The 72,089-nt window shown below is 38.7% G+C and overlaps 1 pseudogene; it reads right to left on the bottom strand.

The window, feature by feature from the left end:
- Window positions 1-27,508: 27,508 nt before the first annotated feature.
- On the bottom strand, window positions 27,509-61,075 carry LOC149147078 (GTP-binding nuclear protein Ran1B pseudogene; annotated as a pseudogene).
- Between the last annotated feature and the right edge of the window lie 11,014 nt (window positions 61,076-72,089).

Here is a 72,089-nt window from a genome sequence, read left to right as displayed (position 1 = left end):
GAGATCCTAAGTCATCCAAGGCCAAACAAACATCCGATCTACATGAGCTCTTCATATTGAGAGACTTCTAGTTGAGTCTATACCTCAGATGCCAAAAGGATCTATTAAATGATCGAATTTCAATCCCAATGCTAGGGTTGCGCAACATTATTATGTTGTGGAGTATTTATCCTAGATAGATTGTGAGATGTTAGTGTTAGAAGTGCTCCAATTGTGTTCCACACAAAGGAGCACATTACTCATTGGGATTTAATGTTGGCATTATGGCACAGGTGTGACACTATGGTACAGGTGTTGTCCTTGATGGAAACTCTCTCTGATGACAGATCTCAGTTCAGACTACAAGAATGAAGAGAAAATTCATATACGCAGGTTCATTAAGATCAAGTCGCGTATACACGCAGGTTGGATTTTATAAAAGTGCGTATGCGTATACACGCACTTTCATGCAAAGAAAAGCACGTATATGTTGGAAATCTTACCTTTGGTCCATGGCAGTTAGTCCTTGGAATTTGAACCTATGGTTTTGGACCATGGTATCTCGACAGACGTGTTGATCCTTAGTATTGAGTTGATGGTATTGGTTTATTATGGTTTTGGACCGTGGTGTTGAGGAAGGCCTAAAACTATAAAAGAGGAAGGAGATCATTTGGCAAAGTATTATCTGAATTATTGAATATCCGATATTGTGACAGATCTAGAATACGGGTGATTGGGTTATGGTGCAGATCTAGATCTGAATGAAGGTGGAACCTGAGCGCAAAAAGGATAAGGACTATTGATGGATCTAAATCTCAAGGCTTGAACATTGGTATCTCTGTATGATTTTGATCTGTTATATGTGGCGCACTCTTGATCTATAAACTTGGGCTAACTAATGTCTGAATGCTTAAAAGAATAAATTATCCTTTATAGATCTATACGCAGGTTCAGTGAATTAAAGGTGCATATATATGCATTTTCTGTGAATTAAAGGCACGTATACGCAGGTTGGGTGTGGTACAGAAGCGTATACTCGCAGGTTGATGAACAGTGAAGTAGCGTATATGTCTTGATTTATGTTCTAGCTGCTTCTGTTTTATTGCTGCAGTGTTCTGGGTTCAGAATTGGTGTTTGATTACAGTTACTGTGTTCTGGGTTCAGTGATCAGAGAAGTGCTTAGTTGTTTTCAGCTTTTGATTGGTGAAAAGGAGTTTGGGTTATGCAGAAATTCTTGATGTTTGATTGATGTTACTTGTGGATCCAGTCTGAAAATTAATGAAACGAGGTCCCTGAAAGCAAAGAGAAGGTTGCAGCCTTCTGCAGGTAGGAGCCTGCGTACTAGTATCTCAAGCTAGTACAAGAACTAAGGGGGTTGGAGCTCCCTTCCAGGAAAGCTGGAAAACGAGAGAGAGTTGTAGCTCTCTGCAGGTTGCAGCCTGCGTACTGGTAAAGTCTGCTCCAGTACAAGACATTGTAAAGAGAAGGTTCTAATTAAAAAGAAGATAGAGACAAATTGCAGTAGGGGGTTTTCACCCACATTGGGTTTCCTCCTTATATCTTGTGTTCTTGTGTGTGACTGTCTTCTGCTCTGCTTCACTGTTTCTGGTACTGTTTATGTGCATCTGAATCACAGATTAATAACTGACATCTGAAAGATAATTCAATTATAAGTCTGATTTATATACGCTGGTTTCTTTATCTGTAGTTGCGTATATACGCGGGTTGTTTTAACTGAAGTAGCGTATATCATCTGGAATTTAAAAAGGAAATATTTGGCTTAATAATACTGATTCACCCCCCCCTCTCAGTATTATTTCCAACAATTGGTATCAGAGCAGGTCTTTCAGAGACGCTTGATCGCTTGAAGGAAGATCATTCATCATGAGCAACTACGAGAGGGAAGCATCAATCAGACCTCCTATTTTTGATGGGACAAACTTCAATTATTGGAAGGTAAGAGTTACTGCCTATCTTCAATCTCTTGGTACAGAAGTTTGGGATATCATAGATACAGGCTACACTTTTCCTTCAGCTAATCCTACAGATGCGGCCGAGAAGAAGAAATATGAAACAAATTCTAAAGCAGTCAATACTCTGCTAGGATGCTTATCTCAAACAGAATTCGTGAAGGTTATGCAATATAAATCTGCAAAAGAACTATGGGATAAGATTTTCTTGAGCTACGAAGGAGATGAACAGGTAAAGCGTGCTAAACTTCAAACCCTCAGGATTCAATATGAAAATCTCATAATGTATAATGATGAAAGTGTGGCTAACTATTTCCTTCGGGTAGATGAGATTGTTAATTGCATGAAAAACTTGGGTGAAGAAATAAAAGAGGCTATTGTGGTTGAAAAAGTTCTAAGATCATTGTCCCCCAAGTTTGAATCTAAAGTGTCTGCAATAGAAGAAAAAGAAAATCTACGAACCCTTACTATGTCTCAGCTACACGGAATTCTAACTGCTTATGAAATGAGGAAAGGAGGTCCATCTGACAGGAGAGAAACTGCCTTCAAGGCTTCAGGCAAAGGAGAGTACTATGAATCAAGACATGAGTCAGAAGAAGAAGAAGAATCAAATTTTGTCAGAAATCTTCAACGGGTGCTGGACGGTTCAGAGGTAAGTTTCCCTTCAAATGCTTTGCATGTGGAAGAGTGGGTCACTATGCTGCCAAATGTCCTCATAAGGATAAGATCGACAAGGGAAGGAACCTATTAGATGGAACAAGAAATAGAACGCAAATAAGAAGAGCTACTACACTCATGAAGACAGTGATGGTCTATCAAATAGTGATTAAGATGAACGAGGTAATGACTATAAAATTTTAATGGCCTTTGAAGATGATGACTACATGGATGCTATAGATGTGGATAGCTTTTATGATGAAATTTCTAAACTCAAGACATGTATAGAAGAAAAGAATATGATCATTGATACTCTACAATTTCAAATAGATGAAAAGGAAAAATATCTTGAAAAGTTAGAAGGTGAAATTGTTGGCCTTAGAAAAGAGATTGAGAAAACAAAGGCTATTAATCTTAAGTTTGTCAAAGGATCTGAAACTCTAGATGAGATCATCAATGTACAGCGTTCTCCACTAAACAAGACAGGTTTGGGGTATAATGGAGAAACTTCTCAAGCATCCACCTCAAAGAGTTATCTTGATGCAGCAAGAAGAAATGAGCAAAAGCACAATGGAGATCACCAGGTAAAGCAGGGACGAATTACATCAAGAACAAACAAAGACTATCAGGTAAACCAGGGGAAATCCTTCTTAAGGGTGAACAAAAGCTACAACCAGCCACAGGTAAAATCTTCTCAATTTGCTTCAAGAATGGATGAAAATAGAAATTACAATCATTTGGCTGGTAGATTTGATAACCGCAGAAGTTTCTTCAATGGACAATGCTTCTCTTGCCATAACTTTGGTCACAAAGCAGCTCAATGTGTTGCATATAAAACAATCATGACTAGAGAAGCTCAAAAACATAGAAGTATGACAGGGATCACAAAAAGGACCTATAACAACTTTTCGGCTCTTTAAAATGAAGTTGAATGTTCTATTTGCAATAAATTTGGTCATGAAGATTCTGAATGTAGGAGCAGGTTTCCGCAGACAAAGGAACAAACCTAAAGCACAAGAACATGGAGAATAAAGGAACCAAAAATAGAAAGATGTGGGATAGCCTTTTATGCAGAGGGACAGGAAAATCTATGGTACATTGACAGTGGATGTTCGAAGCATATGACAGGTGATAAAGAAAAACTTGAATCATATTCTGCTTTAGAAAAGGGAAAGAAAGTTTCTTTTGGAAATGATACTCCCGCAGCTATAAAAGGAAAAGGCACTGCTCAGTTGAAAGAAAAGGTCAAAGATGGAAATGTTTTGTATGTTGATGGCTTGAAGCATAATCTTCTAAGTGTCAGTCAGATGTGCGACCAAGGAACCGAAGTAATATTTCGATCAAATGGGTGTTGTGTTCGTGATCTTGATACAGGGAAAATAGTGATCAAAGGAAGAAGAACTCCAAATAATCTATACATATTTGAAGAAGGACAACAACAATGTTATTTGAGCAAGGATGATGAACATTGGTTATGGCACCAAAGGCTGGGGCATCTAAGCTTTTCACAAATAAGGAAGGCATGCAAATATCAGGCAGTTCGTGGTCTTCCAGATATCAAAATTCCAGACAACACCATATGCAAATCATGTCAGTTTGGAAAACAAACCAGAACTAACTTTCCGGAGAAGGAAGGATCAGCTAGCATGCCTCTTGAGCTAGTCCATACAGATGTATGTGGTCCTTTTAGGAAAAGGACACCACGAGGAGAAGAATACTTGATATTATTCATTGATGATTTCTCCAGGTTTGTTTGGCTAGGACTTATGAAGCACAAAGATGAAGCATTCGAAAAATTCAAATCCTTCAAAGCCTTGGTTGAAAATGAATCAGGTTACAAAATTAAGTGCCTCAGGTCCGACAGAGGTGGGGAGTTTACCTCAAATGAATTTTTTGATTTTTGTGAAGAACATGGGATAAGAAGGGAATTCTCCACAGCTAGAACTCCTCAGCAAAATGGAGTGGTAGAAAGGATGAACAGAACAGTCCAACAAATGGCTCGTGCTATGCTTGATGAATCCGGAACTCCCGCAACTTTCTGGGGTGAAGCTGCATATGCTGCGGTTGTTATTCTCAACAAAACAAATGTCCGAGTGAACAACACTCAAACTCCTCATGAGCTATGGTATGGTGAGACTCCTTCGGTAAAGCATTTCAAAATTTTTGGGAGCAAATGCTATATTAAGAATACTGATGAGCAGCTTGGCAAACTTGAACCTAGAGTAGATGAAGGCATTCTTCTTGGTTATTCTACCTACAACAAAGCATATAAGTGTTACAATAAAAGACTTGGAAGAATTGTTGACAGTATTGATGTAGTGGTTGATGAAAAAGGATACATCCCCAGGCAAGTAAATCATGAAAATATCGATGAAGACTACTCTCCAAATCAGGCAGATGATGAAGAAGAACCCCAAGAGGCACCAGAGGAACAGATAAGGATAGAAGAGAAGACTCCATCCAGATATGTTCAGAAGAATCATCCAGAATCTCAAATTTTGGGGCAGAAAGAGGCAGGTATACAAACCAGAAGAACAATAGCAGAAGCTTCAAGCTATTTGGCATTGCTCTCTTCCACTGAACCGCAAAATGTAAAAGAAGCATGCAAGGATGAGTGTTGGGTTAAGGCAATGGATGAAGAGCTTGAGCAGATCGAAAAGAACAACACTTGGGAGTTGGTTCCTAGACCAAAAGACAAGAATGTCATAGGAACAAAATGGATCTTCAAGAACAAGTTGAATGAAAATGGGGAAGTTATTAGAAACAAGGCCAGGCTTGTTTGCAAAGGGTATGCTCAACAGGAAGGAATAGACTTTGAAGAAACTTTTGCTCCTGTTGCTAGACTTGAGGCCATCAGAATGTTCCTTGCCCTCTCTAGCTTTCAAAAATTCAAAGTATTTCAAATGGACGTGAAGTCAGCCTTTTTGAATGGAGACTTAGAAGAAGAAGTGTACATTGAGCAACCAGATGGCTTTATCCTTGGAAATGATCCAAATCTTGTATGCAAACTTGAAAAGGCTCTCTATGGGCTTAAACAAGCTCCAAGGGCTTGGTACTATCGGTTGGACAAATACCTTCATCAACAAGGATTTTCAAAAGGATCAGCAGATAGCAATCTATATATAAAAATTGAAAATCACAAATTGCTAATACTTGTTGTGTATGTAGATGATATTATCTTTGGGAGCAATGAAGAAGCTATGAGTCACAGCTTTGCCTTGGTGATGCAGAAAGAATTCGAAATGTCATTACTTGGAGAATTGACATATTTTCTTGGATTGTAAATCCAACAAAATGAAGGCGGTATTTTCTTGTCTCAAACCAAGTACCTCAAGCAGATCTTGAAGAAGTATGGCATGGAAGATTTGAAACCTGTAGGTACCCCCATGGTTACAGGATGGAGCCTTAGTGCAAATGATGAATCAACAGCAGTGCATCAACCAACCTATAGATCCATGATTGGGAGTTTGCTTTATTTGACAGGTACCCGACCAGATATTATGCATGCAGTCGGAATAGTTGGAAGGTTTCAGGCAAATCCAAAAGAAACTCATCTTCAGGCAGTGAAGAGAATCTTCAAGTACCTTCAAGGAACTCAAAACTATGGCTTATGGTATCCTAGAGATTCAGATCTCACACTTCATGCTTACACAGATGCAGATTGGGCCGGAAGCGTGGATGACAAGAAGAGCACAAGTGGTGGTGCATTCTTTATGGGTTCCAGATTAGTATCTTGGTTCAGCAAGAAACAGATTTCGATTGCTTTATCTACAGCAGAAGCAGAATATGTGGCTGCTGCATCCTATTGCACACAACTCCTTTGGATGATGCAAACCTTGCAGGATTTTCAAATCACTTGTACTCCACCTGTCTCTATCTTATGTGATAATACAAGTGCAATAAGCATTTCAAAGAACCTAGTCATGCATTCAAAAACCAAGCACATACCGATCAAGTATCACTTTCTCCGGGAACAAGTGTTGGAACAAAAGGTAAAATTGGAGTATGTTCCTTCTAAGGAACAAGTTGCTGATATTCTCACCAAACCACTGCCTAGAGAAACTTTTGAATATCTCAGACAGAAGCTGGGAGTCATTAATGCTTCATCCTGCTATTGAAGCTTGTCTGTTCCAAAGAAAAGTTGGTATACGCGAGTTGGATGAGGGTAATACGCGTACATACGCTGATTTGTGCAGGTGCAGTCGCGTATATGGAGTTCTGAAGAAAATCAGCAAGGGCAGACTCTGGTTGAAGAGCATCTGATATGGGTCTGTCAGAGATCATCAGGCACAGGTTCAGGGGGAGTAGTTAATCTTCTAATAATGCATTGTTGGCATTACCTTAGAAGTTCTTGGTTCTAGTACTCAAGATGTTTTGGTTCAGGTGGATCAGCTGCAGAAAGGGATCAGAAGGAGAACTTGATTGCTGATATCGACAGTGATTGTCAGATGATAATTGTCATTGGTGTTTTTCTTAGTCTTCATATTTCGTCTCTATATTTTTTTATCAAGGTCATGTAACGGCCTATTTTGGTTTCCCCACTATGCCTGGGATGATTGATGCAATTGATTGTCATATGTGAATTTCTGTTGTATCTCCACTTGGTTGGATGGATGATCCCCACTTGGTCGGGTGATGGTTGTATGTATTGAGTTTTTTGGTGATAGGAAGGTCCTTTATGATGTTTAAGTCATGGCTCTTCTTGAAGAACATCTTTTTGCAGATCTTGCCTACAGTCAGGGGGAGCATGTTCAGCACAGCAGAGCAGAGATATCAGCATGAACTCAGGGGGAGCACAGCCCTTTGCCCTTGATGACAAAGGGGGAGAATGACTTTGAGGATCTTGGGGTTGCCATCAAGTCCAAAGGGGGAGATTGTTGGCATTATGGCACAGGTGTGACACTATGGTACAGGTGTTGTCCTTGATGGAAACTCTCTCTGATGACAGATCTCAGTTCAGACTACAAGAATGAAGAGAAAATTCATATACGCAGGTTCATTAAGATCAAGTCACGTATACACGCAGGTTGGACTTTATAAAAGTGTGTATGCGTATACACGCACTTTCATGCAAAGAAAAGCGCGTATATGTTGGAAATCTTACCTTTGGTCCATGGCAGTTAGTCCTTGGAATTTGAACCTATGGTTTTGGACCATGGTATCTCGACAGACGTGTTGATCCCTAGTATTGAGTTGATGGTATTGGTTTATTATGGTTTTGGACCGTGGTATTGAGGAAGGCCTAAAACTATAAAAGAGGAAGGAGATCATTTGGCAAAGTATTATCTGAATTATTGAATATCTGATATTGTGATAGATCTGGAATATGGGTGATTGGGTTATGGTGCAGATCTAGATCTGAATGAAGGTGGAACAAGAGCGCAAAAAGGATAAGGACTATTGATGGATCTAAATCTCAAGGCTTGAACATTGGTATCTCTGCATGATTTTGATCTGTTATATGTGGCACACTCTTGATCTATAAACTTGGGCTAACTAATGTCTGAATGCTTAAAAGAATAAATTATCCTTTATAGATCTGTACGTAGGTTCAGTGAATTAAAGGTGCGTATATACGCATTTTCTGTGAATTAAAGGCGCGTATACGCAGGTTGGGTGTGGTACAGAAGCGTATACTCGCAGGTTGATGAACAGTGAAGTAGCGCATATGTCTTGATTTATGTTCTAGCTGCTTCTGTTTTATTGCTACAGTGTTCTGGGTTCAGAATTGGTGTTTGATTACAGTTACTGTATTCTGGGTTCAGTGATCAGAGAAGTGCTTAGTTGTTTTAAGCTTTTGATTGGTGAAAAGGAGTTTGGGTCATGCAGAAATTCTTGATGTTTGATTGATGTTACTTGTGGATCTAGTCTGAAAATTAATGAAACGAGGTCCCTGAAAGCAAAGAGAAGGTTGCAGCCTTCTGCAGGTAGGAGCCTGCGTACTAGTATCTCAAGCTAGTACAAGAACTAAGGGGGTTGGAGCTCCCTTCCAAGAAAGCTGGAAAACGAGAGAGAGTTGTAGCTCTCTGCAGGTTGCAGCCTGCGTACTGGTAAAGTCTGCTCCAGTACAAGACATTGTAAAGAGAAGGTTCTAATTAAAAAGAAGATAGAGACAAATTGCAGCAGGGGGTTTTCACCCACATTGGGTTTCCTCCTTATATCTTGTGTTCTTGTGTGTGACTGTCTTCTGCTCTACTTCACTGTTTCTGGTACTCTTTATGTGCATCTGAATCACAGATTAATAACTGACATCTGAAAGATAATTCAATTATAAGTCTGATTTATATACGCTGGTTTCTTTATCTGTAGTTGCGTATATATGCGGGTTGTTTTAACTGAAGTAGCGTATATCATCTGGAATTTAAAAAGGAAATATTTGGCTTAATAATACTGATTCACCCCCCCCTCTCAGTATTATTTCCAACATTTAAGTAATTGACCCTAAAAATTCTTAGGTTATTACATTTTATACTTCTAGTGTCAAACCTATACTATATCACCATGTTTCCTTTTAGATCAAGGCACTATATTGTAACAAGAGAATTTTCTAAACAATAATTGATGAAGGATCTTCCACGTGGGTTATGCCTATAACATGTCAGAAAGCAGTCAAGTCTCTAGATCTGGTCCCATATCAAAATATTTTAACTTCTTTCAATGGTGATTCACATAAACTCCATGGGATTATTATCACCTTTCGAGTTGAAGTAGGCGGGAAAATTGTCAATGTAGAGGTGGAATTGGTTGATGCCAGATTCTACTACAATCTATTATTGGGGAGAAATTGGATATACATGATTCAAGGTGCTTTCTCAACCCATTTTCATGTGTTGTGCTTCCCTCTCGAAGGGAGAATCATTAGCATAGATTATATGGCTTACACCCATCCTAATCCCAATTCTTCGCCAAGTTCCACGTTTCGTTGGTTAATAATTCTCAAAAGGCTATGGAAATTTTGGGGGTAGTTATGTATTCATATTTAATGGGTACTTTTGATTTCCCACCCACATTCATGTCTATTAAAACCATTTCTATGACCTCCATGACAATTCCTCAAAATCATTCTTTCTGTACAAATTATTTTGAGTACACTTGGATTTTTGCTTCTCCGTCTACCACATTTTAAGAAGGAAAAATTTTGAGAATGAATATTCATTTGTATGCAGTTGAAATAGATTACTAAGAAATCATTGATAATTCTATAGACTTTGCTCCAACCGTTGCCTCGGTAGAGGATTTGGACTATGGTACAATAACGATTTGGGAAATTGATTCAACCATGTCTATGGGTTGTCTTGATACTATTTTTTCATTAATGAGCACATTATTGATGCAATGAATAGTGCATATAGATCATGAGATGATTTGCATCATTGGTCATATTTTCTTCCATACTTGCACATGGTTGAGTCTAGTTTATCTTGTTTGACTTCATATGGAGGTGTTCACCAACCCTTGAACCATTTGGATCTTGCTTACATTTTTTCCAAAGGAAACATGAATAATATTTTTGAGAATATGTTGGTAAACCTTCCTAATATCTTGGAGAATCCCCACAAGGGGGAAGATTGTTTTGTCAATCTTTATCTCAAGAAATATTATGCTTGAGCTATTTCTCGAGCATTTTCTTTATTTTGTAATTGGTGTACATAATAATTTTTTACTATTACAGTTTTGGTGATGTGTATGATTGTGTCTTTAATAGTCTTTGACAGGTGTTTATGGGTGATCCGATCTACTTAGGGTTCGCAAACAGAGCTAGTCATCACACCCAAAACTTAGCTTCTGTAACATGGGTAATATATTATCCAACTGACTAGTTATCTGTTTCTAGTGGCACATGTATAGGAAATGAATATAATAATATCACTGAATACAATGCTATCATTGAATTACTCTTGGAAGAAAATATCACATGGTATACAATCATTAGTAGTTCATTTGGATTCTCAGTTGGTGGTGTCATACTTAAATAATATTTATCATGTTTGTGAATCTATTATTTCAGTGATTTCGTAGAGTGAGGTTACTTGAGCATTTTTTTGGTTTTATTACTTATGTTCATATTCCAAGGTCTAAAAATCATGTCATTGATTCTATTCCAAATTATGTTTTAGATTGGCACATTAATCATTCCTCAACTTGTTAAGCATAATCATTTTACCATAATCAAATAAAAACATGGTCGAGTCATCATAAATCGTTGTGTGGGTATGTGTATATCTATCTAGCTATATATATGTCTAGATATATATATATATATATATATATATATATATATATATATATATATATATATATATATATAGATATAGATATATATATATATATATATATATATATATAGTGTTCAAAATATAATTACAAAATGTGGACAAATTGCCTATAAAATTAGGACTTCTATTGTAGGGGTTTTATAATCTGATCAGTACATCAAAAGCCCTATGGCTAAGGTACCTGGCTTGGATGTGTGTTGTGATAGTGGATGATAGCATTAGCCACCCATTGGAATAGTTAAACCCAAGCACATGATACTCCTACCACACATCTCTAAACTACCTTGAGAAGATCCTCTACCTATGCCATTGCTACTTGGCAAGTTAAAACCTCCAAGTTCTATTCCATGGAGAAAAAAAATCCTATTTTCCTCAGTGGATGCTTCCTCTTTGCCCCTACCTTAACATTGATGATGAGGAAGGCCTCATGTTATACAGGATCTATGGTTGCAAACAAAGTACCTCCCCTAGGTCGGTGGCTAACCTAAAACAATGGAGAGACAAGGAAGCCAATGCTTTTCCTTAAAGTATATAGATAATGGAGTGATGCCTACTTGGAATCCTTACATACTTCACTCCTTTTGCTTGGAAGCCCCAATTCCAGCTCTGATTTCCAAAATTAGAACCTACACAGTCAGATAACACAAGCCAAGAAACTATGATAGGTATGCAATATCATCTAAGTACTTCATTCAATAGATCAAAATGGTATTAAAATATATGAAACAACATCACATATAGGAAAATAATGAATTCATTGCATTATTATAAATGAAAGGAGATTACAACCATAAGTAGTATTTGATCTTGTAGAAGATATCCTCTAAGTCATTGACTTGTCCTTTCCTTGTCACAATATGCACCTCCAATCTCCCTAAATGCAGGGAATGATGACCACTCATTACAACAACATAAGGGTAGAATTATTCTCCAAAAGCCAACCCCCAACCTCATAGCAGGCTGAAATATATAGAGAAGCAAGGTAAGTTAGGAGTTATTATCCAATTACTATTCTAGGGTAAGAGATCTGCCTTTGATGGAGGGATAGGATCAAAGGATAAGTGGTGAAAAATCCAACGTAGGGATGGATAGGATTTGAATGATTTATCCAAGGTAAGTAGTTCTAACAACTTCTGGAAACTCCTAGAAGGAAAAGCTTCCAGAACCCTGATCATTCTCGTGGATTTCTAGAACCAACATAGGTGCAAAGGGGAGAAACCTGTTGGTGACCAACACAGGCCACAATGGAGAAACCTGTTGGTGAACGCACCCCATAGGGCTTACAAGGAGCGTTGGTCACCAAACTATCTTAGATGATGTAGTTTAGGGCTCAAATTTTGGGAAATGAAAGGTACATTCTTATGGCTTTGTGCAAGATGGTGACAAGGGGGAATATGATGTTTATTGATCCATTAGGAGGCTCACTGATTGGATGTGACAAAATGGCCTATAACAGAATGGCCCCTAAAGCACAAATTCGTAGATGATGACTGAAGTGATTTAACTTGTGATAAGTAGGGATTAAGGAAAATTGGTGAGCTTCATTTGTTACAATACATTTACAACAATACATGTTTGTATGCTGAGGGAAACATAACCATACTCAACTCATAAGCTAACATAACATGTAAAATGATCAAATGACTTGTCCATAGATGCAACTGGTGGACCCATGATGGGATGACTGTCAATATGATCATGGCCACCATACATTGTGATCTATGTATAATCTTGAAACCATAACCTATATGCATGAAACTTGATCCAGGGTCTTCTATCTTGTTCACATGACCAATCAAAGTACGAGTATAACCATGTGAATCAATGAGCTGGATTTGAACATGGTAGACACCATCTGATTACCGACCAATGATGTAAGCTCTTAATAGGCGTGAGAGAAACCACCAATTTAATGGATCTCAAGGTACCATAGTACAATCTGTATGGTGTCAATAAATGAATTGATGTCGAACACCACACATAATATTTTAGTCAAAGGCCATTTATGTAAACTTGTCGTCGAGAGCGAGGAAACTTTCCATTGTTGTATGCAAGCACCAAGGTACCAAGGGGCATTTCTAAGTCAACTTCCTAGATGTTGTGCTGGTGTCGACAGGAAGCGACCCATCGCAGGAGGGCCTTGAGGTATCCTCCCATCAACGACACAAAATGAGTATTATTATTGAGACATAATGATTAGAATGATGCTATGGAACTGGATCAGGAAAGGAAAACATGAAATTAAGGCTTAAGAGTATTGTAGCAGAGATCAACTGAATGACTTCTCTTGAACACACTGGAAAAACTGAATGGAGTTGGTAGCATTTACCTAAAATTGAGATGAGGCTTTGAAAATGGTATGATAACCAAAAGAAAAGTAGATTATCCAACCCAACAGCCAGGAGATGAAGTGGAATAGTGTTGTGTTCAAGAGTGACTCGTTGCCATTAGCAAAATGGAATCCCTTGTTTTCCCAATTTCCCCAACCATACTGGTTAGTACCTCTTTATTTTTTAACAATATTGAGGAGGATGACATATGCTTGATCTGTAAGTCCATCCTTTAGATGAATCCCTCTGAGTATATTTAACAAACCCTGAGAAGGAGTGGTTCAGCCTTTTCATGTTCGACAAGTCCATCACTATTTGATGTTTTAACGAGTTCAAAGAAGGTAAAACTTGACATATTTTTCATGTTTAGATAGATTGAAAAAGAGGCGAAAAAAGAAACTCTAGATGTCTCTTTTTGTAGATAGTCCCTTAGGCCTGGAAAGGTAGAAAACAATACCCAAGACAACCTCTTAGCCATGTTCAACTAAGGTATTCCTTTTTCATATCTAGTCTATCTTATTCTGGAAAAGGGTTAAACTTATAATGAGTAGACGTATTTTCATTTACTTTTACAAGTTTGAAAAGGCAAGTGCTCGAAAATATTTTCATGAAAAGTGATGAAAGAGGACTCCAGGGGGTTCCTTTTTTGAGGGTTTAAAAAGTCCGAAAAAGAGATAAAAATATACTTTATGGTCAAAGTAACATGTTCAAACATAATGAAAACTTGCTAACAACGACCGACCTGCTCAAAAACCACAAGACGGATTAAACATACCCATTTCATAGTAAAAATTAAGCATATCTAGGTCAAAACATTAAAAATGAATAAACTAATGAGAAAATGACCATAAATATTCAAAATGACTTGTCATTTTTACCATTTCACATTTTACCTCCAACAATGAGTATTTGGAGCTCTTTTGCCCTCGATCTTCTACAACTAATTGTGACCAATGCATGGAACCATTTCAAGTGTTGTTGCTTCTAGGTAAGAACTGAAACATTTCTTTATCTTTCGACAGTCTATTTTTGTGATTTCATGCAAAAATTTTAGGGTTTTGAGGCCCCTAGGGTTCTTGAAAAACACCCTGGGACCAACGCACCCCCACCATGTCAAAACCTATTGCACCTAGGCAGGGAAACACTACAGGAAGAGGTGCAATGCTCTGAGAGACACTGCTGGGGTGTGTTGGGCACATTTTCCTAAGTTGTTTCTCAGTTTTGCTTCAAATTTTGTAAAGTTCTTTTTGCATGGGAAGGAGCCTAATGGATCCCTTTTTGATATTTCAGGTACCAATTAGTACAAAATGGAATTCATATGGAAAGAAAGAGAACACAAAGAACAATATTTTAATGCAACAAATGACCCAACTACCATCCAAGCGCTTAAAACTACGGGTTATTGAAATTCCTCTAGCTTCCCGGTATGAGGCAACAGATGGAGTCACTGAAGTACCTTGTTTGTTCATGGGATATATACGCATATGCATTCATTTTTGGGAAGAAGATATTTGAGATAAAGGTAGAGAATTTTTACTTTATGACTGGATTGTTAAAGTGAGGTGCCCCCGTCTCTCTTCTAGGTGGAAGACTTGGCGGTGAGATGGTGAAAGACTATATCACTACCTATTGTAGACCTTGAACCATTCCTACTAGATATGGGATGATCAACATAAAGGATGTAACCCAATTACCTCTTAGAACTATCTTGTTCATTATTGCAAGATTGGCAAGTAGCTCGACACTACATGTAGCGAGTAGATCTTACATGTAGTATGGGACATAATGTCTAGAGATGACAATATTCAACTAGAGTGAGGGTATCTTGGTCAATTTGAAGGAATGAATCACCAAAGAAAAGGAGGGGAAGTTGGATAACTTCGGTTTTGAAGTGATCTTAGTCTCTTTTTCTTTAGAGAGGGTGCCACTGCTACAGCCTCAATAGATTGTACTTGAGCCCATCGATTCGAGGATCCCATGGATGAGTAGGTGGATATACCATATGAGCAGACATGTAGGCCCATCAACGATCAAATTTTCACCAACCTTCTTTGGATAGCTACGTAAGTAGTTCATCATCATTGATGATTATCCTTACGAAGGGATGAATTTCTGTGATGATCTCGAGCTCAAGTTTCCTGAGGGTGAGAAATGGGATGCTTTAGGTAAGATACTTTGACCATTAAGTTTTTGGAAGTTTTACGATGTTTGTTTTTTGTGTTTTTTGATGTTCCAAAGACTAAACTATTTGATGTTTCCATGTAGACATTGGACTTGTTTGACCAGTGCGTGCTACATATCTTCGTCGCATAGAGAGACATCCACAGAGGAGGCAGTGGGAATAGTACAAGACGTTGCAGTGGGATAGGATGCGCTACAAGATCTAGATGTAGTAGAAATCCTATCAGAGGTGGAGCGTCACATGGAAGGACTGACACATGGAATTGATGAGACCATGGTCAATCAACTTCCATTGTGCAATATAGCTCATGCCATGTCATTTTATCACGAGCACCATTTATTTGTCTACTTAGATGTTTAACGTGTATTTTTTATATGGACAATGTAGCCATATGTGTCCTGGGGCACACATTTTGTAAACCAAACTTATATATATATATATATATATATATATATTCAGTGTTTCCTAGTTCTTATTATACTTTTAATATGATGTGATGTGAATTAAAAGTTATTTACATTCTTTGAAAATGTCAATCTAAAACAAAATTAGCTAGGGCATCTGCTAATGTGTTCAAATTTCTAGAAATATGTTCATATCATATGAAATCGAAATGTCTTTCCAGAAGATGCACTCTCAAAACCATGCGAAGGATGGTGGGATTTCTCACTGAATAGATGTTCACGAGTTGTAGTACTACAATATGTGAGTCAAGCTTGATAAATATACGATGGATACCATGTGAAATAGAATCAGAAAGTAGTTCAACCACTGTGCTATACTCATTGATGTTGTCAGTCGAGCGACCAATGCAAATCCCTTGCATACTCACTAGCTCACGATTTGGAGCAAAGATAACCCATGCTGCGTAGGATAGGTTCCGAGTACTACGACTAGCACCATCAGTGTAACCAATATATTGTTCGAGAGAGGTTGACATATGCAATCCAAAAGTAAACAAAATCAACAGAACCCATGGAAAACTCTGAAAAAACACACTGCAAACACACTCAACACATTTATCGACAGTATGTACACAATGTACCATGCATGTGATCAAGCATAGTATTTTCTGAGGTAGAATGCATTTCTAGGCCACGCAAATGGAATTCCATCGATATCCACTAACTCATAAGCCCCTTTTGCAAGGAATCACTTGACAATGTATGGGTCCAACCACATATGATGGAACTTTCCTTGACCTAACTTGTTGGCCTCCTGGTCATATAAGAGAACCATATCTCCTTCCAAGAAGATTCTAGGCTTGACACTTTTTTCATATTGCACTTTAATGCCTCTTTTATGGTCTTCATTGGCTAACACGACATCGTGCCGGGTTTCATCCAAACGTGTTATCTGTAAGAGATTGTCCTCCTCTGCTAAAATAGCAGGAAGAAGTTCAATAGCTAGTTTGAGGGATGGAATTTCACATTCGATGGAGAGGATCACTTCCAGACCATACACCAAATGGGAGGGTGTGAATCCAATAATAGTCCTAACTAAGGTTCGATATGCCCACAAGGAAGCAAAGAGAAGCAAGTGCCAATCCAATTTGTGGACCCCTTTCATACATTGAATCATAGTCTTAAGAACTTTGTTAATCGATTCAACTTGTCCATTGGCCTGAGGATAATAGGGAGTGGAATTTTCATGCGAAAGTCCTAATTTGGAAGCTAATTTGGTCATCATATGATTTAGAAAGTGCTTCCCATGATCTATTACTATTTATCGCTGAACACTGAACCTAGAAATTATGTGGTTGAAGAAAAAATATGCAGCCTTTTTGCTCGTATTATTGAATGTAGGCATCACTTTGGCCCACTTAGTAAAGTAGTGAACAACGAAAAAATGTAGCCGTGCCCCTTGGTCAAGTGAGGGTTACATGTCATAAAATCGTTGCCCCATTTTGCAAAGGGAACAATGATGACGATGGGAAGCAAAGGAGTAGGTGGAGCCTGAAATTTTTTGGCACGCATGACATTTATGGATTGCAAGGAAATAGTCACGGAAAATGGTGGGCCAAAAGTAACTGACGGGTAAGATTTTTTCCGTGGTAGCTTAACTAGATAAATGTCCACTGCATGCCCTTGAGTGGCATTCATTCAAGACTTTCTTGGCCTCCTCAAGAGTGAGGCACCCTAGATCGTATCAATACCATGACGGTAAAGGGTGTCATTGATAATCACATAGTTTTAGGATTGGTACTGGATACTTCACTGCTCTGAGCGAGAGGTATTAGGACGAAAAGTCTAGGTTTGGAGATAAATAAGAAAATATGCATACCATTAGTTAGATGACGAGATCAAGAACAATGAATCATTTCAGATGGAATCTTTAGATGTAGATGCAACATCAAGGGAAGGGAGATAACACATTAGCTTATAAAAAGCTAAGGATTTCTTCAACTTGGATTTGATGAATTCTAGGTCAAACTCTTAGAGAATAACGATCCACTTAGAGTATTTCCCCCCAAGCAATTGACATGAAAATATGTATGTCATAGGGTTGCAATATGAAACAACCATAGTTTTGTGATGAAAGATGTAGTGTCGAAATATCTAGACGACTTGAATGTCTGCCAAAGCTAACTTTTCCACATGAGTATATCAGAGCTCAGTATCGTTTAGGTTCCGACTTAGATAAATGTTCAATCCCTATATTGTCTTCTTGGACCAACACCATAGCTATAGTAGAGATGGCGGCAGCAAGGTACATTAAATAATCACGCTGATAGTTGGGAGGATATAAAAGAGATGCCTGAACTAGAACATCTTTCAAGGCATCAAATGCTTTCTGCCCAACGTCATCTTGATGGAAGGGAATCCCATTTTTCAGCAAGTGAGTAAATTCTTTAGTCAATTCAATGTAGTTAGGGATGAACCTCCTTAAGAAGATGGCTTTCCCTTGGATTATTTGTAACTAAACAAGAGTGGAGGGTGGAGGCATGTCGATGTTTTCCTGGACTTTTAAAGGATCAATACAAATTCCTTGTTTCGAAACCATGAAACTAAGGAGTCGACCATAACCAACACAAAACACACATTTATGCAGGTTGAGTTAAATATTATAATGTCTACAACGGATGAAGGTGACCCATAAATGAATGGGGTGATCAACCCGATGCTTAGAATGAGTAGGGAGATCGTCAAAATCGGGTTGCATGATGTGCTTGATATCATGGAAAGCGTAGTCCATCGTATGTTGAAATGTGGCCCCTATGTTCTTTTAACCGAAAAGGAGATTTTTATAAGCAAAAGTACCCCAGGGACAAATAAAGGCAGTTTTAGGTTGGTTCATTGGGAACATTTTTATTTGATTATAATTTGAGAATCTATTGATAAATGAATAAATCTTGTAGCCATCGTAGTCATCAATAATCTGGTCAATAAATGGGGTCGGGTAATTGTCCTTTGGACAAGCTCGATTTATGTCCTGATAATTGACACAGTCTCAGATCATGCCCTGTTTCTTCATGACAGGGACAACATTTGATACCCAATCAGTTAAAGGAACATGGTATATGAAACTAGCCCAAAGGAGCTTTTCAATTTCAACTTTTATACCAACAACCTTCTTGGGATGGATCAGACGGAGGCATTGCCGGATGGGTTTGGAATCAGGATACGTTTTGATTTCATGCACTATGATGCTTGGGTCAATACCTAGAATTTATTCATATTTCTAGGAAAAGACATATCTAAACTCATGAAAAAGGGCTCGATAAATCTCGATTTCAGATGAAGTACATGATGCTCCGATGTATAAATTTTTTACTATTCCTGGTTTAATCGAAATATCAAGAGGAATTGTTTCTTCGATATTCAAAAGTTTCTTTTCAATATCATGAATGGAAATGGAATTCATAAAATGTTTGACAAAATTAGGTGGGTATACACCACTGATATTATCTTCAATGGTATCTAGGAAGGAGGACCAATGATTATGTTTGTCCCACGACGCGTCGTTAGACATCATGATCTCCATGATGCTTTTGTCAGTAGAGAATGTACACGAGAAAGGATCAGAGGGTGAACCATAATCCAGTGATCATTCTACCCAAATAATCGAGGAAAAAGTATGGGACACACAAGCCGAGAAGATTTCTTCATAATCTTGCTCAACGGGGCTAAGTGACATGCAGTGGCTAAAACTTTTGATGCTAGTTTCATCAAGGACAATCCATGGACGGGTCAAGATTATAGATGATGATATCATGTTGATATAAGAAACCAAAATAGAGGAGCTGGGAATGGGAGGGGGAGGGAGTGAAAAGGTTCCCATAAGTGATGAATCCTTCAATAAACCAACTCTAACATGCTGATAGGAATGTAGGTCTTCTCCTACAAGAGGGACACTTCTAGTAACATTGGAATCAGAGGCGAAAAATGCGAGTTGATCTATGGCCATGATCTCGCCTTTATGAGGAAATGATATCATACGTAAGTAAGTCAAAATGACGATAGCCATAACGTAAAGCCATGTAATTCCCAGTAGAATATTGTAATCCAAAAGTCCGTCGATAACTTCTACTTCAACAGATATGATTTTGTGCCCTAATTCCACTTAGAGAGAGTTCAAAATCCCACAAGGTTTGTATGTGTTTTGATTAAAAGCTTTTAATGTGGGGTTTGATTGACTCAATTGAGGTGAAACAATCACCTTCAAACATGACAGGGACATGATGCAGGTCGAGGCTCCCTTTTCCACAATAGAACAATGAATGATCTTTCCATGGACAATGACCTAGATCATGAAATCTAATTTAGCCAGAAGTCAAGGGGTATAGTTTTCATGAGAGAAAACCACTAGGTTGTAATCTGATGGATCCACACATCTGATAGCTAACAATAAGGCCTTCTTTTGGGTGGGGAATTTTGCAACACCTCAAGAGTTGACATAGCTGAAGGAAACTAAGCCAAATCTTCAACTACGTTATAATTTTGAGTGGATATTGAACGGGGGTTGAAAGTCGACTTATGGATAACAACCTTCAAAGTTTTGATAGTCAATTTCATAGGAACCAGAGGTGGAAGAAGATCAGATGAAGGTGGTGTCGAACTGGTAGGTTGATTAGTACCCTGACTATTCGATGGATTCACATTACCGTAGTCCTTATTCCGAGTGGCCACCATGACATCAAACTTCAACTTTGAGGAGGAAAGCATCAAAATCATGTTAGAGGAAGAGGCATCCCAGGAAACCATATGGGTCTCCTGATTAGGAAACGAGTCGGTCAGCACATCAGGAGAAGTGGACGATTTAAGGAACTGATTCACTTCAGCGCGTTGTAGACAATCACATGTATAGTGATCCTCATTATGAATCAAACATGGGTATCGAGGCTTTTGTTTCTCATCGGAAGATGAATTTGTTTGTTTATCCTGAAGTGAGGAATATTCCTTTTTCTTACCTTTTCCTTTCTTCTTGCTTCTAGGTTTCTATTGAGACTTGCCTTTATTAGATGAGACAACATTTATCTCAGAAGTAGAATCCATAGGAGGATGAGATGGAGGGATTTGTGTAGGAATGGTAAGAGAAATACAAAATGGTTTACTCACCAAATGTGAGTTTGAATAACCTATAATTCCATCGACAACATGATATTATTTACTAGGTGGAGGAGGAATAGTATTCGAGGGTCTTAAAGCGTTTGGTATCTTATCATAGAGTGTGCCCAATTGGGTGTAGACCAGATCTAAATAATGAGCATAAGCAATAAATTTCTCTTTGGTCATGAATACAACTTTGGGCACATCTTCTATTATGGGAGCTAACAGATACTTGACAAACCATTCCTCTAACAACTGATCGGGAACATAAGTTTTGACCAACCGACGATGACGTCTCCACTTATGAATATGATCCAAAATGTGAGTAGAGTCTGACTGTTTAAATTTGGTCAATAGTTCTATTCTGGTTTCGTATTTGATGGGAAACTAGAATGTGTTATTAAGGTTATGGCTAAAGTGCTGAAGTCATGAAATGATGCTATATCTAATTCAATATACCATTTAGCCTCGGTACCTGTAAACATTTGTTGGAAAAGACAGAGTTGAACGGAATCATCATTGAGTGAATTGGATGAACACCACAGATGATATGTCATGACATGCGTCAATGGGTCTTCTCTAGGATTACCATTGAATTTTGGGATATTAGAAGGCAAATTAGTGGGAATAATCGACCACCATGGAAAATGAGCAATGGTGTCATTAGTAAATTGAGTTAAATCCGATAATTCAAGAGTATCCACAAAAGGAAATTGCCTATTAAAGTTCGGAGGTAGATGACTCGGATATTATGGATAGCTTGGGAAACATGCACTTGCATTCCTAGATAGGGAGGGTTCTGATAATAATTAACTTGGTTACTAGAATATGGAGGGGTCTGGTAACCAACATATAAGTGGGTTTGTTGTCCAGTCCTAGGATGGAGAAAAAGTTGCTGGAATGGTTGGTTTTGGATTTGCTAGCCTTGAAAAGGCACTTGGTGTGATCCATACTATTGCTTGATCAATATTTTCATTTGCCCCAGTATGGTTTTGATTGAGACTGCACCCAATTCTGAATAATTTGACCTACCAAAACTTTAGGAGTGACTTGTGCAAGCGATTGAGAAGGTGATGGAACTTGTACAGGTTGACGAATCGAGATCTAGGGAGAACTAAACACCATTGGAATAGGATGTAAAGGTTGACTCACATGTATTTGAGATTGTTGAGGTGTTGATGGATATGTAGGAATTTGTGATGAAGATGGTATAGTTTGAGAATTTAACACTCAATCCCAATATGAACCAGGTTTTACGGGTAAAGTAGGTTTCCGAACACTGGATGCCATTCCAAGATGAGGAGGACTATAACTAGGTGGATTACCATATTGATTTATACCAACAAGAGGTTTTCCCCCTACCATGGGAGGAGGGGATGATGGAGGAAACTGTGATCCAAATGGAGGGTACCCAACATAAAGAGGGTTGGGCTATTGAGAGTAGCTTTGCCCACAGATATAAGGGCCATCCTGTTGCTCTATTGTAGGTGTAGATGGAGGGAGAGGAGAAAACTGTGTGGCATTCATAAGAGAGGTACTAGACATTATTCTCAAATTGGACGTCATGGGAGAGGTCCAAGGGCTCGAAGCCATACCAAAAAAGGTACTAGATAACAACTAATAGCTTGGTGGGATGGACATGCCACCACATAAATGAGCTTTTGGTGATGTTACAAACATGGATGAGGATGTAGCGCTTGATGTCTCAACCATAGTGGTGGACACATGCTGGAAGTTTGGATCAGTTCTAGTCATGGTTAGTAATCCCAATGAAGATTGTCGTGAGAAATCTGTGGGTAAGCCCAAAGAATCCAGTAAGGAGATTATGTCTGAGGTTGAGGAGGGAGAAGATGCTCGGTTTGATAAAAATGAAGTTCTTCTCAATGAACATGAATAGAAGGACAAGGTTATTATTGAGGGATCTCTTCAATACTCAGAAGTCCGTATGGAAGAGGTTCACAGTCAGGCCCAAGATATATTGGTTCTATCTTAGACAAAGGAAGAGAGGAGGAAGGTCCCAAAGACTCAGGTAAATATGGCTGAGGCTCCTAAGGTTCAATGACCTTAAGAAACAAAGTTTCTAACTCAGGAAGGTCAGACTGAATGATCTCAGGTAATAAAGTTTCAGGGACTTATGTTTCAATTGTGTAAGTGTCACCAGGAGAAATAGATGTAATCTCAGGTTCAGAACTCAAAGGGACAAATGATTCTGGTTGATCAATATCAGGTGGAGGGCCAAAATGGTTCTTCATGTTCCTAATTCGGTATTTTACGTTTTCCTATGTCTAAGACGATGGTTAGGAGTAGAATTTGGAGGAAGTGGAGGCTTATTTTTAATTCTGCGTGAACGACATGGAGGGGGATTTTGTTCTTCCATGTTGGACAATAAATTTTATTAACAAAAAAAGAAATAAATAAAAAAGAGGGTAATTTAGGCATAAAGGATTAACAAGCAACCATGAACTGCAATATACTTAACGTACGATAACCAATCTCCCCAAATGCTTTGCTCGGTGTATCACGATATAAAAGGCGACAAACTCGATTACTTATGGATGAATAAAAACCTATTGAGGACTCCCAAAATATACATGATGGTACGTGGGAGTGCAGTGAGTACTAGTGCTTTCTAATGCGTAACTGTTAAATGAGAGAGTTACATATACTTTACATGCGTGGAGCACCACCAATATACCTATTGGGTGAAAATATTGTCATTTAATTTTGTTGTAGTACTTGCCCAACTATTTAATTTGTCAATCCGAGGTTCGTAGGCTTACGAGGCACATGCACTATATATGCAGGACCGAAGTGGAACTAATCCAATCTAATCTAATCTAAATTACTGAAATCAAATTAATCTAGGAAAGCATTGAAACATTAATTATAAAAGCAAGAAATTTCATAAGGGAAAAGCAATACAACATGTGAAGAATTTGAATGACAAACAACATATGTCAGCTCACAACAATAAAGATATCTTAAATTATATTACAAGAACCAAATAACAAATCATGAAAGTGTAACAATAAAAGAATATGAATCAAAGCTAGGAATCCCCTTCTCCTAATTACAAAACTATCTCTTAAAACTAATCTCTATTTTTTTTCAAAATGAAGAGAGAGCACTCTCTTATATACATGAAGAAGATAACCATCTCATAATTACATATCCAATATTCTCTCAAGCACTCTCAACTACTTTCCCATTATTACAAAATCTGATCCCTTTGAATCCTCCACACATCTCTCACATATCTTGGATAAGATATGCCAACCAAATCCTCCATGATCTTCTCCTTAGGAATAGACTTGAATAATTGTCTCCTTAATATGGTGGAGGAGATATTTGAGAAGTCTCTTGGAATTAATTCTTCACATATTTCCTACACATCACAAAACTCACATATTCTTGAGATATATATAAAAATATGTATATTTTCTAATATTTAATCATAAATTCACTTGTAATACAAAAATGAATAAAATGTAAAATAAGAAGGTGAAACCCAAATGTATTTATGAAAATGATATGATAAAAGGTTAATGGGATGTTGAAATGTAAGAAATAGTGAAGAAAAAGGTGGATGAAAATATAACATTTCTGAGTCCCAACATCCTCCCCAACTGAACTTGTTGCATGTCCTCATGCAACCATGCATGGGTCTCTTTAAGAACATTTGGCATCTTGAAATTTGGCTTTACATGATGATGTATTTTAATAATGAATGTTTCCAGGATATGTGAAAGACATGAGTAACAACTTGAATTTTCCTATGGTTGGTTCTTGTGTGACAACCATGAATACAAAGAATGTTGGTTCTTGTGTTAACAACATTCATTTCATTTTCTGTTCTCTTTTCTTTGATAATAATGTAAACACTCACTGGAAATCATAATGTGCATAAGAAAGCCCTTTTGTAATATTAATGAAGCATGCCAATATTGCGTATGAAGCAAAGTGCAACAAAGTATCATTGGAAAATAAATGTTGGTAAATGAGAAAAAAAATGGAGTAATAGTGGTGAAGAAATGGAATCATGGTAGTGAATATAGTTATCCCCCCCCCCCCCCAACTGAATTGGTTGCATGTCCTCATGCAACTTGACATGGCTCATGAAAGGAAATGTAGCATGGTGAGGGAATTTTCCAAAATATTCAAGTTAGCATATAAGGAATTGCATGATTAAAGATTAGACAACAACATACCTCTACTTACCCAAGAATGATGAACTATGCAATAGGAATGTAGCTGCTGCTGCTGCTAGATTAGGAAAATGTGACTGATGTTGTTGTAACTAGAACCTGGGAAATGAAGGAATCTAAACTGCTGATGCTGAATCATGGAAAAGATAAAAGCTGAAAGTGGAACTGTGGTACTCTTATAGATCAGAATTCACGTTGTTGTAACTGTTGAGGGAGTCGTGAAAAGGTGTATAGTCTTCGTCTGCTACAAAACTAATGGTACAAGTCTAATCATGCGAAAGAATGTGTTGATGTCGAGCATGAAAAGAGATCATTGGATTACTGGCCATTGATGCATGCCGTTAACCAATGCGAGGAAAACTCACCATTGATGTCAATGAGTGCCAAGGTACTCGGGTACATCTTGCGAATGCGAATAGAGGTGTTGATGTCGAGCCATTTGCAAGATCTGACGATCAAGGGACATTGATGTATTCCCATGATTTTCAGCGAGAAAACTTGCCATTGAGGCATGCAAGTCTCAACGTATCGAAAAGGAACTCTAGTCTATTTCCCAGATAAGGTGCTGATGTCGATGGGGCAAGACTTGTTGAAAGGTAGGCCTTAAGGAATCCCACATCAGTCAACGCGAGTTTGTACAAAAAGATTTGGTAGGACTATAAATGGAAAGAACTCACGGACAAGCAGTGTGGATCAGCATGGCAAAAAAAACAAGGCAATGTAATCATGGAAAGGGAATGAGTTTTATTCAGAAGGCAAACTAGAAGGCAATAAACTGAAAAGGATAAAGGAATGTATGTGATTCAGAAAAATAGGCATGCATGAAGTCGTGAAAGATAAGGTAATGGAAAATGGGCTTCAACACAAGGATGGTCTAGGTGTTTGGAAGGAAAAAGGTGAGTAATCACGACGCAAAAGGATTTTTGTGTAGTGGAAAATGTCATGATATGTGTTGTGAAGAATTAATTCCTTCAAGCGTCCAATGACGCATGTTTCATTGTGATTTCGAAAAATCACTTTTGCATTAGATTGTCTTCAACTCTGAAAAACTTAGCACCATTCCTGCATAAAAATTGTCACCTTTGTGTGCCATCTCCATCGATCATTCCTATATGAAGTGACTCAAAAACAAATTAGCTCATTTTCAAGAATTTATGAAATGTCCATTTTTTAATTATTTTTCGAAGTTACTCTAATTGTGGATGAAAAGGGTGTCGCATCGTAATGTTGAGCTTTCTGCATAAGCTTCTCGTTGACCTACACATAACACCAATCTCATTTCACTTGTTAGTATATGCATCCTAACTCTTGCCCACAAAAATAAATGATAAATTCCAACATACTTTTATTTCCCCCCACTAGAAATATTGCATGTCCCCATGCAATGTACTCATTGATTGTGCAATACTTTTTCAAAATGTTTTTATTGGTTTGCAGGAAAAGTGATTTAAAACATTTGAAAAGGTTTTGTATTTGTTAGGGAACAAGTAGTTAGTTTATAAATGAATGAGGGCAATTTTATTTTATTATTATTATTATTTTATTTTTGTTTTTTATATTTTTTTATCATTTTTTTAATAAATAACAAATTAAAAAAACAAAAGTTTTTAATTTATTATTTATGTCGATTTTTATTTATTTATTTATTAAAAACAAAACTAATAATGAAAATAATAAAAAAACTAACCCTAATTAAAAAACGACCAAGGGCGACCAGTTGTGTAACTATCCTGCACAGATTGTCTGGGTGGCTTGTCAAAGAGTAGGCAGAATGGAAGGAGAATAAGAAGAACCACTGACAATATTGAGATCTGCAACACAAGCATATGCCCTTAGCCAATCGCCACGGGTTTTCACAGATCAAGTATTGTTTGCTCGCTGCAGCCCATCGTTACTGCCACCAGAAGGCATACGTTCACCAGCACAACCTTGGCCATAGCCATTGCCATTTTCAATCACTCGATTCTATCCACTCCTCCGTAGTGGCAACATAAATGTGATGCTCCCCCATGTTTTTCAGAACTTGTTCCGTTTGGTCCGCCACATTGTCTAAGATAAACTTTCCAGTCTTGGGAATAAGACCTAATACACCATAAAAAATACAAGATTGTTAGTTTTAATTGCTTTAGATTAGGTACCCAATGTTGCTGGTGCCTTGTCCGTTTGTACACCCTCCTTCAAAGTAGCAGCGTGACCCATGGCCATGCAAAAGGCTTGGGATGGCAGCTGCTGTGGCGTAATGCTAATTAGGAAACAGCAGTAGTCAAGCAACAGAAACCTGCTGCTCCCTGTGTTAATATTGTGGGGGTTCGTCTGTAAAACTATGTGAGAGGGCTGCCATTTAGGCCTATTGATCTCGCCTATGTTGTTGTTGCTGCTCCCATATCAATTTGAATCTCTGGTGGAGCAAGAGCAGGTGACTCGACAAAATGAAGGTTAGGATCCCCAGAAAGCTTCCTAGCAAAAAGGCTTCTCAAAATTGTAGTTTCTCTTAGCAGATATTTCATAATACTGGAGATTCTTCTTCCTATGAAAAGTAAATTGCTTGGCTTTCACTTGTCGGTTCTTAACATCAACCTTGTTACCACAAAAAAACAATGGGAATATTTTCACAGACCCGACAAAGGTCCCTGTGCCATGTTGGGACATTCTTGTATGTCAAACGTGCAGTGACATCGAACATTATAATAGCGCATTGCCCGTTGATGTAATAACTATTTCTAAGGCCACCAAACTTCTCTTGGCCTGCAGTATCCCAACAATTAAAACGCATCTTCCCATAATTTGTAAAGAAATCAAGACGATGAACTTTCACGCCTATCGTAGTCTCGTATTTTTTCAAATTCTCCAGTAAGATGCCACTTGACAAAAGTTGTCTTTCCGGTGCCTCCATTGCCAACGATAACAAGCTTGAAATTTGGACAATCGACTTGTGGACCAGAAAAAAACCATGATTGAATCTCTTGATTTTTCAATGAAAATGGAGTTGAAACGCGTGCTCGTTTTGACAATCAAGTCTCACCAAAGCGTTAATATTTTTTCATTTCAAGAAAACCAGAATTTAAAATACAGTAAAAATCATTGTCACCTTCATTATTTTCTCCAGATGTAAGAAAGAAACAACAAACGCTGGTTTTCTCTTTCCCAGCTTGACAGAGAGCTTAAGCCCGTTGAATAAGATCCTGGCAACCACCCATGCGGTGCTAACTAGTTCAACGCTTGATTAAAACTGCCTCCTTGATATTTAGTAATAGGAAAATCCGATTTGACTTATCGTGTAGTGATTTGTTCCTACAAAATTGGAACTTGTATTATCGTTTCCTGACTTTCTGGACAAAGAGCCCAATTTTAATTTACGTTTTGGAAATCTTTTCCATTTTTGTATTGACAATTCATTTTTGAGTTTAATAAAGATATCAATTTTTTTTTTTTTTTTCCTTCGAAGATCATTTAGCTCTTTCTCAATTTCCAGCGCCAGGATAAGATGTCCTCTCACTGCTCACAGGGGACCGACCAGCTGGAAGTTCCTCTCTCTTAGAGATTCCAACAACTTCTTTTCTCAAGCTTGCTAGGTCATTGTCGACAGAAGCACCCTCCAGCAATGCAAACTTTCCTTCAAGGACATCAGTGCTGAGGTGATTAAGTGCATCTGCCTCAGACTCTAGTGCCATTACTTTTATATGAATTGTTTATTTATGAGTGCGCTGGTTGACTGTTTTATTTTTTTTATTTTTTTTATTATTAAAAGTCTAAAAAAATGAAATTAAACAAAAATGGTTAGTTTTTTAAAAATATATTTTTTTTTCTCTTTTAGTCAATGAAAAACTAAAATTTAGAAAGAAACTAAAATTCCTCTAGACTTAATTTTTTTAACAAATGGAATGATTTGCATATTGAAAGATGTTTTTGATCAAGCATATTGAAAAACATTTATTTATTCTTGAAATTAGTCTAAATCATCCCTATTTTCTGGTCCTCGCGAGCACACTAAGCGCGGAGGAGAGCATACTTATTCTAAGAAAAACTGAAAATGAAAGCAAAAACTAAAAATGAAAGCCTACCTACTCTATACTAATTAAAAAAAACTTAGTTACATGTAATTAAACTTCCAATGAAGCCATTCACGTAGCAGTAACAACAATATATTCAGTAGCAATTTTTTAAATGATGGATGAAAATATTCGAGAGTGAATGAGTCTAGTTGTTGTGACTGCAAATCAACTAAAAAATAAAAAGATGAATCTAATCTAGTACTTACCTGGAACCATTGTTCGATAAAGCTTTGATAGGCACAGTTTCTCTCACTTAGATCATGTTGTAACTCCTCTTCTTCTTCTCTGATCTGCTGTTCTTCTTCCTCGAATTCATGTTCGAATGACTGTTCGCCATCAAATACGCAGGATTATTTAGATGTTTAATCTTCATTTATTTCCTGGGGAGTAGTTGAACTTTCAATTCTTTTTAAGATCTCCTTTTCCAGGGAAGAGGAGATTCCGACTTCTGCAAGGATCTGAGTGAGTAGTTCCAAGCTGACACTCATTATAAAACCATGTTGAAAGAGATTCTGAAAACAAAGTGCTAATAATTGTCTGAGTTTTTAATCCTTTTACAAGGTTTTAGTTCACAAAAACTCTTCCAAATCAGCACACTAAAAATTGAATTAAAAACAAAAGGACCACAGAAATAATCTTGAATTCAATAATCAATTAAACCCTCTTACAAGTACTGCTCATTAATTGAGTAATCGAATTCTTCAACTACAACCATGAACCATGAATTCATCTAACACTCTTCACAGTTGCGAAAATCAAACAAACTTGCAGAAATTCAAATTCACACTTGCATAAATGTAAATACACCCTACATGCCCTGATCCATAAGAGGTCGAGCCCGTTACAGTATCTCGAATGCGATGCGTAGGCTATTCCCCACGTCTTACCGCCTTACCACCTCGGAGTTAGGAACATGTCTAAACACACTTGCATGAAAAATCAAACTAAACTTCAATCCATCGTGCCTCCCCGGCAACGGCGCCAAAATGTTGGGTGAAAATATTGTCGTTTAATTTTGTCGTAGTACTTGCCTAACTATTTAATTTGTCAATCCAAGGTTCGTAGGCTTACGAGGCACATGCACTATATATGCAGGACCGAAATGGAACTAATCCAATCTAATCTAATCTAAATTACTGAAATCAAATTAATCTAGGAAAGCATTGAAACATTAACTATAAAAGTAAGAAATTGCGTAAGGGAAAATAAATACAACATGTGAAGAATTTGAATGACAAACAACATATGTGAGCTCACAACAATAAAGATATCTTAAATTATATTAAAAGAACCAAATAAGAAATCATGAAAGAGTAACAATAAAAGAATATGAATCAAAGCTAAGAATCCCCTTCTCCTAATTACAAAACTATCTCTTAAAGCTAATCTCTATTTTTTTTCAAAATGAAGAGAGAGCACTCTCTTATATACATGAAGAAGATAACCATCTCATAATTACATATCCAATATTCTCTCAAGCACTCTCAACTACTTTCCCATTATTACAAAATATGATCCCTTTGAATCCTCCACACATCTCTCACATATCTTGGATAAGATATGCCAACCAAATCCTCCATGATCTTCTCCTTAGGAATAGACTTGAATAATTGTCTCCTTAATATGGTGGAGGAGATATTTGAGAAGTCTCTTGGAATTAATTCTTCACATATTTCCTACACATCACAAAACTCACATATTCTTGAGATATATATAAAAATATGTATATTTTCTAATATTTAATCATAAATTCACTTTATACAAAAATGAATAAAATGTAAAATAAGAAGGTGAAACCAAAATGTATTTATGAAAATGGTATGATAAAAGGTTAATGGGATGATGAAAAGTAAGAAATAGTGAAGAAAAAGGTGGATGAAAATATGACATTTCTGAGTCCCAACAATACCTAAAGGTACGTGGAGTATGGTCCTATACACTCACATACGTGGAATGCGATTTCACCCTTGTGATGCAACACTAGAAAACAAATCTAACTCCTATGTTTAATGACACCGGAACATGTCTCTAGGCTAGACCTCTAAATTTTTGTGTTAATGTTACAAATTCTCCTTAGGTTGATTCAATAAATTTTACTGTTTATCTTTGATTAGGTTTCAGTTTTAGGGTTCACCATGAATGCCACCTAAATATCCTAAAATGAAAATTTAGCATGAGAAAATAGAACTTCTTTCTCTTTCAGTGAAAATATAGCTAAGGAAGGGAAGAAACAATCAAGATGCAACACACAATATGCAACAAACAAGATGCAAGATGCAATTTCCTTTCCAATGCAACTGTTCCTATGCTAATGCACATGCAAAACCCTAAATGTCGATGAATTTTTTTTCTTTTCACCACACTTAATTTCCAAAATGGAGAAAAATAATATGCAAATGTTAAATTACCGATTCAATTACAATTTTCAGAATGAGGATTAAAACAACAATTCGTCCAAGCGACCAAAAACCAATTGAAAACAGTTTGCAAGCGAACAAGTGATAAGAACAAATAAAAATAAAAACCAATTCTTACCAAAGGAAAACAACACAAATGAAAACCAAATGGAGGCTTTAGAGAGACAACAAGACACTAAAGAATTAGGGAAGTTCAGTTGGAAGAAGGCTGGCCGAATAGAGGCTCAAGAACCAAGGAAAAATGCATGAAAAAATAGGGGTCAACACTGGTGCAGAAGAGGTATCATTGCATTGCAACACTAGTGTAGAGTGGGCTAGGGTGAGGTGCATGCTATGTCAAAGGCACAGGGGGTGCGTTGGGCCTGCGAAAGAGGTTTCTGGCACAAAAATTGTGAAGAAGGTTCAATGAAATCACTTCCTAGGTCCGTTCTTGGATGGATAATACAACAAAGGTTTGTAAAGGAGGTAATAAAACACAATGTAAAAGGATACCACCAAGGGAATGCTTCCTCCCTAGTGGAGTCACCAATTTGTTATATGGGATCTATAATTGCGGAAAAAAGTATCTCCCCTTGGTTGGTGGCTAACCTAGAACAATGGAGAGACAAGGAACCAAGTGCTTTTCCTTAAAGTAAATAGATAATGTAGTGAGGCCTATCTAGAATCCTTCACAGACTTCCCTCCTTCTTTGGCTTGGAAGCCCCAATTCTAGCTCTGATTGCCAAAATTAGAACCTGCACAATCATATAACACAAGCCAAGAAACTGCGAAATGTATGCAGTAACATCTAAGTACTTCATTCAATAGATAAACATGGTATTGAAAATAGGAAAACAATAAATTCATTGCATTAATATAAATGGAAGGAGATTACAACCATAAGTATCCATTGATCTTGTAGAAGAGCTCCTCCAAGTTGTTGAATTGTCCTTTCCTTGCCACAATATGCACCTCCAATCACCTTAATGCATGGAATGATGACCACTCACTGTTATAGACATATTTGGGCACTTCAACCCCAATCACATATGTCCATAAACCAAGGGCTTGTATGTCCCTAAAAGTGTTGTTTCATACCCTAAAGGTGCAAGGTCAGCTGATTACATCATCTCCCTGAAGTTCTCCATTAAAAAATACTCAGAACTGGTCAAAGCAGGACCATACAGACTGCCCAGTGCTAAGGGTGCGATGCATCTCACCTGCCACATGCAAAAAGTGTGATGCATACTGGAAAGCCCTTCTGTAGGGTGCGATGAGCGAGAGCAGACAAATGGCACAAGCAGTTTGCTAGGTGGAGACTCTGAGAATCTTCTAGAAGTTGCTCATTTGACACTTGCCTCTGTGAATTCGCCCAAGGATGAGTAAGAGATCATGAAATCTCCAAGTGGAACCAAGAACTATCAGAGAGATGACACTAATAAAAATCCCAGAAGCTGACTCACCCCCTACAAACATCTATATATAGATCCCTCATCCCAGAGATCCAAAGGTTGGAATTTTGTAATTCGCAAGGAAGTGCTGTTGGTTTCTCTTTGAAGACATTTTTGGGTGATATTGCTTTGTATGAGGTGAAGAGGGCTTTCATGCTGGGAGGATGGTGCTGGGTCAGACCAATGGGTTGTAATCCTCTCTTCTATTACTTCTATCAATAAAGCTATTTGAGTTTTCCTCCATATTCTTGTATATCTTTGAATCTTTTATTGATATATGCATTTGTATGGTTAATATACGTCTGATCCTATATTGTTTATGGTGATAGATCTCTATGCTTTGATGGTATTATGTTGCTTTGACTCTACAGGTGCTCTTTGAAGCGAGACAAGTAAGGAAGGAGTGGTGAGATTCTGTCAAAGGGGAAAGGAAACAAGCAAGGAGCTAAGCGAAAGACTGAGGTTGGTACTCTCTGCTTCTTTCTCATCTATCTCTCGTAAAGGAAAATACAAGTGACTTTAGTTTGTTTGTTTCTAAGATAGCTACCTGTCTTAGTGGGACTATTAGCTCCGAATGGACACTAGTTTTCCCGATAACAAAATGGCGACTCCACTAGGGAGCAATTAGTTTGATTGCTTGTCTCTATTTTTTTGATTCATAAACTACAGACGGAGCTTTAATTTAAGCCAACTAGCCTTCGAACTGCATTTGGTATGCAAGTGCAAAGTAGATCAACGCTACTTCACTCAATCTCCATGTTTGTTTATGAACTGAACAACTGACTTGCAAACATCCTAAGTTCCCTAGAGGTAGCTCAAGTAACCTCATTAGATCAACCCCTATACTTTGTATCTACTGACTATCATTAGATCAGCCTAAGTCCCTGAACTAAGCTGCAAATTGTGACCAAAAACCAAGTTAAAGTCTCATCCCTGGACCATCGCACTGTCTCCTTTTGGCAGACTGGATGCATCGCACCTCCCATGTGCAGTAGGTGGGATGCATCCTTGTTTCCCTGTGTTACAGGTGTGATGATCAGGTATGACTGTTTCTGCCTCTAGATTTTGCTTTTTTCTTCATTGTCTTCAGCTTTATTCAGGAGTTTTGTTGTCTGTGATCAATAGACCACTGTTGAAACCCCCTTCCTTTGCATCATTCAGCCTCCATTGTACAAAGAATTGTGAATGTTTTTATGTATTTTTCGCCATTTACAGTTCTCCTTTACAAAATAGTAGCTTAATCGGACTATCATCTTTTGATTTGAAAGTGTCACAAGTGTCATTTTCAGTCAAAGAAAAGAATCCTTCTCTTTTTGATAGTCGATTACAATGTTACTCTTGTATTTGATCTGAATTAATAGTATTTCAAGTGTCAAAAGTAGTTTTCAATTCAAAATCACAAAGTGTTGTCTTGTCTTCCTTTCGTTTTTTGAAAAGAAAATCATTAGTATTGTCGCTTTGAAAGAAGAGATAATTCAAATTTGTATTTCACATTCTTTTTGTCATTCACACATTAAGAAAGTGGAAAACAAATACATGCATGTGCATTTGCATTTAGACTGCTTGTTGATTTTTATTTAGAATAGTGCATCTAGTTTGTACTCTCTGCTCTATGTTGAAAGGATTTCACTTCTCTTTCCTTAGCAGCTAGGATTTTCATTGCAAAAAGAAGAGTAAACGACTGTTTATCATCTTAGATTGCATATTTAGGAGTTGTATATCTACATCCCATGGTGAACCTTAAAGGAAAACTTCTTAAGAAAGATCAACTGTAAAATAAATTCAATGAACATAAAAACGCTTTGGAACCTAACGCACAACATCTAGAAGTGTAGGCTAGAGACATATTCCAGCGTCGTAAAGCCTGGTAATTGTCGCTTTCATCATAGGTTGAGTGATTCCTCCTCTTTGAGACGACAAGTGCCACTACGGACTTGTGCTCCCACATACCATCGAGTATATATTGGGAGACCACAATAGGCTATATCCTTTATCCTTAGGAAGTCGTGTCTGCCACCCTATCGATTACAATGCACTGAACACAACATTTGGGAAGATTGATTGTCGTACCTAAAAAGTATTCTATAGTTTTGCGATTGGTTTGGTAATCCCTCTGTCTAGATTTCCAGAGTAGTCTCTTTCGTTCCTTTTCAGACTCCTTAAAGGAAAAGGTCCATCTGAGCACTTGTCACTTCAGGCTCATTAAAAATCGAGGGCGACTAGAGTCATCTTTAGCTTTTTCTCGAATCTTAAAAATTGAAAAAGCAGGTTGTGTCAAAGCGTATAAAATTTATTTTAATCAGAATAATGTCACTATTCCCTCGTTGATCTTAGGTTGAGAAAATGGAGTCCACCAATCAAGGATTTCCCCTTGGGGGAAATCCTATTCCTTTCTCCTCTTGGGGAGATGTCGGTGCACCTCATATGGCCACATTGTCCCTTCCAGGACTGGCAATTGGCCTGCCAGTATGGCTTTTCTCTACCTCGGTCGTTCAAAGCACCGTGATTCTTGAGAAATCAAATCAACAACTAGATGATACTAGAGTTACCCCCCAACCTTCTACTTCATTTGTTTCTCCCTGTCCTTCTTCCTCTTCGCTTGGTGAAGCTAGTAAAACTAAAAACCAAGTAACTGAGAAGAAGAAGAAAGGGAAGGAGAAGAAGAAGAAGGAGCCAACGGCAAAAAGGGGCAACCATGCATCATCTAGTGAAAATCCACACACTGCACCGTCCAAACCTAAATCTCCATGTGTCATCTGCAAAGGGGACCACTATCGTTGAGATTGTCCTTGCATCCCACGGATCTTAAGGGACTAGTCTCCCCGCTTGCACAATCCGGTGTCGTCAACCTCTGACGATCATGTTGAGAGTACACCGTCAACTAGTGAAAACGAAGTCATCGGACAAAAAGGAAGATCTAAAATTCCTTATAGACTATATGAAGGCGATTATGCCATCCATCGTTGTCCCTTCCTAGACGAAGCTAAAAGAGTCTTGGATAACTGTCCTACTTCACCGCTATGGCTTCCTCTTGGATACAAGAAACTCTTGCCGAGTCCATCACTAGTTGAAAATCCGACTGACACACCCTTGTTGTCGGTCGAAGCACCTATCATTGAAGATAAACCCTCTGAGTCCACATCGAACCAAAGTCAACAGGTCGAGATGGTAGTTGACCCCATATTTTCTTCAAAGGATTTACCTTCAAATGATATAGTCACCAAAGAGAATGAGAACGACACCATTCAAATTCTTGTCGTAAATACAGACTCCGATGAACATGGGGGAAATCTACCCATTCCTTTACCACAGGAAGGAAGTTCGTCAGAGATGTATCCAACTGTTTATTCGGTCCCACCTGCAACCTAATCATCTCCTTCGATTGGAATCTACTAGGTAGACCCCGTCTACCATCTAATGTACCATTCCGAATTATAATGCAAACTTATAGAATGGTCATGGTTGGTACCATCATAGATGAAGGGGCTTCTGTGAGTATCCTTTCCTCAACTGCTTGGAAAGAACTTGGTTCACCATTGCTTTTGCCTGAGATGTGAAATCTGACAGGCTTCGACAAAAGAACCAGTCGACCATTAGGGATCCTTCCAAATTTTCCTATAACTTTGAGAAGGAAAACTGTTTATTTGAACGTAATGGTAGTACAAGGACCTTTAGATTACAATCTACTCCTTGGGCATGACTACATTTATAGCATGGGAGCTATTGTTTCCTCACTCTTTTGAGTGATGTGTTTTCCGCATGAGGGCAGAGTGGTCCAGCTCATAGACCAGCTTTCGTTCCCCGGTTCACACATAGCTAATAGTCAAATGCCATCCAAAACTAGTCTTTTTATGCAAGGAATGTCTCATCAATCTCCAGTTTGTCCACCTGATGAGCGTGAGTGATTCGGTGGTTGTGACTAAAACCTAGGGGGCATGCACCCTGGCCTGCTTCGCCAGGAAAACTTCAGGTATAGGGTAGGTTTCCACAGAGGATATATAACTAGCCTGACACACCCATCCATTTAGGAAAGTGGGATTAGACTGGAATAAGATACCTCCGTAGGAAGGTATGCCTTTCCCGACAAAGCAAGTGGTTTTTTTGCAAATTGAAGGGTAACCTGGGTATGCCTTTCCTGACAAAGCAAGTGTTTTGTTTGCAAATTGAAGGGTAACCTGGGTATGCCTTTCCCGACAGAGTAAGTGTTTTGTCTGCAAATTGAAGGGTAACCTGGAAACTCTACTTCATTATACCTGGGGGCATGCAAACCTTTTTGCATGAAAGTGAAAAGCGACCATTTATTTTCTTAGTTTGTAGGCTCTTAACCCTTTAAACTCATAGGATTGGTCATTCCTAGCTTACATAATGAAAGGATCTTGAGAAAAGTTTCGAATGGGGTGAGCTCCCTAAAAAATGAACCTATCGATGAGACATCCTTATTATACGACTGGCACGAGTAGTTTTACGCGAAGTTCAAGCTCATTAAAAAATAAACCTAGCAATGAGCATATGTTCCACCAGAGTTTAAGCTCGTTAAAAAATGAACCCACCTCTGGTAAATAACCATTGTGATCGCATTATTATCAACTTTTGAGCCTTGGTCGTGTTCTTACCATCACCTCCACTCTTTTTTAGCCGATCATACGCCTCCATTTGATTGTTTACCCCTTTTGAGGAACAACTGCGACGAGTGATCCTATTAGCCACCTTCTTTACACTGCCATGATTGAAAAGTTCCAAACATTACCTGGAACCAGCTGCTATCCGAAAACATCACTCATTCCTCAAAAAACGAGTCTCCTTTAAGCTCTTTTCATCTGACTCGTAAAATATGAAAAGATTGCCAAGCGATTGGCCTCTCCAACTCGTTAAATTGATTGGAAGTGCCATCCCTCCTCTAGATTTTAATCTTTTTGGACCTAAGGGATTATTACACAAAAAGATCGAGCGTTTGTCTTATTCGACTCATTAAAACTATCGAAAGTCATCCCTTTCGTATTGTTTTTACTTTTTCAGACTTAAGGGATTATATTACGAAAAAGGAATATTGGAGTTTCCTTTCCGTCTCTTTTCAGACTCTCTAAAATTGAAAAGAACTGAGTTATCCTTGTCGTTAAACTCGTTAAAAAAATAGAGACAAACTTGTCCATTCAGACAAGAGCGAGTCTCACATCACTAGGCTCGTTAAAACATAGAGATGGGTTTGCCCGAAGGGCAAATTATAGAACAAGCATATGTTATCCTCCTCAAGCTTGACAAAAATAAAGAGGTATTGGTCAGAAATGTCTGGGGAAAATTGGGAAGAAAACTTGAAGAAACTTTATTGTTAGCAAGTCGCTCTTGAACATGACACTTTCACTCTATCACCATGATTGAGTCGAGTTGGGTTATTCCATTCACCAGTCATATCACCATTGGTCCACCGTACCATCCACTTTTGGGGTTAACGCTACCAATCCATTTCAATGTCACCGATATGTTCAAGAGAAGTCGCTCAGAGAATTCACCTACCCAGCTTGTGTCTCATCCACTGCATACCTTCACGCTTCATTCTTTCATGACCACCACCCTGAACCTTGTATCATTAGATTGTTTTCACCTCCACAAAATCATTTGCTCCGTTCCGTGTTGTAGATGTGGGATTAATTAATGCCCTCCTACGACGGGTCACTTCTTGTCGACATCAGCTCATTATCCAAGAAGTCGACCTAGGAACAACCCTTTCAGTACATTGAAGCTTGCATGCCTCAAAGGCAAGTTTCTCACTTCCGGTGACAAGTTTACATTAATGGCCTTCGACCGAAATATTTTGCGTGGTGTTTGACATCGACTCATGTATTCACACCACATGAATTGTACTTTAGTACCTTGAGGGTCATCATCATCATCGGTGATTCCTCTAGCACCTGTTAACAACTTACATCGTTGGCTGGTAATCAGGCAATGTCTTTCCATGTTTGACATTAGAACATCTTTTCACATGGACCAACTTGTACTTCGGGCAAAGATTGAATGAGTTTTGAAGACCCCGGATCTAGTTTCATCCATTCGGGATGTGATATATTCAGGAAAATAAAGACATCAAATGTACATCATTGCTGCATAGATAATCATCCAAGCCAAAGGATGATGGCTCTACCAGAATCATCGGTCTACTACACAGACAGTTGTCTGTCCTATGTACATGAAAATGAATTTATAAAGCTGAGCATGGGAATGCTAGCCTCAGCTAGATCATTAAAATATTATGAAGATAATGTATTGTATTGTATCTTATTACAGGTCACCTTCCAATTCAAAAAACCTCGGATCCTCATAATAAAGCATTTCACCTGACATCAAAAAGATTTACGACCTCATGCTTTAGGGGGCAACTGTTATAGACATATTTGGGCACTGCAACCCCAATCACATATGTCCATAAACCAAGGGCTTCTAAGTCCCTAAAAGTGTTGTTTCATACCCTAAAGGAGCAAGGTCAGCTGATTACATCATCTCCCAGAAGTTCTCCATGAAAAACTACTTAGAACTGGTCAAAGCAAAACCATACAGACTGCCCAGTGCTAAGGGTGCAATGCATCTCACCTACCACATGCAAAAAGTGTGATGCATACTGGAAAGCCCTTTTGTAGGGTGTGATGAGTGAGAATAGACAAATGGCACAAGCAATTTGCTAGGTGGAGAACCCTGAGAATCTTCTAGAAGCTGCTCATTTGACACTTGCCTCTGTGAATTCGCCCAAGGATGAGTAAGAGATCATGAAATCTCCAAGTGGAACCAAGAACTATCAGAGAGATGACACTAATCAAAATCCTAGAAGCTGACTCACCCCCTACAAACATCTATATATGGATCCCTCATCCCAGAGATCCAAAGGCTGGAATTTTCTAATTCGCAAGGAAGTGCTGTTGGTTTCTCTTTGAAGACATTGTTGGGTGATCTTGCTTTGTATGAGGTGAAGAGGGCTTTCATGCTAGGAGGATGGCACTGGGTCAGACCAATGGGTTGTAATCCTCTCTTCTATTACTTCTATCAATAAAGCTATTTGAGTTTTCCTCCATATTCTTGTATATATTTGAATCTTGTATTGATATATGCTTTTGTATGGTTAATATACATCTAATCCTATATTAGTTATGGTGATACATCTCTATGCTTTGATGGTATTATGCTGCTTTGACTCTACAGGTGCTCTTTGAAGTAGGACAAGTAAGGAAGGAGTGGCAAGATTCTGTCAAAGGGGAAAGGAAACAAGCAAGGAGCCAAGCGAAAGACTGAGGTTCGTACTCTCTGCTTCTTTCTCATCTATCTCTTGTAAAGGAAAATACAAGTGACTTTGGTTTGTTTGTTTCTAAGATAGCTACCCGTCTTAGTGGGACTAGCAGCTCTGAATGGACACTAGTTTTCACAATAACACTCACTACAGTAGCATACGGGCATAATTATTCTCCAAAAGCCAACTCCCAACCTCATAACAGGCTAGAAATATATAGAGAAGCAAGGTAAGTTAAGAGTTCTTATCCAATTACCATTATAGGGTAAGAGATCCACCTTTGATGGAGGGATAGGATCAAAGTATAAGTGGTGAAAAATCCAATGTAGGGATGGATATGATCCGAATGATTTATCCAAGGTAAGTAATTCTAACAACTTCTAAAAACTACTAGAAGGCAAAGCTTCTAGAATCTCGATCATTCTCCTGGATTTCTAGACCCAATGCAGGTGCAAAGGTGAGAAACCTACTAGTGACCAACGTAGGCTACAGTGGAGCAACCTGACGATGAACGCACCCCAGTAGGCTTACAGGGAGCGTTGGTCCTCAATTTGGCTTAGATGATGCAGTTTAGGGCTCAAATTCTGGGAAATTAAATGTACATGCTTAGGGATTTGTGCAAGATGGTGACAAGGGGGAATAGGATGTTGTTTGATCCCATTAGGAGGCTCAATTATCAAATGTGACAAAATGGCCTCTAACACTTCAGGTCAAACTGATCCAATATTTGCACAAAATCACCTCTTTTGAATACTTTTGTTCCACACAAAAATATTTACTTCTTGCACAACATAAATCAAAAGTTAAAAAACTGAATATATTTTAAAATATAATCAAATTTGAAGTTAGCTATGTTTCCCCACACAAAAGTCTCTTGAATAACTTGCTCTTGGTCTCCTCGGAAGTCTAGTGCTTTGTAGGGGTAATCTTCTATGCTGATGACTTATTGCTTATACCACTAAAAGAATTCATTGTCAAATGTGACTTGGGTAACTCGTACACCAAGTCTACCCATCAAATATTCCCACCTCGCTATCCTGGGCTCTCTTAGGTCAGTGATGCAAGGCATCACTTGTGGTCTCAAGGATGAGATTCACTCAAAAAAGAATGATCTAGGATACTCTTGTAGCCAAAAATTTTCATTCAACCCTATCTATGTGTTGTCAACTGGCTCTTCTTATTGCTCAGTAATGCAGTGCACCATTCATATACCAAAGGTTAAAGGTACTCTACTTCTAAGAACATGTGTGGGAGAGAAGCCTAATGTAGAGAAGCTAACCCAAATACTTATGTTATGGTAAAAAGTAGTATCTTTATAACTAGGTAATAGGTATTTAAATGCTAACATTTTGTGTCCCAATTACGTAGTAAATGGTGATGTCATCCTATATTGCAAGCCTACTAGTGGACTTTATTTTTACGTTGACAACTTCTCTCGTCTTAATCAATATATAATGAAATATATGTCCTCTATCTCAATTTGCAGAGGCATGGAATCTATGATGAATATCCTTGATCTAGATCCCAATAGTTTATCAAGGTTTGGAGTAGGTGCCATTATGCATACATGTTAACCACGAGGAAGAATTTTAATAGTCCACAATTCTTTAATGCATCTATTTCTTCTTGGTCCTCCAACTATTAAGGGAATTTTGAGGTTTAAAATGGGCCTCTTAAGGAAAACAAAAAAATAACAGTTATGAATTTAAAAAAGAAAAGAAAAAGAAACTACTATTTTTATTGTATTTTTGGCTTATCTCCTTATAGGTTTACTGAAATTACAAGTGTAGACACCCGTTGGATGTGGAATTAATTCCACATGCAACGAGTACCCGCTTTACATACTTTTGAGTAGATCCACATCGAAAAAATTGAAAATATATGAAAAATCCATATTCAACATGCTTTTTAATGTATTTTCAATTTTTTTATTATTGTGCCTTTACTCAAAAGTATGAAAAGTGGGTACTCTTTGGATGTAGAATTTAATTTTGCATCCAATGAGTGTCTATACTTGGAATTTGAGTAAACCTATAAGGAGATAAGTCAAAAATACAAATAAAAGAATAGTTTTTTTCTTTTCCCTTCAAAATATTTTCCCTAGGGGATGCCATCATTATCTTGAATCCTATTGGTTCTTTTAAAGTTAATTTTGTTTGTTCATTTTTTGATTTGAGGCCCATTTTTGACCTAAAAATTCTCCTAATGAGCCAATGTTTAGTTAATTTAGTGTTCTTAAATTGTCAGCATAAATTATTGACTAGGGCAGGTAAATTGATGAAGTACAAGTGCACTATATGTGATAGAAGGTGTTTATGTCGTTAAGGTGATTATGTTATTTTTATCTAAATTAATGCCAAAATCTAGAATCAGTGTTGAGATGATGTTATTATCTATACTAGGATGTTGTTTCTAAGATTTGTTAATCGATTACTCTAAATGATTTTTCTAGAATTATTTCTGATTGAATTGAGCTTTTAGAATGGTTGGATAAAGATTTTAACTCTTTTCAATGAATATGTTAAGTTAATATTATTTTCAACTTATCAATTGTTTTTGTATTTTTATGTTGTCGCTAATCAAAGCTAATTATGAAAGCATGAAATGACATAAAGAAAATCCTATTTTATCAACTTGGAAAACAAAAAGTGCTTGAATTCAGATGTTGAGAAACACTATCACTCTTATCTTCTGCAACTTTATTTCAATGCAAAAACAAAACAAAAAACGAGATTACTAAGCTATGAATGAAATGAAATTACTGAGTTATGCTAGGTATCAAGAAAACAAAATTACTGAGTTATGCTAGGTATCAAGCAAACAAAATTAGCAATACAAAGATCAATCAAGTGAACCTAGTCGCGAACTTCATTGAACCGCATCTTAAAAATATGAAAACATGGCATCCATGAATTAAATCTATGAAACAAAAGAAAATATAATTGCAGTGAATCAAAGACCTGATTTGCGTGCAGGGGCCCTCCACGAGGTAGTCAGTCTCCTTAAATCAACAACACATAAAATGTATGAACCAAGATCTTTACATTAAGTGAAAAATATTTCTACTAGATGCTCAAAATTACATACGGTGGCACACCCATTACATAAAGTTTCCATTGTTTTTATAGTGTTCTAATTTAACAATATGAGAAATTCAATCTTACAGGACTTCGCTACAATCCTTATCAAAACTAAATCATATTTCTTATTTGTCGATTTCTATTGAAAAATCAAATCAATAAAATCTCTTGAAACTCAGACTCTATTCCAGTGTACTGTCCTGTTGTTGACCATCATGGTTGACTGTGTTGTAGTGCGGATCTCCTAATGAATTAGCTCGAGTAAAAAGAAAGAAACACATGAGAGGATAATTTCCTATCTACCCATATACTCCTTTGCTGAGCTAGCGCACTCGAACCCTATGAACAATGGAAGTAGCTGCGGATCTGTGGATTAGCTGCAAAATCAGGTCAATTTTGTAGCAGAATGTAAAATTTAATAAAACAATAAGGAATATTAACAAAATATGAAAAAGAGGAAATATGAATTTTTACCTTATCAAAACCTTATGTTTATTGCATTTATTTGGATGACAACGATAGGAAAAAGGAGGTAAATATGGGAAAAAAGGTTGTCAAGATAAAGCAGTTCTCGGACTCTACAACCAAGTTATCAATTCCTCATGTTCTCTTTCACACTACATGAATGCCATCCTATAAAATCAAAGCATTTGGAATGTTAGAGATTTTATTTCAAATTGTTAAATTATGGGCACACGGGTATTTATCTAACATTCACATATATACCCAACTTTCCTCCTGGCAAGTTACATTTAGAGCCCTATATACACAACCTGATAGAACAAGAGTCACATATGCACAATTTTGGAATAAAAAAAAAGTATTATTAGAATTTCCATAAAATTTTAACTTAAATGGATAAAATAAAAGAGAAAAGAGTAATGAATTTCCTGTAATGAATCAAATTTCATGTCCTATAACTCCCGAAACTCACTATTGAATTTTGGAGGAAAAGGAGTGCTCCAAATCACTGCAAAGGGTAGCAACAAAAATGGTAAGGTAAAAACTCAAAAAATTGCCATTTATATTATGTTCTTACCCACTTTTATATAGTTTTCTATCTTTTTCTTATATTTTTAATCTGTAAACTTCTATTTTGACCTTTTGTCTAGTGATTGGATGGCATTTTTCAAGCATTATGACATAATTTTATCACTTTTCGATGTTTTCTGTAGAAATTTTACCAGAGAGAAAATATATTCACTAAGAGAAAATTAAATTAACCACTAACAATCATAAAAATTAAACAAATTAGGCACACATTTTACCCTAGGAAAACCTAAACTCCAGGGAAAAAGCTAGCAAATAGAATTCCATTAGTCCTTTGGACAAAACCCAACCAAGAAAGCCAAATGAGCCTTCACCGCTCACCTCCAGGCCCATTGCAATTGAGTTCTTCCCATCCTTATAAAGAATCCATTACATGAAATCTACGAGCACAAAACCATTGGCAACCAAAAAAACATGGGCCCAAAACCACTACTATTGACCTAATCAACTTTGACTCTTTCCTTGAGTCAAGTTTATCAGACAAGCCCCCCTTAAACCTTGACTTGGGGTTTCCTTGACAAAATCTAGCCAAACTGGCCAAGTGATTCAGCCGCACTCACTCGATCCCCTACCCCCATCAAAGTTTATACCTAGGGCGTGTGTTAACTCGCCATGCCTCCTATTACCTAGGTCTAACACCAAACTTTACTAGAAATATTTTAGGGTTACACATGACTTACTAGGTATTACAATAGTATGCCCTTTTACATGCAATAAAATAATTTAACTCCATTATAATATTTTTGTTTTGTTTTATATTTATACTCATCCAACTTCCATACTCTCACCATGCTCTAAAAAAACCTATAAATAAAATGCACAAAGAGAAATATTCCATGTCTCCATCTTCATGTGGCTACAATCACAAACTCAATGGCCTCTATAAAAGCCACTTTACCAAAATCTATGTGGTTAAGATTGTGAAATCATTTGAACAGGAGCATGCTATCTGTGGCAAACTCCTATAGTGATCTTACAATAACACCCACAAATTCCATTTTTATCACACATATTTTATACACTCCTTAAGATATAGTTTGCTAACTTGACTACTTTCCATGTATTTCTTGCTGTGGCTCAGAGATGCAAGTAATCCTAACATGTAAATAAAAACACCAGTGTTTAATTTTTCCCTTGCGTCCATTGTTATCACAAAAATATTTTTCCTCAACCATGTGACCACGCTGTAGGAACCATATTTTATGGGCATGGAAGGAGAGATCTATTATCCCTTTCATGGTCTGCATTGCACCCTGAAACAATTAAAAAATATCTATGACCAATAGTCGCTCTACCAATAGAGCCTTCCTTACCAGAATTTCCAAATCATGGTCATTATTTTATGCTAAATCTTTCACTGCATGTTCAAGGTTTCGTTGATGCCATTTCAACCTAGTGTTATCATAGGCACGAGAGTCACAAGCCATCATTTAAAGTCTCAATGAAAAACCCTTTATGTGGCCATGATGGTTCAAGACTCCAATACATCCCATAGCTTGTTGCTGTCTAGTAGTGTTTTTCCCTTCTTCTCTTCAGCTTTCCTAGGAAAATTCTCATCTAATGTGCTTCTTATCCACATATTTTTATTTACAGGTAGCTTAATTTACCTCCTAATCTGAGCTCATGCCACACCAAATCCTTGTGAAGCACCGATTTTCTCTTTGACACCCATTAATGCTTCAACAAATGGTCTTAGGATTTTGGGAGTGCTATGTCCTTGCGCCCAACCATTCGATCAACCTGGGATTAAATTCCATGGCTTATGATCCATTAATATGGGATGATAAAATTTTGAGCATTCTTAAACTATATCATTCTATGTTCAGAACTAACATGAATATTGGCTCACTTCCACGTCTCAGGTATTAATCTCAATATATCCACTTCGTTTCCACTGTTACCTTGGAAATTTCTTATTGTGTCCACATGACCCTTTCTCGTTTAGAGGGAACCATTGTTCCCTTCAAACCATTTTATTCCAGCTAGACCACTTAATCATCCATCTTCCCTGGATGTGATATGGCATCTTTCACAGTACCATCGACCATGTATTGGCTCCTTTCTAGTAACATCATGCTCCTTGTGCCTAGAACTGCAAACAGATTCTACATTGATCTCTCCATTCACCAGGTCAATTAAACCCTTGGTAATAAAAGCATTCCTTTGAAGCCAACATTTGAGTTTGATACCAAATGTAGAAATTTTATCGGAGAGAAAATAAATTCACTGAGAGAAAAATCAAATTAACTAGCAACAATAAACTTTAAACACAATATGCACACAATTTACCATGGGAAAACCCAAACTCTAGGGAAAATATCCAACTAATATATTTCCATTAGTCCCTTGGCCAAAACTAGGCCAAGTGAGCTTTCACTGCTCACCTATAGGCCCATTACAATATAGTTCTTCCTAGCCTTTTAAATAATCTATTACGTGCAATCCCTAAGAATAACCCCATGGGAAACCAAAAAACCATGGTCTCTACTATTGAAATGATCAATTTTGACTCTTTCCTTTACTCAATTTTACATAACAATTCCCCCTTAAACCTTGACTTGGGGTTTCCTTGACCAAATCCAAAAAAAATGGTCAAGTGAGTTAGACCCTCTAATTTGGCCAGTTTGGTTCGATTTTTTCAACGAAACCCCAAGTCAAGGTTTAAGGAGGAATTTTTAGGTAAACTTGACTCAAGGAAAGAGTCAAAGTTTACCTAACATTTTCAACCTTGTGATACCACAATAATTGATCCGTTGTGGTAGGTATTGTTTTTGAAACTAACTTATAGGTTAGGAATCTAAAGTTGTATTATGCATTTTGACCCTTTTTGTAGCACCTAGCCATAGGATTGAACCCACCATTTTGCGTCACTTAACCTTTCACTTTCTTCTTGTGTGTCGTAACTTTGTGGTAGAGCCTTCCTTATAGGGGCCTCCTAGTTATTTCATCACTATCCATTTGATGCCCATGCTACCATTATTTTATAGGTTCGGGAGTCCTCTTTAGACCCATCATGACTTTGCATTGAACGTGCATACTTATTCCTCACTCTTATTCTGAATTATATGCGAGAGTTCCTGAATGTTGATTCATACTGTTGTCACTTACTACAAAATGTGTTTCCATCTGTCTAATGAGTAAATGAGCAGAGAAGTTTGTAGTCATTTTCCAAGCAAAAAAAGGACTCAAAGCCTAGATCAGACCCCCCAATTGGAAAGTGCTTTGAACAAGCTTTTTAATGACATGTGGTAGTCCAAAAATGGATTCTTTTATCAAAAGATATTGTCTGCTGAAGTTTCAAGGATTGAAGCCATAGGAAGGTCCAAAATATCGAAGATGACATATAGGAGGTCCAGAGATATCGAAAATCACAACATCAGAGAATTAGAGATATCGATGATCGCATATCGAAGGTCTTGGAATATCAACAATCACATATTGAAGGTCCTGCATGTCGGAGGTCCAATACATCGGAGTAGGTAGTATCGGAGCTCAGAGGAGATTGGCACATTGCAATATCACAACATCATAACATTGACAATCGAAGAATTAGAACTTTTGAAAGTGCAAACCTTTTAAATTTTACAATATTCAAAACGTTTTGATAGTGTTAAAAACCACTAGAAACACGAATAAAATATTAACCAAGGATTTCATCACAAAACCAAAGGTGGGCGGGCCCTTTTCTCTCTCCACTAGTGGGACACATGGCAACATATGATTGGTTCCAATAAAGCTATAGTGAGATCTGGCGTCAGCATGATGTGGTGGTACGGAAGGAAATGTGGTAGATATTTTTGGCATTTTGAGAGGGCCTAAGGGGGAAAATCTAGGTGACACGTGTCACCACTCATGAGGTGCCATGTGGAGTGATGACATCATATCAGAGATTGCATATCAGAGGTTGAGGATCTCAACACTTTGTAACAATTGATGCTTGATAAAGTTATGATAAGGGGGCTCCAATATTGGGCTGGCACCATGGTCACAAAGACTCAAAGAACCAAAGGTGCAGAGCTGGGGCCAAGCACTGAGAGCTATAGGCTATATCAGAAGTGGGAATATTGCAACTCCAAAGTTAAATCCCCAATTCAAAACTTTCGATGAGAGGGGCTCTAATATTTTTCTAGCACATGGTCAAGAAGAACTTCAAGAACAAAGGGCACTAAGTACTTAACAAAGGAAAAATAGCCCCTGTTGAGAACAAAAACGCTCTAACACCTCAAGGCTAAGCGAAAGGTCACGACCCTTGGGTGAGAAATGTGGGAAGGGCTAAGTGGAATGAGCTCATCATATCGAAGGTCAACAATCAAAAGATTAGAATACTACACCATTATGAAGATTGTGATATGGAATTTCTCTGATAAGCATGGTACAAAGAGTTAAAGGCGTATGGGGCAGAAGCTACAACATTGAATGAGGGAACAAAGGAGTTGGTCTTAGGAGTCTTGGTCTTAGGACTACCAGGAAAATCTTGGTTTCTGCATTTTTTGTTGGCATTATGATACATGTATTGTACTTGATGGCAACCCACTTGCAGCAAAACATCTCACTTATATATATAACTAGATGAATCTACAGAAGAGAGATCAGATGTGTCAGAATACATGCGATGCAGGGCAGCTCAAAGCATTCAGTTCAGATGTAATGTATAGTGACACCTTATTATGATGACAGTTCACAGTATGGCAACCCACTAACAGTATGGAAAATTACTAAGATGGCAAATCACAGTTCAGGCTCTTAGAATGGAAGAAAATGAGGACCGCAGTTTCCTTTTGATAAAGTTGCGTACATACGCAGGTGCATCGTTCAAAAGGTGCGTACATATCCATAGGTGCACCGACCAAAAAGTGCAGACGTTCAGTAGCACGCACTTTCATGCAGAGAAAAATGCATGTGTGGGAAATCTTATGGTTGGTCCATGGTATTTATTCTGACAGTTTTTGAACCTATGGTTTTGGTCCTTAGTTTTGCATCTAAAGTATTGATCCCTAGTATTGGGTCCCTAGTATTAGATCTCTACAGTTTTGGTCCATGGTTTGAGTAAGGCCTAGACTATAAAAAGGAAAGGAGATCATTTGGTTGGGTAACTAATGTGTTTAATATCTTGAGACAAGCAAGATCTGAAATATTGGTGATCGGTTGGTGAGCTGGATCTGAATCAAGGAGAAACCTCAGCATTACAAGGCGAATCTACTAAGGGGACGAGATCTCTTTGGCGCGTGATCAGATCTATAAATCTGATAGTCTGGGGTATACTTGAAATCTGAAAATCTCTATAATCACAGGACCGCAGGTGCGACACGGTGCAGGTGTGGAGATCCACAGGCCAGTAAAGTAGAAAGTGCGAAGATCCGCAGGTCTATCAAGGAAAAGGTGCGGAGGTTCGCAAGTTTTTCACACCGCATGTGCGGAGGTTTGTAGGTTTTGCACATCGCAGGTGCGAAGTTCGCAGGACTGACACAGTGTGGCCATGGAGACTTGAAGATTAGATTCAGAGAAGCCGCAAATATACGGAGGTTTCGGTTGGTGAAGTTGCAGACTTTTCTTCAAACATGTTTTAGCTGTTTTATCTATTACTGTAGTATTCTGGGTTCTGAATTGATATTTGGTTGCTAAGAAGTTATTGATTCAGTATTTGTACAAGGAAGTTGGTTGATTATAGATCTATTTGATGTTTGATTGATATTAATGGATCTATTCTTAAAGCATATACATTATAATATATGATATTTGAAGTTGTAGTTGGATCTGGTTATTGTTGCAGAGTTCTGTTGACTGTGTTGTTGACAGGGTTTTAGTATTTCAGTATTGAGTGATTCAGAGATTTATAATGCAAGTGTAGTTGATATGTGTATTGCAGTGATGATTAATTTTGTGCTTCAATGATATTGATGGGTCTAGTATGAAAATTGGATGAAACGTGGCCTTCAGATTATGTGTTGTGCTTCAGGAGTATCTAGTCTAAAAATGTATGAAACATGGTACCCGGAGGAGAGAAGATTGTAGGCTGGTGCCTACGTACTAGTATCTTAGTTAGTACAAAAGCTAAGGGGTTGGTATCTCCCTTCCAGTAGCAGTTGGAAAACTTTGGAGCATGTCAGCAGGTAGCAGCCTGTGTACTAGTAAATGGATCGGCTAGTACAAGAACTATTGGGGTTGTAGCTCCCTTCAAGAGAAGCTGAAGAACGAAAGAAGGTTGTAGCCTTCTGCAGGTATAACCCTGCGTACTGGTATAAGACGACACCAGTACAGAATCATTGTAAAAGAAGTTTCTTATTAATAGGAAGATTGAGATGACTTGCAGTAGGTGGTTTTCACCCACATTGGGTTTCCACCTTACATCATGGTGTTCATGTGTGCTTCTTGTGTGTGATGATTTGTTTTGTTTTACTGCTCCTGCTTACTATTCTTATGGTTAATAATGTTCTGATGCACTCATTAAGGATCAACTAACTGAATCATAAGTTTACTGGATATACGCTTGTTGCCTTAACTGAAGTAGAGTATATGAATCTTAATATGGAAATGAAAAAGTTATATTGATGTGATAATAGTGATTCACCCCCCCTCTCAATATTATTTCCAACAATTGGTATCAGTGCAAGTCCTTTAGTAGAAGCTTGATCTCTTGAAGGAGATCTGTAGAACAATGGGAAAGAAGCTTAAGAAGAAAGCGCCTAAGAAGAAGAAGATATCTCATAAGAACTATGATAGTGGGAGAATCGATTGGGGAATATGTGGAAGAAGCACTTCAGATTCAGAATCACTTCAGAATGAAGATGAACAAGAAAAAGAACTATCAGGTATGAATTTGTTATCCTCTAGTGATACACTTATCTATCCATTTGAAGAAGATGAAAGTGATAGTGAAAAAACTGAATTTGCTCTTATGGGTGAGAAAGAAAGATATCAAATAGAGGTAGAATTTAAAAGGCTTACAGACAAAATTAGAGATCAACAAGATCTGTTGAACAAAAGGGAATGTGCCTTCAAAGAAGAAGCTACCAAACTAAAAGCTCAACTAGAGGAAGGAAACAAGGTAAGGAAGTTATTCAAGGACAAGGAAGATCAATGTACAAAGCTGCAGGATGAGGTGACATCATTAAGAAATGAAGTCAATGAAAGGAGCACAACAATCAAGAAACTCAAAGATAGATCCAGCTACTATGAAAGTCTTGAAGCTACTATCCTCTCGCTAAAAGAAGATCTTGAAGGATCAAATAAGCAGATAAATAACTACTCCAAGCTCTTGAAAAACAAGACAACGAAGTTCTTGAACTAAGACATCAGTTGGAAGAAGGAAGGAAAGCTGAAGAAGACATGAAGAAGCACTATTGTGAAAAGGAAGAGAAACATCAGATTGAGGTAAATATTCTAAAAGATAACTTAGAAGAAAAGGATAAGCTCTTATGATTTCAAGATAGTACAAAGATCTTGGATGATATTCTTAGTAGTCAAAGGTCTCCTACTATCAAAACAGGTCTTGGTTTTCATGAATCTTTTGAAGGAGAATCTAGTTCACAAAGTAAGACAAGGAACTCTAATGTAAAATCTGAAATACTCAGCAAGGAGATGAAAGGTCAACCTCATCAACAACCAAGGAAAGAAATTATTCAAAGACAATCTTTTACTCCTCCGATGAATAATGTTGGTCATGTTGCAGCCAGATGCAGAAGAAGAATGGTTCAAGACCATCACACGGAAAGATCATCATGTTCCAGGTATTTTAAGGGATATTGTTTTTCTTGCAATATGTTTGGTCACAAAGCTGTTGATTGTTACAGAAGGAATATGAAACATGTAAGATGTTATGCATGTAACAAGCTTGGACATATAGAAAAGGAATGCAGGAACAAAGTACGGGCACCATACCAAAAGGAGAAAACATCATCACACTTGAAGATATGGAAGAAGAAGGAAGTATAGTCGGAAAAATGTGGCACAACACAATGCACAGACATAACAGACTCAGAGGGAACTGAAAGTATAAAACTTCAGTGTCTTGAATCTCATATGCAAGTTTCATAAAAGGAAGTCGCGTATATACGCGAGTTGGTTATTGCACAGTCACGTATATGTTAGTTTTAGGAAATGCAGTGGGACAGGCTCAGGAAAAGGGGTCTGATATGATTCAATCCATTATTTGCTCTGTTTCATAATGGTTACAATCTGTTGATGTTGTGTGGAAATGTCTTGATACTTGTAAGATGTTTAGGAATGATTTGATCTTATCTTGTGGATGATGATACTTCTTGCTGATATATGCATGATCAAATCTAACAGTAAGCAAGATGGCATAGTTTCAGGGGGAGCATATGCTTTTAATAATGCATTGTTGGCATTATGGTTAGTAGTCCTTAGTAATGATGCTTATATGGCTAAAGGATACATCTTGCTATGATTCTTGGGTTTTCATTGTTGGTGTTCTGATCAGATTTGTGGATGCATATATGGTGCTTACATGGTGACCTTCATGGGGATAAGGGGAAGTACAAAGCTTGAATACACTTGATGATGAGTCACTCATATGCTGTTGTCGTCATATACATAAAGATCATATTATACAATTATGATGTAGGATTCCTATAGTTCTTGGCACTCATGTGGATGAGGATTGTTGCTGTTGATGATATCAACAAGTCTTGACAAATGATCTTGTGCTCAAGATACATAGTGCTGGATACATGAATGATTACTCAAAGTTGCATTGTTGGATACATGATGATGATGAGTTCTTACCTATATGATGATAGGTTGATGCCATCTACTCTAATGGACATATACAGGTTGCTGGTCTAGATGCTCTTGACAGATGCTTATAAAGCAAATCATACACTATAGTTGCTAAGGACTATCATGATGTTTGGTCTCTGTTATAAATGTCATGTATATCATTAGATGTAAAGGCCATATCAAGTCTCATGATGTAATAGTGTGTCTCTATCTATTGTAGTCATTTGATGAAATCTCTTCTGGTCATATTTGTACCCCCATGCATAGGAAGGATGATGAAATATTTCAGTCATGTATTTCTTTTATTATCAAGGTCATGTAATGGCCTATGTTGGTTTCCCCACTATGCCTAGGATGGATGATGTTATACTCTTTTGTTATCATGTGTAAACCTTGATGTATTCCCACTTGGTTGGGTGGATGAGTCAAGTTTGGTATATCCCCATTTTGGTGGGAGATGGATGTATGTATGAGTCTTTGGTGATATGAAGGTCATTTACGATGTATAGAGTCATGTTCTTCTTGTAGAACATCTTTTTGCAGACCTTGCTTACAGTCAGGGGGAGCATGAATAGCACACTTCAGCAGAGCAGAGATTTCAGCATGTACTTAGAGGGAGCATGGACAGATTGGTACACCTTGTCATATACAAAGGGGGAGCTCAATTAGAGATTTCAACAGGTACTCAGGGGGAGTTTGGACAACGGAATGCATGTCAAGGAAGAGAGTAACTTGGTCCGCCCTTTGCCCTTGATGTCAAAGGGGGAGAGTGAGATGGTTGTTGCCATCAAGTCCAAAGGGGGAGATTGTTGGCATTATGATGCATGTATTGTACTTGATGGCAACCCACTTGCAGCAAAACATCTCACTTATATATATAACTAGATGAATCTATAGAAGAGAGATCAAATGTGTCAAAATACATGGGATATAGGGCAGCTCAAAACATTCAGTTCAGATGTAATGTATAGTGACATCTTATTATGATGACAGTTCACAGTATGCCAACCCACTAATAGTATGGCAACTTACTAAGATGGCAAATCACAGTTCAGGTTCTTAGAATGGAAGAAAATGAGGACCGCAGTTTCCTTTTGATAAAGTTGCATACATACGCAGGTGCACCGTTCAAAAGGTGCGTACATATCCATAGGCGCACCGACCAAAAAGTGCGGACGTTCAGTAGCACACACTTTCATGCAGAGAAAAACACATGTGTGGGAAATCTTATGGTTGGTCCATGGTATTTAGTCCGATAGTTTTTGAACCTATGGTTTTGGTCCTTGGTTTTGCATCTAAAGTATTGATCCCTGGTATCGGGTCCCTAGTATTGGATCTCTATGGTTTTGGTCCATGGTTTGAGTAAGGCCTAGACTATAAAAAGGAAAGGAGATCATTTGGTTGGGTAACTAATGTGTTGAATATCTTGAGATGAGCAAGATCTGAAATATTGGTGATCGGTTGGTGCGCTGGATCTGAATCAAGGAGAAACATGAGCATTACAAGGCGAATCTACTGAGGGGACGAGATCTCTTTGGTGCGTGATAAGATCTGTAAATCTAATAGTCTGGGGTATACTTGAAGTCTGAAAATCTCTATAATCATAGGACCCCAGGTGTGACATGGTGCATGTGCGGAGATCCGTAGGCCAGTAAAGTAGAAAGTGCGGAGATCCACAGGTCTATCAAGGAAAAGGTGCGGAGGTTCGCAGGTTTTGCACACTGCAGGTGTGGAGGTTTGCAGGTTTTGCACACTGCAGGAGTGAAGTTCGTAGGACTGACACAGTGTGGGCGCAGAGACCCGCAGATTAGACTCAAAGAAGCTGCAGATGTACGCAGGTTTTGGTTAGTGAAGTTGCGGACTTTTCTTGAAACATGTTTTAGCTGTTTTATCTATTACTACAATATTCAGGGTTCTGAATTGATGTCTGGTTGCTGAGAAGTTATTGATTCAGTATTTGTACAAGGAAGTTGGTTGATTACAGATCTATTTGATGTTTGATTGATATTCATGGATCCAGTCTGAAAGCATATACATTGTAAGATATGATATTTGAAGTTGTAGTTGGATCTGGTTATTGTTGCAGAGTTCTGTTGACTGTGTTGTTGACAGGGTTTTAGTATTTCAGTATTGAGTGATTCAGAGATTGATAATGCAAGTGTAGTTGATATGTGTATTGCAGTGATGATTAATTTTTTGCTTCAATGATATTGATGGGTCTAGTATGAAAATTGGATGAAACGTGGCCTTCAGATTATGTGTTGTGCTTCAGGAGTATCCAGTCTGAAAATGTATGAAACATGGTACCCGGAGGAGAGAAGATTGTAGGCTGGCGCCTACGTACTAGTATCTTAGCTAGTAAAAAAGCTAAGGGGTTGGTAGCTCACTTCCAGTAGCAGTTGGAAAACTTTGGAGCATGTCAACAGGTAGCAGCCTGTGTACTAGTAAATGGATCAGCTAGTACAAGAACTATGGGGCTTGTAGCTCCCTTCAAGAGAAGCTGAAGAACGAAAGAAGGTTGTAGCCTTCTGTAGGTAGAACCCTGCGTACTGGTATAAGACTGTACCAATACAGAATCATTGTAAACGAAGTTTCTTATTAATAGGAAGATTGAGACAACTTGCAGCAGGTGGTTTTCACCCACATTGGGTTTCCACCTTACATCATGGTGTTCATGTGTGCTTCTTGTGTGTGATGATCTGTTCTATTTTACTGCTCCTGTTTACTATTCTTATGGTTAATAATGTTCTGATGCACTCATTAAGGATCAACTAACTGAATCATAAGTTTACTAGATATACGCTTGTTGCCTTAACTGAAGTAGAGTATATGAATCTTAATATGGAAATGAAAAAGTTATATTGATGTGATAATACTGATTCACCCCCCCCCCTCTCAGTATTATTTCCAACACTATTGCAAGCAATCGACAGTTGATCACTCCCTTCTCCAAAGAGTGGGGAATTCAAGCAGTTAAGGTGAAAACGACAATTAAATAGACCAAACAACTAGAGAGGAACATCATGGCAAAGAGGTAGCGGTATTAGAGGCCATCACATGAATGGTAGGGAGATATTTTCCTCAACCATCATTAAATTTTCTTTATGTCTATTATTACATAATTTTTTCATTTTCAAGAACGAAATCAAATCTGATTGTAATCATTTTGGGTAGCAGAACCTTCACACATCGAGACAATTGGAGCTCGGATGAGATATTTTGTAACTGTTGTTCAAAGCTGCCCCTCTCCTTATAAATAGAGGGAAGAAACGCTTAAAGTAGGTTCTAGAATTCTGCACCCAAGAGGCCCGAATTGTGTGGTTCCACTTTGGTTCAATTTTCTTGTTCATGAGGTCCTTGGGCTGATACAATTGTTAAATGTAATGGAATGGTGATTTGGACTCCACATTCAAAGATTGTTGAAACTATTTTGTTGATTCCAATCAGAGAAATGCACAATATATTTCCCCTTTGTTTATCACTTCTAACTAAAAATAGAAGTTCTAAAAATAGCACTGCTATAAATAGCATTTCGAGATACATTCCAATTTTAGTTAGTCCTTGAACTAAAATTGAGAATTAAAATTCGAATTTGATCTTAGCAGTTGTTTGTAAAATAATTAATTAATTCATCTTGAGTTAATTAGTTATAGGAAATTAAACATGAATTCTATGCGAAGACATGCAACAGTTTCTCCATTGATTGAGGAAGTTATCCCTTGATTAATTAGATCAGGATGAGTTGTACTTTGAGTTGTAGTCTAGTTAGATTAGTTCCAACAGTTTGTGGAATTGATTGTGAGTTAAGTTAGTTAATGCATGCATGCATGTAACTGCTGCACTTCAGATAACTGAATATTCTCTCATAAATAGCTCATTCATGTCAGTTTAGTCAGAGACCCAGTCGAGATCAGATGATGGGACAGTGTACTATCAGTTGCAGGAATATTCCATTGAGGATATCTCTTGCATGCAGAAGGAATTCATTCCTTGGATATTTCACGGTTACTTTTGAGTTTGATGAGTTGTGTGAGAGGCCAATTCACACAGGTGGCAACATTGGACCCCAGGAGAAACTGCGCAAGGAAATAGGAGGCTTGGAGGATTGAGGGAAGGCATATGTTGTGTCTATTCAGTCTATGAGCAGCATTGTAGGATTGTACTGAGAGATGGATAGCTTGTGAGCTAAAGCTTTGTGTAATCCAGACATATTTCCACTTGTGTGATATTATAGAGATTAGGGTTTTTTAACTGAGGCTTTCCCTAGAGTATTCTTCTGTGTTCATGTGTGACTGCTTTCTCATTCTTTTTTATATGTGTTCTATTTAGTCTTGCTCAAAATTGATTAAGCTTCTGCAAGTTTGTTGTAGAAGTAGATCTTGTATTTTGCTTTAGTATATTGCATAATCTGTTGATCTACAGTGAGAAATTCTACACCATTGGTATCACTCTCCTGAAGGTTTTATGTTTGCTTCTAAGTAGTAAAAAGTACCTGTGTTAACTACATATTAACTTTTGTTATTTAGTAGCCTATAGTACCTGTATGTGCACATATTTACTTATTGTTGTTTTGTGAAAAATGTATTCATGAGGCATAGAGTTTGGGACCTTAATTCACGCTCCACTCTTTCTACATTTTCCTCTCCTAACTCTTCCATATTTTTGCTAGATATTATTGCTTAGGATTCTATGTTCTGTCCTTCCCTCTGCATCAATTCCCCTCCATTCCTTCCACTTATTCTTCTATACTATAACAACAATTTTAAGCTGCATATTATTGTTTGTCGGCCACCAGAACCAAGACATGTCTCTTGGATATCAACCATATTTACCAATGTGTAGTTGCTTGAGTTTACCTTGATGAAGGGATATTGAACAAAGCTTTGAATTATCCCTTTCAAATTACGTGACATATGGAGTGTAGCAGAAATCCCTACTGATAACCTTCAAAAGCACTCCTCTCGGATGCCCTAGGTACTGATCCTTTTCTTTCAACCTAGGGGTTGTCTGTGGGAGGCATCTATATCTTCTGAAGCACTTATGTTAGAGGAGATAGAAAAAACTACAACATCTTTCTGGCGTTGTTTTCAGGGAATGAATCATAATATTTTTCCCTAGGTATGACAACTTTTACATTCCCTCTGTCGAGTGAGCAAGGGAAGTGTGGGTTGAAGATCTTTCACCTTGGAGACTCCACAGTTTGAATTTATTGTAAACATCTTGGTGACTCCACTATTTGAATCTTATTGTAAACACCCTAGTGACTCCACTATATATATCCTTATTTGGTCATCCTGGCTTTCAAGAGTTCTCATACTCAATATGATGCTAAACAACAAAAAACTTCCCCTACATTTTAACTTGAGATCACTCACCTAAAGGGGTTTTCAAAATGGTCATTCCTGCATTCTTGGCCAACAAATTTTCACCACTGGATTTTTCTTTTTTTGCTAGTTATCCCCATCATGTCCTTGATTTCATGAATGGTATACCTATTTGGCTAGATTTAGTGGAAACACAGATAGAAGATCATACCAACACCTCAAGGATTTTCATGAATGCATGGAACAACTGGGTATTATTTTTGAAGATGTGAAAATGAAATTGTTCATGATTTCTTTAGATAAAGATGCTATAGTTTGGTTCAGAACAATACCTCATGGTGACATATCTTCCTTAAAGAGATTTCACATAGAATTTAATCTTTTTTACAAAAGGTTATATCCACCGGGTGCTCTGTTTGAAGATTGTTGCGCACATTTTAATGTTGAAAATATTTCTGAGATTAATGATCCTGCTGAAGATGTTTGTGGAGCTTAACTCTAAGAAAAAATATACTTGCAACACACTCAGCCGCTATCTTCTATACGTGTTCTACACGAGCCGCTGATGCATCCATATCACTTGGAGTTACCTGTCTGGAATCACATACTGCCTGCATGTGCGCTAACTTTCCTTCGATGGCTGTGGAGACCATGAATGATTCATCAAGCCAAGGCTGGATGCATTCCTTAAGCACTGCCTCCTTTTGCCACGTGATGTCAACTTGTGCCTTGAGGGCTTGGGCCTCCTTCATTTTAGTCAACCAGTGCGTAATAGTGACCATCTGTACAGTCCCTTAGACTATGTCATAAGCCTGCTACAATTCTCGTGCTTCAATTTCTACTTGTTGTATGGTTGGGTCTTCCTGGAGGGAGGTGAGTGTATGGAGGGATTGATCTAACAGTCCCGAGCAATCTCGTACATTGCACTTTATTATTTCTAGTCCTGCTTGAATTTCACCATGGCGTTGCTCCCATTATTTTTGGAGGTGTGGCTGGCTGCACCTTCAGTCTTAGCTATGCAATTTGTAGATTTAATTCCCATTGAGCCTTCGCGGCCTCCTCTTGGGCCATACAAAATCTTGTGGCCATGCGATCAATCTTGTCAGTGGTTGGGAGTTCGACTGGGATAGCTAACTCTGGTACCTTGCTGCAAGTAGCCATCATGGCCTGTTCCATTTACTCGGTGTGTGAGATCAATTCTTCTTGCTAGAGACTGACCTGCTCTAGATTTACCTTGTGCTCCATCAATGTTTAGAGAGCATAGCCTTCCCGGGCACGAAGTTCAGTGGTTACCCCATCCTGTAGTTGGTATAAGGTTTCTTTAGTTAGGGCAGCCAGATTCAACCCCCAACTTCACACATCTCCCTATACTTCTGCTAAGATAGTGACTACTGGAAACGCTAAGGTGTTCATTGTATTGGTACGCACCATCTGGTCAGCTGCGGCTGTGTCCTCTATTAATTTTAGGCTTACCCTGCTTGGGGGTCGCACCTGTAATGCCTGCAACTGTGCTCGAATCTACCCCAACACAATTGCCTACTCAGTGATCAGTTTTTTCAATGCATCGGTAAGGACATTACTCGCCGATTTACTGCTGTCAAGAAACTCCTTCTCCAAAGCTTTGGCTGTTTTTGACCTTTTGCGTTTGTGCGGTGATTTTGTGCTGCACGGTTGCTTGATGGGGGCTGATTCAGTAAGATGGTTCGTGTGTTCCTGTATCTCCTTTTCCTGTTACATGTCTTGTTCCGAGGCCATTTCCTGATATGTCGTGGTTTCTTCGGCTATCACTTCCTTGGGTGCTTCCTTCTGCGAAGCTGCCTGTTATCCTTGACGGGCCTTTTCTGCCAAGTTAGTGAGTCGCTGCTGGAGGTCCTTTTTGCGCTGCTGCGCTACTATTCTTTCTAGTACAACCTTTTCTGGGGTGCGCCATTCTAGGGCCCATGTTCCTAAAACCTCGTAAATAGCATTGTCTGTTGCAATGAATGGAAGCATGACCCATGCTCGCTTTGGATCCTTTCACGCCCAAATATATAAGTTATGCATGTCTACTTTGAACTCGGCCATGCTTTCCAAATTGTTGTAGATTGTTGGAGACATCCGTGGCCTATGAGCGATCTGTGTCTCGATAGTACCCTCCATGAAGGTCCAAAACACCTTGATGTCATAAACCCTCATTGCATCCTTTGTAGCCCAGAGCAAAGTATATCGCACTGCTTCGAGTAGGCTGTCTTTAATGCTTGGAAACTGGCTACCCTGCGGCAGTTCTCCTGCAACTAGAAGGATTGACAATAGCAACTAGGCACAATAAAATGTCTTACCTTTGTCCTGTGCTTCTTGAAAGTTTGTCAAAAATTCATCGCATAAGAACTCTGCCCAGTTAAGCTGAAACCCTGCTGCGCATTGCTCTGCAAGTACAATGATAGGAGCTGGCACCTCATCTGCATCGCATTTCCTCATTAGTTTACTGGCTAGTAACTGGGTGGAAATTTGCACCCCTCGGTCTTGGATGCTTGCTATTGCGTACCCTCGCTTCTGCTTCTCCAACTTATATTTAGCCTTCATTGTTTTGGCGCAACCTGCATTGCTACTTGTTCTGGCTATGTTTGTGGGGTCATTCCCTTTACTGGTAAGTGGGTAATCTAGTGCACTAAATTAGCTGTGATAGGAATCAACTCCTCCAACTAGAGATACCCATCATGTACTAGACATAGTAACTGATGGATAAAAAAGATGGCCAGGGCCGTGCGGTGATAGTGAGGTATCCACCTTAGATTAAGTAATCCCATTTTTTCCACACCTAGTAACCACTTCTGTGGCAATAATTTGTCTTCGGCCAATCTGGGGAACTTGTCGTTGTCTGCAAGGTCCCAGTCTTCGAACTTGATGCTCGGGACTCAGCCCAGTGGCAGCCCATCGAACTTGATCTCATCCAGAAGAAGCGGGGTTTGGATCGTATTCTTTGATGCATCCATGTCATTCGGTATCTTGGCCATGCCGATCCATGGGGAGATGTAGGGGGGTCAGGACGGGATTTGGAAAGCATCCTCTTCATCCTCATCTTGTGCATCAATCTGATCGATCAAAGTTTGCAAATCATCATCATCCTCCACAGGTTCGGTGGTGATTGATTTATCCTTTTCAGCTCCTGATAACTGATTGAACCTCGGCGATACCCTAACTAACCCCATCGGCTGCTTATTTTTCTGAGCCTGCAGTGTGTGTGGAGATTTTGGGACTTCGAGGACCCCAACGCATTCATTTAGCTCCTCCTGGGTTGAGTAGAGTTCTTCTGCGAACCGTGCTCGAGTTCTCTCCATAGTAATTATGGGATACCTGGTAGCCGAGTGTTTGCTGGTCGTTACTGGTTCAAATCTCAAATATCCCAATGCTGTCCACAAGTTGTTAGAGGAACATGTAATTTTGAATGGATCCTTTCCCTCCACCACTAGTTTATTAACAATGTCTAGGTGGTAGATCTTTTTGTAGCTAGCTCGGAACTTTCATCTTAATGGCCTGCCGCCCACTCCACCCTGACGTAACTTGACTTTCTTGTTAAGAATAGTGGTGTTAATGGTCACTTATCGATCTTTTCGTGCGGTAGCTCTGCCCCTTAGGCGCAGCCATGATGTTGTGAACCGAATGACTCTATATAGAACCTTTTTGCCACGTCGGCCTCCCGCAGACTCCTTTATAGTCCCACACCTTCTTTCAACTACTTGGGGTGCTGAGATTGTGCTTCCTACAGCTAGTTAGGTGGTCACACCCTTGGTGCGATTTTGGAACTTTCCTGCTAGCTCAGGCTTCGAGCACCTTCCGAGTGTCTTTGTAGCCATTATCTCTTTGTGCATCGTTGTGTGGGGTGTATCCTTCTGTAGGTGCGGGTGTAGCCATGATAGCAGGGTCGCGGTTCATTCATGTTATGTGGGATACCCGATCGGGCCTGATTACCTTATGCACAAACTTGCATGGCCTACGTGGGCATTGCTACCTTTCATCTTGCTAGCGTGCTTTTTTATCTAAGCTGTGCCCATATTTTTTTGATTTCGCAAGGCCTGCTGCTACCCCACTTAGTCTGGGCTCTCGCTCGTTTACTTATTGACACTGTCATCTGTGCCTCCCTTATGGTATAGGCTTATTGAACCCATGGTATCCACAACTTTATAGTGGGTCGTTTTCTAGAGTGAATGCTGACCGAACTTCCCCTTGTTCCCCTGCTAACTTTGTCACGGGCCGCTGGTGAACAGGATTGCCCTCTAATCCTTGTGCATACCTACTTCTGACATCCGTGCCACTTCCACCGAATCTTTGGGCATTTACTCCATTCGTGGACAATCGTCGCGCATGGTGTCTCTGCCTTCGTGGCATCCTCATTAGATTGTCACTTCCTTTCTTCCATTGTTGCACAGTGTAGCGATCTAACCATCATATTACAATTTAGTGTTGTTACCTCATGCAATCAGTTCTGCCACAGCTCAATCTCTTCATTTGAGTCTGATGTGCAAGAAATCTCATAGTCCCATGAGATTCGTCTGTTCGCACTCAAATTCACTCGGTTCTGATCCTGCATGGTGATCTGGTAAATGCAATCCAGTTCATCGTCATTGTTGTCGTTGTGCACTGGCTCAGTATAACGTGCTCCTTCGGCTAAGTCCAACGAAACCACTACGCGAAGATATTTTTTCTCAGATATCATTTTTCATTTCTTTAGGTTGATGAATCCATTCATATCTGTTGCCCAGTCTATCCATAATAATGCAAGATATGGATTACTGTCATCCACAATTTATATGACCTCAAAATCGGTTAGTGTGCTTACACCGTTGATGTCTACTGTAACTCCTTGCAGTCTTCCCATAGGCAAGATCTTCTGTTGGTTCACCATCCGTAGCTGGATAGGGGACCATTGTAGTGCAGGCCTGCCCATGTTTTCCCAGGTTTGTTTAGGTAGGACATTTTCACCTGACCCCAAGTCCAGAACAACCTGGTCCATCTCATAGTCCCCAATCTGGGCAGTCAACCGCATTTCCCGCCTAGTTTGCAACGCATGCTTGCCCAACTTCCTTACCATTCGATGTTCGTTCGATCCTGCACACCTAGTTATTAACTCTTGTAATCCCTTCACCTCTTTGGTATCCCGAAGTAGCTTCATGCATGTCTCTAAGAAGGTAGTTAGCATAGAAGTATCCCTCTCTAACTCTGTTTGATCTGTGCTACTCGAAGTGGAAGCTTCCGCGAAGTTCTTCTTGGTCTCCATAAATGTTTCCTTTGCACGCTCCAAATCAAATTCTGGTTGTTTTGCGGGAGCCTTGCGAACCCATGCATCCTCCTCGGGTTGCTTTCCTTTATCTTCTCCCGTAGTTGCACCACTTCTGAGCATCAAATTCACGTTAGGGTCTTTCACGCATGGTTCAACCTTCATCATTTGTATGTTCTTAGTGGGAGTAGCGGGAAGCACCCCTTTTTCCCACATTTGAGCAATTAGCGTGGGGAAATTGCCTACTTCGTGGTCGAATTGGTAACAGTACGGGAAACAGGTTCTGGTTGGGTTCGTGCAATCACACACGTAGTGCCCCGGTCCTTCACAATTATAGCAGATTAATTTTCCTTGTCCGCGTCCAGGTCCCATTCCCCCTCAGCCCCATCCACGTCCTTGGAATCTCCCCCATGCTATTGTTGCAGCAAGATCCTGCCCACACACCTCCATATGCATCCTATAAGCAGGTGTTCGATCCATCAACATCTCGTAACTTCGGCAGTTTCTTTCATCATGGCCCACCGTCCTACAAAAGTTGCAAAATGACCGCTTGAGGGGGGGGGGGGGGGGGCTATCTCAGGTTCTGTAATAGATGACAATTGTCCATGGTATGCTTTCCTCCCTCCTGGCATATCATGCAATAGAGTGCGGGTGCTGCGCTTGGCCCTTCTTGTACCTCTGGTTGTAATGGTATTGGTCCCCCTGCTGCCACATAGTTTGCAAAGATTGGACAATATTCCTTATCATGGCCCTGGCCCTTACATTTGGTACACCATACTTCTTCGTGCCCTTTTGGCCGAAGCGCCTGTCCTTGCTTCAAACTTTGCATCTCTAAGCATAGGTTTTGTAATTGCACGTGGATTTGCTGAACTCCCAACCTCGGATCCTATATTGGGGTTTCATGCAATCTCATCGCGGTCTCTGTTAGCTTTGCTATGCAAAAGGATAAAAAATGGATTCAAAACACTCTCAAAGGCTGCAAACACACTTATAATCATGCCAAAGGATCCATTATTGCTGTTGAAATCTTCAAATTTTGACTAAAAGCCTTCCACCGATTGAAAAAGTTGCAAGAGGAAAGCCCTTAGGAGGGCGGAAATACACTATCGGGAGGCAAAAACACTCCAAAAACCATGCAAAAATCAAAAGCGCAGGCTTAAAGGTCCGAATTCATATCAGCCGTTGGATCTGGCCGATCAACGGTCCAGATTGCGTCGGCATATCGCAATCGGAGGAGGCAGGCAGTGGCAACGATGTGGGACATCGCCGATGAGCGATCGCCGATATCGCATCGGCGTATCGCAATGGAGGACTTACAAAGAAATTTGGGCTTTTATATTTTGCGATGAGCGATCGCCGATATCGCATCGGCGTATCGCTATCGGCAGTATCGCATTGGTGCTTTCAAAGGGGGCAGGGCCTTACATATGTTATGTTGCGATGAGACGGGTCGGACCCGACGGCCATACATCATGCGATTTCATAAAATTTCAAATCCGCGCCCGGGCCATTTTCAATGTTTTTTGTGTATTTTCAATGTATAAAGGAAATACAAAGGAAGCCTTGGTGGGTGCCGATAGCGATGAAGCTCGGACCCGATGGGATTATGAATGATTTCTGTTAAAATTTCAAGTCCGCGCTAAAGCCATTTTCAATGGTTTTGGGCGCATTTTCTTTATATAATGAAATATAAGAAAATATAAAGGATGCCTGGGCAGGTGCCGATTGCGATGGGTCTCGGATCTGAAAGGGTTCAAAAGTAAAATATATATATTGTTCAAGTCCACCAAAGCCATTTCTTGTGATTTTGCAGCAGTTTTATGTATATTTTCAAATATAAAGAAACAAAGGATTGGCTTGTTAAGATATGCATTGCGACCCGAGAGGCGGACCCGATAGATGATTGAACCATCCCTGAACCTTTTAAAGTCAAAATTGAAGTAGTGATGGGCGGGAATGGGCAATTTGGCAGCGTTTCACTGTTTATAAGCAAAACAGTCATGATGGAGCTGTTTTAATGTTCAGCGGCTGCAATTAATCAACAGTATGGCCGAGGAGGAAGCAGGACACCGCTGATCAGTTCAGAGCATTCAATGGTTATGGTTTCATTTGTATTTCACGCCACCTGCTCAAAGGAGGACTGCAGAGCACCAGAGGGGTCAAATCCATTTACAACACAGCCAGATTTGTATCAGAGGCCCATTTTTGAATGTAAATGTGGTTGGTGACCATTTATTGGCTTCCCCACGCATGTTTAGCAGAGATATTGTGTAGTGAGACACCATATATACTGAGAACACAGATGTAATGGGGTTGATGAGTGTTTGATGAATGATAGTTTGTTGTAGCCTTTAACTTCTGGAGACTGTAAATACTATGAGACTTGTAGCTTCTGGTCTTGATTTCCAACTAATACAAGCTTCTTTTGTTGTCATTTGCTCACTTTCCACTTCTCTTTCTTATTCCAGGCTGTGCTTGCTTGCATTTATTTGATGTGCTGTAAATGTTTAACATCAGAGGGGCTGTCATCCCACCTCTGTGCTATAATTTAGTGGTTCATTGAAATTGCTTGCAGATTGTTGTTGTTTTAATATCAGGGAGCTGTCATCATGTTTGTGTATTAAACAATAGTTTTACAAATCTTCTAACTGGTTGCAGCTGGCCATCACAGGGTCCTGTGCATCTGCTGGTGTAATTAGTCTTCTCCATCATCACCTTTACCTTAAACTGTGAGTAATTGGTAGTTAAAAGCCTTTTAGTTTGGGGGTCTTCACCCATGTCTGTGGATGATCATAGTAGGAGTGGTTATCTAGCTTAAATGTGCAGCATATCTCCATTTATCCATCATCTTATCCAACATAATTGCTGAATTTGTAATGTTCCTGAGCATCACTGATTTACAACCTAGGTGAGTTTCTTGGGGTGATAACAGTCTCTAATGCTTCGGCTTGGGTTGAGATCTTTTGCTGTGATAGCGCCATCCTTAGATGTGGTGTCAAGGACACCACAAACCACGTGTAGTGCTACGCATATGTCAATGTCATGTTAGCCTTGCAGATTGTGCTCTTTAATCTCTAATCCAGATCCCACGGGATTTCACCCAGTAACATTGCTATCTCTTTGAACCCAATGACCAACTGTGTCTCTGATTTTGATTGACCAAATTCTTTGTTCAAGGCATCCTGGATCACCGTTATTCCCGCATTCGGATGATCGCTTGAGTACTTTATATAACATGTCAACGCACGGTCCTGCAACGCGCTAACTAGGGTAGCCTTTTTGATGTTATCATCCTTTATGCCTTGGGCTTCCCATACAGCCCTTACCACAAACTAGAACTGACCTGGCTCCTCATTTCCTGCACCCTTAAATACCAGAAACTTGACCGTGCTCACCATCCCAACCTTCGGTGGTGGCAGAGGTGGAGGCATAGTGGGTGAAGATGGATTTGATGTCGGTGAAATAGGTGATGGTGTAGACGGAGGTGGTATTAGTGGAAAGCACTGCTTAGTCAACCACTATGTGCTTCTTAGAGAGAACCTCACGAGCTCCTCCTCGCTTTACCTTGAAATATAAATTAGTGGACTATTCTCTAATCCTTCAGTTCCTCGGTAGCCTCTTCCACTCCACGTTACACCAGACATCAATAAATGCACATAATCTGTTTTTCACACAACAACATCTTAATCCATGTATTCAATGATTTAATATACTTACCCCGCAGTCCTTGGAGGAAGCACCTTTTTGCTTCATTATAATACATGGTTGTGTCTATCGCGAACTCAGTAATAAACCCTCCTATTATCCGATCCAACCAATGATCTATTGCGCGGGAGATTTTATCTTCGAATGCTTCTAGCCTGCGCACCAATTTTGGAGTCCAGACAATAGGTTGATCTAGTCTGCACCTTCCCATGCTGTCAGCTAACCTCTCGATCCACTCCAACAACTCTATCGAGAATGTCATGAAGAAGATCTTGTGGATATATGTGTATCTGTAATGATCCAATCACCCTTCCTTCGATATTCGTGGGTTTCTGTTTTCCTGAACCAAAAAATCGTGAAGCTTCTGATCCAATCAATCTTCAAGCTCTTTCTTTGTAGGATTCCAGTGTTCTGACATCAAACACCCCCTTAGGCAGATCCCGATCCCAACAATGGAACCATTTGTTGGCTTGTAGGGGTCTGACCCAGGTTTGGAAGAGTTATTTTGCCAAACAAATCCTACAGCTACCAGCCCTTTCGGCAACAGCCCGCGGAGAACGGACTGAGGTCTCACCCGAGGTAGCGGGGGAGGGTGCTGGAGCTGGGTTTTCGCACCCTTGGGATGTCTTGATGTGGTCTGGAAGGTTCGAACATTGTTCTGTGGCTTTGCGGCACTCTACTCCGCGTAGATCCGGACCTAGGAAAATCCTTAATACTTATTAATGCGATGTTATAGATTAGATCCACTTTTTATGGTGTTTAAGAAAATATTTAATGGAAATAACCAGTTTGCACACCCAGAAAAGATATAGATTTGCATAAACTCATAACATAAGCATACGCGCACAGATCAAATAGTTATATCAACCATAAATTAGCCAGATCCACAATAATTCAGATTTAACACAGTATTTTAGAATCAACTTATCTTTATTCAATTCTTCCACCAATACATCCAGATCTGCCCTGCGCACTTAGCTGTAGGGGTCCACACACACAGCTGCAAACTCTACTAGGCCTCTACGTACACAACTACAGAGCCTCTATCTACCTACCAACACCCTTGACTCGGGCTTACAAATGCTTCCAGACTTCGTTCTTCACAAACCCATTACATTCCAGATCCAAAAGTACATACCAAAAAACTAACTTCTATCCATAGAGCCTTGCTCTATTTATACATTCCCATGGTCTGTGGACCATGGGCAGGCTGACTCACTTCTTATTATTTTACATTATTTTTTGGCGGACAACCCTTTGACTTGACTCATTTACAATTCGCGCTCCGCACACTTCGCGGAGTCCTTACCATACCTTTCCCAAAATTGTAGGCTTTGAGCCCCAAAACTATTACGCAGTCCCTCTACTACCCAACACCATGCCTAATGGTGAATTCTACTAGTTTGCAGGTTCTCAACACCTTTCCAGCAAGGCACTATCCCCAATTGGAGCCAATGTTGTCACTTACTGCAAAATGTGTTTCGAGCCGTCTAAAGAGTAAATGAGAAGATCACTTTGCAGTGATTTTTCAAGTAGCATAAGGACTCAAAGCCTAAAGAATACCCTCCCCTTTGCAAAGTTCTTTGAACAAGATTTCCAACGATATGTGGAAGTCAAAAAATGGATTCCTGGATCAAAATATATGGTCTACTAAAGTTTTAAGGATTGAAGCCTTAAGAAGGTCTAGAATATTGGAGATCGCATATTGGAGGTCCAAATATACCAACAATAACAACATCAAAGCATCAAAGATATCAACAATTGCATATTAGAGGTCTTGACATATTGACAATCGCATATTGAAGGTCTTGCATTTCTGAAGTCCAATACATTAGAGCAGACAGTATCAAAGCTCAGAGGAGATCAACGCATCATAATATCGCAACATTGGAACATTGGAAATCAGAGAATCAGAACTTTTGAAAGTGTAAACCTTTTAAAAATTGTGATACTCAAAATGTCCCAATAGTTTTAAAAACCACCCGAACACAAATAAAGAATTAACAATGTATTTCATCGCAAAAACAAAGGTGGGTGGGCCCTTTTCTCTCTCCTCTAATGGGACACATGGTGGTATACGATTGGTTCTGATAAATCTATAGTGGCATTTAACATCAACATGATGTGGTGATACAAAAGGAGACTGGGCATGCAATTTTGGCATTTTGAGAGGGCCTAAGGGGGAAAATATGGGTGCCACATGTCACCACTCATGAGGTGCCACATGGAGTGATGACATCATATCGAAGGTTGAGGATGTCGGCACTTTGTAACACTTGATACTTGAAAAATTTCCAATAAGGAGGCTCCAATATTGGGTTGGCATCATGGTCGTAAAGACTCAAAGAACCAAAGGCACAGAGCTGGGGCCGAGCACCGAGAGCTATGGGCTATATCGAAAGTGGGAATATCACAACTCCAAAGGTAAATCCCATATTCGAAACTTCCGATGAGAGGGTCTCTGATATTTGGCTAGCACATGGTCAAGAAGAACTTAAAGAACCAAGGGCGTTAAGCACTTAACAAAGGAAAAATATCCTTCAATGAGAACAAAAATGATCTAGCACCTCAAGTCTAAGCGGCAGGTCACAACCCTCGGTCCTATGGTGAGAAATGTGGGAAGGGCTAAGCAGAAGGAGCTCGTCATATAGGAGGATGTCAATCAGAAGATTATAATACTGCACCACTATGAATATTGTGATATGGAATTTCTCCGATAAGCACGATACAAAGAGTTAAAGGCATATGGGCCAACAACTACAAGATTGAATGTAGGAACAAAGTATTTGGTATTAGGAGTAATGGCGACTATCAAAGATCACTGGGTCAAGGTAGCAAGGACCACGATCTGCAAGAAAGAGTGTTGGGTTTTCCTTGAGGTGGTACAAGACATCTCTGTGCTTCAACGCATGTCTTCAGTGAGTAAATGGAGGTATGGGACTCAGTAAGTAGTGTGCAGGTTACTTGAGAATTATTTTTCCAGCATGGATCTCCATGTAGTTAGTAAATTAAATATTTCTAGGTCTATCTCTATTTTTGCACTGTGGCAAGCAACCAATAATTGATTTCTCCCAACTCCAAAGAGTGGGGAATTCAAGCAGTTAAGGCGAACATGATAGGTGAACTAGCTGAATAACTAAAGAGGAACATCATGGCAAAGATGTGGCCTAATTGGAGGCCATCACAAGAATGGCAGGGAGATATTTTCCTAAACTATCATTCAATTTTCTTTATGTCTATTATTCTGTAATTTTTGCATTTTCAAGAACAAAATCAAATCCGATTGTAATCATTTTTTGAAGCAAAACCTTCACATGTTGAGGCAACTAGTTAATTAGATAGCTAGAGCTTGTTTGAGATATTTTGTAATTGTTGTTCAAAGCTCCCCCTCTCCTTATAAACAGAGGGAAGAAACACTTAAACTAGGTTTCAAAATTATGAACCCAAGAGGCTCGAATTCTGTTGTCCACTTTGGTTCAATTTTCTTGTTCATGAGGTCCTTGGGCTGACACAATTGCTAAATGTAATGGACTAGTGATTTTGACTCCATCTTCAAGGATTAATGAAACTGTTTTGTTGATTCCAATCAAAGCAATGCGCAGTATGACCAAACATTTTCCATGTGATTTTCCGGAAGATCTTAATCATGTTTCCCCTTTGCTTATCACTTCATGTATGTCTTTCCTCCTTTGAAATAGTGTAATGAAGCCGCTGGTATCACCCTCCTTATGGTTGTATGTTTGTTGCTAAGCAGTAAAAAGTACCTTTGTTAACTACAAATTTACTTGTGTTATTTAGCAGCCTACAACACCTGTATGTGCACATATTTACTTATTTTTGTTTGGTGACAAATTTATTCACAAGGCATAGAGTTTGAGACCTTAATTCATGCTCCACTCTTTCTGCATTTTCATCTCCTCACTCTTCCATATTTTTGTTGGATATTGTTGCTTAGGATTCTATGTTATGTCTAGTCCTCTACATCGATTCCCCTCATTTCCTTCCTCTTGTTCATCTATACTAAAACACCAATGTTAAGATGCATATTGATATGTGTAGGCCACCAAAATGTTGGAAATACTGAGAGGTGGGGTGAATCAATATTCCTTAGAAATTAACACTTTTAAATATTTTCAGAGCATTAGTTAATCTTTAATTATTATTATTGTTTATGCAGTAATAACAATAAATAAAAGAATAAAGTAGGCATAAGAAATTTACGTGGAAAACCCCCTCCAAGTGAAAAATCCCAGAACACTTTTCTAATAAATACTTCAATCTTTAGCCCCAACTAAAATTAAAGCAACAACTTCTTTGAATTCTAGAAAATCATTCTTCTCCAGCTCCCACTAGAAGGATGCCGCAACACCCTAGTTTCTTTAGTAATCAACTGAATGGATGCCCCAACACCCTAGCAAGCCACAGCTCGACCTAGAAACACCTACCATCCTGAAGTGTTCATAGGCTCCAACCTATAGGTGACTTCATGCACCTGCCTAGCACCTCCCTATAATGACTGAAATGAGACAAGAGTGTGGATTCCCATACGAGGGACAACGATCCACGATACAATATGATTTACAAGCAATCACACTATGACCTAAATCCCAACCATGA

Source organism: Pinus tabuliformis, chromosome 9, assembly GCF_031772625.1.
Source record: "Pinus tabuliformis cultivar Carrire ecotype Pingquan chromosome 9, CPIR1, whole genome shotgun sequence".
In the NCBI taxonomy this organism is placed as follows: domain Eukaryota; kingdom Viridiplantae; phylum Streptophyta; class Pinopsida; order Pinales; family Pinaceae; genus Pinus; species Pinus tabuliformis.
Note: the sequence above shows the minus strand (reverse complement) of the source record. Positions and strands in the feature narration are given on the sequence as shown.